This window comes from Vitis riparia, chromosome 2, assembly GCF_004353265.1.
Source record: "Vitis riparia cultivar Riparia Gloire de Montpellier isolate 1030 chromosome 2, EGFV_Vit.rip_1.0, whole genome shotgun sequence".
NCBI lineage: Eukaryota > Viridiplantae > Streptophyta > Magnoliopsida > Vitales > Vitaceae > Vitis > Vitis riparia.
This window is the reverse complement of record NC_048432.1, coordinates 13,236,592-13,308,680: the sequence shown is the minus strand read 5'-3', so window position 1 is coordinate 13,308,680 and position 72,089 is coordinate 13,236,592. Positions and strand designations below refer to the sequence as shown.

At 32.8% G+C, this 72,089-nt stretch overlaps 2 protein-coding genes, 1 long non-coding RNA gene and 1 pseudogene across 3 annotated transcripts; all 4 read left to right on the top strand.

Annotated features, from left to right (window-relative positions):
- Nucleotides 1-13,417: 13,417 nt before the first annotated feature.
- Nucleotides 13,418-15,281, top strand: LOC117927910 (cytochrome P450 81Q32-like). Its single transcript, XM_034847640.1, has 2 exons — nt 13,418-14,317; nt 14,513-15,281. Exons 1-2 carry the CDS (start codon nt 13,418-13,420, stop codon nt 15,137-15,139), a joined length of 1,527 nt encoding a protein of 508 aa, XP_034703531.1. The 3' UTR covers nt 15,140-15,281.
- A 9,696-nt stretch (nt 15,282-24,977) lies between these two features.
- Nucleotides 24,978-28,652, top strand: LOC117929175 (annotated as a pseudogene).
- A 3,835-nt stretch (nt 28,653-32,487) lies between these two features.
- Nucleotides 32,488-34,914, top strand: LOC117906587 (polygalacturonase-like). Its single transcript, XM_034819681.1, has 4 exons — nt 32,488-33,158; nt 33,743-34,032; nt 34,123-34,351; nt 34,433-34,914. Exons 1-4 carry the CDS (start codon nt 32,715-32,717, stop codon nt 34,649-34,651), a joined length of 1,182 nt encoding a protein of 393 aa, XP_034675572.1. The 5' UTR covers nt 32,488-32,714; the 3' UTR covers nt 34,652-34,914.
- An 11,315-nt stretch (nt 34,915-46,229) lies between these two features.
- On the top strand, nt 46,230-47,645 carry LOC117905462. The gene is made up of 2 exons (XR_004649736.1): nt 46,230-46,431; nt 47,419-47,645. It is a non-coding gene; the product is annotated as an uncharacterized LOC117905462 (long non-coding RNA).
- The last annotated feature ends 24,444 nt before the right edge of the window (nt 47,646-72,089 follow it).

Sequence of the window (72,089 nt, the reverse complement as noted above, 5' to 3'; positions counted from 1 at the left end):
CGACACGTGACAAATGGATGAAGAAATGAGGTGGTTGAAGATCTGTGAATTCAAAGAGGATTATTATTATTATAAATGTGCTATGCAGTTGGTTGATAAAGCCTATAAAGGTGTCACCAACCATTTAAAGCCATGAGCTCGATGGAGTGAACTTGAGAGTCTAATCAAGTGTTCATATAAACTATGTAAAGTAATACAAGTTGAGGGAAAAAAAAATGATCTTGTAATCTTATTGCCTTTAGAGTCTCTTTGTTTTTTAATTTTCCTTGTGCAATCTTATCCCTTCAATTTTTTCTTTTTTAAATTTTGAATCAAAATTAATTGCAAAATGAATCCAAAATTAGCATATCCATAATTATGAACTAAATGTGTGTGTATATATATAATAAAAAACTTGACTTAGTTACATATTAAAAAAACTTTATTGAATTTGGAATTTATTTTAAATAAAATATTATTAATCATTATTATTTTGAAATTAATATTATTCATTTTTTAACAAAAAAAATCACTTGTCTTCATGAACACATTAATAATAATATTTTATAATACATAATAAACTAGTATCAACGTTTATAAAATATAATTATAATTTTATTATAGTAGTATTCATATTTTAAAAAAAAAATCGTTTTATTTTTATTTTTAATTATAAACTTATTTTGAAATTAAATAAATATTGAATTAAATTCAATTAATATTCTATAAATTGGATTTAAAATTTTTAAATTTAATAAATTGACCTAATATATACCATATTAAAAAATTAGTTTAATTTTAAATTTATTTTAAATAAAATACTATTAACCATTATTATTTTTACATTATTAATATTCATTTTAAAAAATAAATTGCCATTATGAAGCCATTAATATTGATGTTTTATAATATATATAAAAATAGTATCAAGGCTTTATGGAGTGACACCTTACACCCAAGAGTGAGTACTATTGAGTAAGGTAAGGTTGAATTTGATGCTTAAAATAGTTCATGTTTGAGTTTGTTGGTGGTAGGACGTGCAACACATTTTTTCAACAAGTGGGTAGCATGTGGCATAATTTGATTCAACCAAAATTCAATTGGTGTTTGGGATGTTGGCATTTTTCCCTTGAAAAGGAAACTTGGGTGAGGTTTCAAATGAAATTTTGATTTTTGAGTTTTTTATAATTTATGAAAAATCATTGTGGTTCATCAATCAGCTATGATTTCTTCTATAGGCACTTCGAAAACGAGTTTGATCACACTAAGGTGACATCATGAGGGGCCTAAGATAAAGCACATGGATGAACCTCTCTAGCACACACATATATGGGTATAATGATTATGGGTTATGGTGGAACCCTAGGCGCAATGACATGGACACGATTATGGTACACATAGAGTATGTTGTCTCGGTTTGGACTTATTAGTGGGTTAACACATACATGAGCCAATATAACAATACATGGTCTCGGGCTAAGAGAGCGCTTAGCACCGAGGCGTATTTCAAGCATGAAGTCAAAAGAGGGCTTGACTTGAACATGTAAGCAATAAATTGATACACACAAGATGCTAACAAAACACTCAACAAGAAGGCACAAGCTCATACCAGGGGAGTCCTTGACATTGGGGTTAGCCTAACTAAGGAACAAGTGGCAAGCACCAGGTCGTAAGCATATGGGCAACAATCTGCTCCTAATTGCAAGGTAGCACGGGCTTTGAGCTTCGAGGAGGGTTGACACTGATCATGAGGCATAAACTTCATGTGGTCAAGAGGAGATAACAACAAAGGAGCTTTGAATCAGTCATGCGACACATGACAAATGGATGAAGAAATGAAGTGGTTGAAGATCTGTGAATTCAAAGAGGATTATTATTACAAATGTGCTATGCAGTTGGTTGATAAAGCCTATAAAGGTGTCACCAACCATTTAAAGCCATGAACTCAATGGAGTGAACATGAGAGTCTAATCAAGTGTTCATATAAACTATGTAAAGTAATACAAGTTGAGGGGAAAAAAAAATGACCTTGTAATCTTATTGCCTTTAGAGTCTCTTTGTTTTTTAAATTTTCCTTGTGCAATCTTATCCCTTCAATTTTTTCTTTTTTAAATTTTGAATCAAAATTAATTGCAAAATGAATCCAAAATTAGCATATCCATAATTACGAAGTAAATGTGTGTATATATATATATATATATATATATATATATATATATATATATATATATATATATATATATAATAAAAAACTTGACTTAGTTACGTATTAAAAAAACTTTGTTGAATTTGGAATTTATTTTAAATAAAATATTATTAATCATTATTATTTTGAAATTAATATTATTCATTTTTTAACAAAAAAAATCACTTTTCTTCATGAGCACATTAATAATAATATTTTATAATACATAATAAACTAGTATCAACGTTTAATAAAATATAATTATAAATAGTATTCATATTTAAAAAAAATATCATTTATTTTTATTTTTAATTATAAACTTGTTTTGAAATTAAATAAATCTTGAATTAAATTCAATTAATATTCTATAAATTGGATTTAAAATTTTCTTATGAAATCAAAATAGAAAAATTGTTTTTAAGAACAACTAAAATTTATTAATCCAAGCATGGTTTAATTTTTTTTGAAATGTGTTTTTAGAAACTACTTACCAAACACAATCTTTTAGAAAATATAAAAAAACATAAACTTAAAAATATACTTTTTTTAAAAAAAAATAAGTTTTAGAAAACATGATTAAAATGACTCTTAATATGTAAAATAACTTGCCAAAAGTCAAAGTTTCAGTCCATAAGTATTCAATAGTGATGCAAAATTTTAAAACAATTTAAGAAAAATCTAAAATTTTAAATTTGAAACAAATACAGAAGTTTGGATGATTTTGAGGCTTGGTTTTTAAGTCCATCAATTAACCATCCAAATGGGTGTTTGAAGCATGGTTGGCTTATTGTGAGTACCTTAACTCAAACGATGCCACCAAGGCCTCATTGAGTGACACCATACATTTAAGAGATTGCCTATTAAGCAAGGCAAGGTGGAAATTGACGTCTCAAGCTTGACGACACCAAGGGCAAGTCGCAAGGGACCTTGAACATTAGTAATGCACATGGATGAGTCTTATTAGCTCACATACACAAGTATAATGCCATGGGGTATGGTGGAACCCTGGGCACAACAACATGGGCATGATTATGGTACACATATGAGCAAGGTTGACTTAGGTTAGATTAATAATTAAGTGGGTTGATACATATATGAGCCAATATAGCAACATGTGGTTGTGGGCTAAAAGAGGGTTTAACACCAAGACATATTGCTAGCATGAGGACCAGTAAGAAAGGGTTTGATAGGGACATGAGTTGCTTAGACACACAAACAATAGACTAATACATACAAGGGGGCTTGACTAGACTAATGTTTGTGGCTTCAACAATAAGGCACAAGTTGACATAAGCGAGAGTCTTAGCATTGAGGCTAACCTAAGCAAGGAAGACAACTTAGCATTAGCACAAACACAAGAAAAAGGTTGTTAAAAAAGTCTTTGCACATGATGAGCATTTAGGGGCTGAGCTAGGAAGATACTTGACAACGATTAAATCAAGCATCAAGTGGCAAGTACATGTGTAGCACGTTGCTCCTAACATTGAATGAGGTGGCAAGATAACATTGAATGCGGTGGTTGAAGACATTTGAATTAATCATGAAAAAGTCTATAATAAATCATGAAAAAGTAGAAAAACAAACAACCTAAATTCTGAAAACAAATTACTTTTAATAAAAAACCAAAAAACACAAACACTACCTTAGCATTGAGCTAACCTAAGCAAGGAAGACACCTTAGCATTAGGGCAAACACAAGAAAAATGTTGTTAAAAAAGTCTTTGCACATGATGAGCATCTAGGGCTGAGCTAGGAAGATACTTGACAATGATTAAATCAAGCATCAGGTGGCAAGTACATGTGTAGCACGTTGCTCCTAACATTGAATGAGGTGGTTGAAGATATTTGAATTAAAGGAGGATTGTTTTTATAAATTCGTTATGTAATTGGTTGATAAAACTTATAAATAGAGGTGTCACCAACTATTTAAAGCCATAACATGAGAGTATTCGTTGAGAGAATAGCTCGAGTGTTCTTATTAACTTTGTGTAAAGTAATACAAGTTGAGGAAAAAAATTACCTTGTAATCTTATTACCTTGTAATTTTTTTTTTCTAACCTGCAGATTAGACTGATGGTGTTTGTTATTTCGAAAATAATGTAAACACTCACATGTGTATATAATATTAATCAAGAAGACAATATTTTTAATACTAATTTACCAACCTTCCAATAATTTTAAAAATGTAAGTAGAGTAATTGGCCGAATTAAAGTTTTCAAAATATTCAAAATTTCTCCATTCTAAAATTATCTAATTGTTTTCCACACTAATCTTAAATATTTTTTTAATAAAGATTTAAATATTTAAAATCATTAAAATAAATATTTTCTTATTAAAGCAATTTTTTCAAAGTAATAAGATAAAAATCATGAAATCTTCAAAACTATAATTACAACAAATGTTTTCAATTTTAAAACTAATTTTATAATTTAAATTAATGATTTTAAAAAATAAAAATGTTATAAAATAATTTTTGTTTATTTTTAATTCCATTTAAATATGATTTTTAATCTCTATTGATAATAATGAAATTATGTTTATAAAAGCAAAATAGTAAAAATATATATTTCATTTAGTTTACTTATAATGAATAATTCAAACATGATTGATTTTAATTTTATTTCCTGTGTTAATTTTTGTAGGGAATGTCTTCATGACATAGTTTTGTGAAAAAAAAAAAAGAAAAAAAACTATCAATAATCGTCTTAATGTCAAATTCAAGTTGTTTAAAAATTGTACGAAACCTATTAGGAGTCTTGTACACCATTGTATACTTAACACATTTCCCTTGTACAGTTAGTGTAATACCCTTGTACAATGACACAAATTTCATATTTCTCATAAGTTATATGTTCATGTAGGTGTATTAATCATATTTTCAATGATTTGGTTAAGAAAATGGTGAATGAGTTAGGATCAAATTTTTTTCCCCAAATATCATTATTGGGGAAAATATTAGAATTTCCATGTGAGAGTTAAATAAAATGCATGACATAGACGTACAATCCTTGGGTGACAAGGAAAATAAAAAAGTGGTTTAGAATTGATTAAAATAATTCAAAAATGGTAATCTTGTACACATTTGTACAATTAGTACATTTCCCTTGTATAGTTAGTGTAATATCCTTATACAATAGCACAAATTTCATATCTCTCCTAAGTTATGTGTCCATGTCCACGTAGGAGTGTTTAACCATATTTCCAATGGTTTAATTGAGAAGATGGTGGACGACTTAATGTCAAAATTTTTTTCCCCAAATATAATTATTGGAGAAAATATTGGAATTTCCTTGTACAGTTAGTGTAATACAATTGTACAGTGGCACAATAAATGAATAAATATATATTTTTTCATATAAAAAAATAGTACCAAACAAGGTTTTCAATTTTCATTTTTAAAAATAGTTTTCATTTTTTAATTAAACGTATTTTCAAAAAGAGACAATATAGAAAATAAAAATTATTTTTAAAAATAAAAACAATAAAAAATAAAAACTAAAAAAATATTTTAAAACGAAATTCAAATATAATCTATATAATTTTTAGTTACTTGTTTTTATCTAAAATAAGTAAATATACCTTTCAACTCTTTTATATAAGAAAAATTCAATCTCTACTATGTACTGATATAGGTCATATAAAAATATTTTAATTGAGTACTTAAAATAAAAACTCTCCATCCATCCTCTTTATTTTTTTTTCTTTTTCTTATTTTAATAAATTTTCAATTAATTCAAATCATTAATAAACAAATTTGTAACATTTCATATAACTTATTACTAAAAGTCATGTTCAAAAAGTTATTAAAATAAGGAAGGAAGAAGATTAAAAAAAATTAAACCTTTTATTTTATAATAGTAAAAAAAAAAACTTTAAAATACTTTTTAGTATAAAAAAAAATTAAAATAGTGAATATATTTATTTTTAAATGGTATTTTAATCATTAAATTATTTACTTCTAAAATGTAAAAGATAAAAATAAATGTAAAAGACAATTTTTATTTATTTAAATTAATATTTTTTTTAGAAAGTATTTTCCAAAATAGTCTTTGAGTCATTAATATAATTTTTGTTTATTTATAATTTAAAAATAAAAAATAATGTTTTTTTTTTTTTTTTTGAAATAATGATAGATCTTATTAATGAGAAGAAATAGAAACATCAGAGGCTAAGATAGCTCCTAATAGAGGTGGAGCATCCCGCCAAAAACTTGGACTAGCAAAAGAGCTTGCTGCTTTTGCAAGAGCATCAGCAGCAGCATTAGCTTGCCTTTTCACATGACATAGAGTAAAACTTTGATCTAAAAATAGAGATCTACAGTCTTGAATAAGCATGCCAAATTCAGACCTATCAAGAGCTTTAGAGTAAAATGCATCATAAACACCTTTAGCGTCCAATTCTACTATAACATTTGAAGCACGCAGCTCCAATAGCCATCTTGCAGCTTCACGTAACCCCAAAGCTTCAGCCTCCATAGGAGAACTCACACCATTAACAACCTTAGAGTAGCAACCAACAACATAGCCGAATTCATTTCGTAGAATCACACCCAGCCCGATGGTTTGATGTTCTGAGAAAATCGCTGCATCCACATTACATTTCAACATTCCCGGGGAAGGTTTACTCCATTTGACTTGAGTGTTGGCATTTCCATTAGAAAACTTTTGATCAGAACCCAATCTTGCATCTAACCAGTCTTTTAGGAACGATAAGCTAGCAGAGACTGTTTGAGTAGGAGATGAGGCACTATTATTCCATAACAATGAGTTTCTTTGCCTCCATATACCCCAAATGATAGACCCAACACGCCCCACCACTTCTTTATCAACATTAGTGAGGAACATGAAAAACCAGTCAAGAAAAGAAGAGACACCATTAATTGAGGGAATCAAGTCAACTTGTGACCAACATGAAAGAGCAAACGGACAGGAGAGAAAAAGATGCATTAAATCCTCTTCATGTCCTCCACAGAGTACACACGTATCAGTCACAGGCATACCTCGTGCACATAGAGCAGACCTGGTAGGTAGACATCCTTTGCAAGCACGCCATAGACATAATTTTATCTTTGGTGGGATAGACAAATCCCATAGCATATTCCATGCTACAGGCCGTGAAGGCAAATTACCATGCAAGGAAAGCCATATCGCTATACGATACCCTGATTTCACCGTGTAGTTTCCATGATTGTCCCAATGCCAAATGAGCGAATCAGGTGGAGACTTCAAGCTCAAAGGAATACTAGCAATGGCTTGAGCATCCCTAGGTGAGAATATCTCCCCAAGTAATTCCACATCCCACTCCTTACAGCCGTGGATCCAGAGATCATGAACTTTTAAGTGAGCTAAGTCATGAATAATAGGAGTTTCAACTTTAAAGTTTTCCGCATCCCTAAGCCAAGGGTTGTGCCACACATCAATACTACAACCATCTCCAATTCTCCACCTACTACCCTTTGAGAGAATGGCTCGAGAACTCCATATCCCTTTCCAAGTAAAACTTGGATTATGGCCCAGACGGGCTGAAAGAAAATCTCCAGAACGGTAATATCTAGCTTTGAGGAGTCTAGCAATAAGAGAGTCTGGTTTAGTGATCAAGTTCCACCCTTGTTTGCCTAGCATGGCTAGGTTGAAATCACGGAGATTACGAAAACCCAGACCACCTTCTTCTTTCCGAAGGCATAATTTATCCCAACTGAGCCAATTAATACGCCTTCCTCCATCGGACTTCGGGCCCCACCAGAAAGAGTTCATCATTTTTTGTAGCTCTTCACTTAGAGAAATAGGCAATAAAAAAGTGCTCATACAATATGAAGGAATAGCCTGACCAACTGCCTTGATCAAGATTTCCTTACCTGCCTGAGAGAGCAACTTACTCTGCCATCCTTGTAAACGCCGCCACAATCTATCACGGAGAAAACCAAACACAGCTCTTTTACTTTTGCCAATCAAAGAAGGAAGCCCAAGATATCTTCCAGTGTTAAGAGGAGTGGAAACACCAAGAATATTAGAGATAAAATCTCTATCCAAAGATGAGACATTTCTACTAAAAAAGATACCTGATTTTTGAAAATTAATAGCTTGCCCCGAATCAGATTCATACTTAGCAAAAATAGTGTGCATGGTTGAACTCTCTACTGCATCAGCTCTAAAGAAAAAGAAACTATCATCGGCAAATAAAAGATGTGAGATCCTAGGAGCACCTCTACAAATCCTACAACCATGAATAGCACCCCGCCTCTCTGCCTGCTTAATGAGGGAAGACAAACCTTCTGCACAAATAATAAATAAATATGGTGACAGAGGGTCTCCTTGTCTTAGCCCGCGCCCAGGAGAAAATGGCCCAACCAGCTCACCATTCACAGAGACAGAATAGGAAACAGTAGAGACACACAACATTATCCACTCCACCCACTTGGAATCAAAGCCCATTCTCAACATGATAGCTTTGAGATAGTCCCAACGTATTCTATCATAAGCCTTGCTGATGTCAATTTTGAGAGCCACATCCCCAACCTTGCCATGAGTTTTTCTTTTCATGTAATGAATAAGCTCAAAGGCAACTACCACATTGTCTGTGATAGCCCTACCAGGAACAAAAGCTGATTGAGATTCATCAATTAAAACAGGAAGGAAAACTTTCAACCGATTGGCCAGTACCTTTGCTATAATTTTGTAAAGGACATTACAGAGAGCAATAGGCCGAAGATCCCTCATTGAGACAGGATTATCATTTTTTGGAATCAAAACAATGATAGTCTCATTTAACGAAGCTGGAAACTCATTGTTGTTTAACCAAGAAGAGCAAGCATGAAAAATATCCTTGCCAATAAGAGGCCAAAAATGCTGAAAGAAAGCAGGATTGAAACCATCCGGTCCTGGTGACTTGTCAGGATGCATTTGTTGAACTGCAATTGAGAATTCTTCAAAAGAAAAAGAAGATAGCAAGTTTGCATTATGAGCCGCAGTTACCCTACTGTCCACATAGCTTAAATCCGGTAGAGAAACATTTCTTTCCATAGCAAAAAGAGTTTTAAAATATGATAAGGCCACCCGGCACAGATTAGGTTGATCCTCCCACCAGGTCCCCATGTCATCCTGCAATTTATTAATTTTATTGGCTCTCTTCCTTGCACTAGCCACTGCATGAAAATAACGTGTATTCATGTCTCCCCCCTGCAACCAATGACTTTTTGCCCTCTGTTTCCAGAAAAACTCTTCTTGCATAAGAACATTAGATAAAGCAGTTTTATAAGCTTTTAAAACTTGACTGTTCGTAGGCCCATCCTTGTCCCTATATTGCTCAATACACCTTTTGTAATGGGATATTTTATTCTTAAACTTGAAAGCATGTTCCCGGCCCCACTCTTTTAAAGCAAAAGAGCAAGTATGAATTTTGTCTATCAGGCTCTCAGCATGAGGAGATCTCCATGCATTTGACACTACAAAATCCAGTCCATCCTCCTTGAGCCATCCATTCTCAAACCGAAACCTGTGTTTATAAACACAAGAAAACTTGTCCACCGTATTCAACTCAATTGGGGAGTGATCAGAGACAGGAGCTACTAAATTATTTAGCTTTGCATTAGAAAAAAGATTAAGCCAAGATACATTTACTAAAGCCCGATCAAGACGCTCCTCAACCCAGTGACTTGACCCACGACCTCTTTCCCAAGTGAAAGGATACCCCTTGAGAGGAAGATCTTGAAGTTGACAGTCTGAAAGAGCTTCACAAAAACCTTTAATTAACCATGGAGGATGTGGGACACTGCCTTTTTTTTCTTCATTACAGACAATATCATTGAAGTCACCCAAACAACACCATGGAAGAGAGGAAGCAGAATAGAGGGACCGAAGAAGATTCCAAGACAAATGTCGTTGGCTTCTATCCGGGAAACCATAGAAACCAGTAACTCTCCACCGAAGACCATCCTCCTCTGAGACTTCCATATCTATATGTGATTGAGAGTAACTCAACAAAGAAAACATCCCTGCCTTCCTCCAAAGAAAAGCTAAACCTCCTCCACGCCCCACACGATCAACACAGAAAGCACCTTCAAAACCCAGCTTAGACTTCAACTTCTCAACTTGTGCTGAATGTACAAGAGTTTCAATAAGAAAAATAAAATCAGGCTTGCGAGATTTGTTGATCTCACATAGAGCTAGAACTGTTCGAGGGTTGCCCAGCCCTCGACAGTTCCAACTAATGCCTATCATGGCTGTTGGCAGGCCTGGTTACCAGGTCCCGCCAATGAAATGTTGGTAGTGGAGCTTGTTTCCAGCACCCTGTTAGCAGCCACTGCAACTTGACTCACAATGGCCTGTTCTCCAGAATCAATAGCCATGCTATCTGAATGGCTTAAAAAAAATAGCTCGGCCCTTCTGCGTTTTTTATCCTCCACAATCTCCAGCCCATTTTCCTTAAAGCCCATATTATCACCTCCTGAAGTAATCACGTGACCCTCTGCATGAGAGGAACTAGATGGCTTGGTAGTGCACGTGGGAAAAGTTTGTAATCCATGCAATATTTGCGGCAATCTGTTAGCAGTTTGAAAATCCTTGATCCCACCAGACTCGGAGCTGATTACTCCTTGAATGGAAAAATCAGATCCATATCCTGATCCCCTAGCAATATTACCATACCCGGAATCGTCTGCATGCGTAGAATTCTCCATTGTTTCCCGCAACCATCGCTCTCCACCATATTCAGAACCTCTTCTCGTTGGAACACGAAGATCCGGACTCCATTCTCTTTTGATATCACCATCAGTTATAGAGAAAAGTTTATCACAAAATTTTTCTGAATGCCCTAACATGCCACATAGATAACAGAAAGTGCTCAGCCGTTCATATTTGAACCAAGGACCACTCCCCCTGAGGTTTTCGTATTTTCTTCCACCTTTTTAATGGCTGCCTCACATCCAAAAGAACTCTAATACGCATGAAATTTCTCCACAGGCCAGCATTGTTATTTATATCGTAGTCAACAAATTTTCCAATAAAGTTGCCAAGTTGCTTACCAACATTAAGAGACATAGACCCCACTGGAATATCATATACTTGAATCCAAAACATAACATGAAATAAAGGTATAGCAGTTGGAATTGCACCTTGTTTTAGATGGTGGAGAATGAGTAGGTGGTTGTCAAAAGTCCATGGACCTCCCTCAAGAACTCTCTTCAAATCAACAATATGGAAGAATTGGAAAAGGAAAAGTTGTTTGTTGATTTCTTTGATACAGATACCTTTTCCGGGTCTCCAAACGCTGGCAAGGCGATGTTTCATAGCATTAAAATTGATCATCCGATCAGTGAGAAACCTTCCAATGAGGCATAGATCAAAAGACTGAGTAGTGCTCCCATCCTCACCCGTATCAAGAACAAGTTCCTCCTCCTCATCAACTGAGAGTGAGAGATTTTCCAGCCGATAATCCATAATAGAAGTAAGCACGCCCTTCACAGAATGAAACAAATGATAGGAGAAAAAAAGCAGAAACTCTCACAAGGGGAGAGACAAAATGAAAACTCTCACAAAAGGAGAGACAAATTGAAAACTCTCACAAAAGGAGAGACATTCATCCCCTCACACCATCAGTTTTCTCTTCTTCAAAACACAAAAAAAAAAAAATTAAAAAAAAAAAATAAAATAATGTTAAATTTTCAATTATTTATAAAAGAGTTTAAAAAAATAATGAAAAATCCAAAATGGTTAAATAAGAAAGAATAGTGGCAAGTAATAAAATAAAGACAAAAATAAGTTAAGTGGGTATTTTTGTCCGTTACTATCAATTACTATTTGATATCCTAAATTATGAATGAGTTGAAAACACAATTGTGCCAAAGGAAAAAGGAAATGGGAAAGGGAAAGAAGACGGGAGAAGACAGTCCGGAGCCTTTGCCATGAGAGAGAGAGATAATGAGTGGGTAGGGTAGGTGGGATAAGTGAGATAAGTGGGTAGGGTAGGTGGGATAAGTGAGAAGAGAGAGAAAAAAAGAAAATAAAAGAAAAAATAAAAAATAATATAATAATAAAAACTAAGAATTAACTAGGTATTTAAATTTAAGAATAAAATTATATTCAAAATTATTATAAAAATAATTTTGGAATAAATTTTAGGTGTGTAATAAAAAAATATTAAAATATGTTAAAAATATTATAAAAATACATTACTTTTAATATTACTTTTTTTTTTTTATAAAAAAGTAGTATGTGTTGATGATATGTAATTTTAATATAGATTTATTTTATTTTATTTTTAATATAATTAAGAGAAAATTAACATAAAAGATTAAATATAATTTTTATCAAATATATATATTATTTTATATAAATTAAAAATTTTAACAAAACAAAATATTAGAATCACAATCAAATTTTTTTCTTTTAATTAAAAATATTAAATATTTTAACTAAGAAAAATATTAAAATCAGATGAAATTAAATACTCATAAATAAAAAAAAGTTAAATTTGTTCATTATATATTTATTTTTATATTAATTATTTATTATTATTATCATTAATTTATGTTTAAAATATTTATAGATAATTAAAATAAAAAGATGGAAGAGTGAAAAAATTGAAATTAAAAATTAAAAGCTAGAATGCAAAACCAGGAAAAATAAAAAAAGAAGAATAATGTGGCATGGATTCCATGTGTAAAGCTTATGTTAGAAAAAATCATTATGATGTGTTTGACTTGTTATGTCCGAAAAAACAAAATGAGGAAAGTACGATAGTTGAGACTTTTTTTGTTTTTTTTTCAAAAAAAGAGGAAAGTACGATAATTGACAAGTCCGGAAGAGAAGACTTTTTTTTTGTTTTTTTTCAAAAAAAGCGGAAAGTTGATAGTTGACATGTTCGGGGAGAGACTCACCTGAGCACCCAGCTGCCACGTGGCGCGCTCAGGCGTGGCCAGACCGCCCCCACCCTTTTTCTGTTGTTTGAATTTTGAGGGTGCTCCACGTGGCACCCCACCAAGCCATATTTTGGGCCACAATTCGGCCCAATTTCGCGGGCCTTTATTTATTGTTTTTTTTAAAAAAAAAATTCCTCAGAAACGAGTTCCATTAAAAAAAAAGGAAAGTTGATAGTTGACAGGTGCGGGGAGAGAAGAAACTGTCGAAGTGTATGAAAGTTATTAAAAAATCTTCTTTTTTTTTTTTTTTTAATTTTTTTTTTAGTTGTACCTTTGATCCAAGGATATAACTTGTATCTAAGCCTACCTTTCCTTTCACTCCTTCGAAGACACTACCATGGAAGTGTCTTCACTTCACTCATATCTCTCTCTTCTCTTCGTCTTTCTCTTCCTTGTTATCGGAATTTTGTTCCCAAGAAGAAGATATGGGAATCTCCCACCGAGCCCGCCTGCAGTTCCAATTATAGGTCATCTCCACCTCCTCAAACAACCGGTCCATCGATTTCTACAACGCCTTTCACTAAAGTACGGTCCAATCTTCTCCCTCCGATTCGGATCCCAGCTCGTGGTCATCGTTTCCTCTCCCTCCGCCGTCGAAGAATGCTTCACCAAGAACGACGTCGTCTTGGCCAACCGCCCTCGCTTAGCGTCCGACAAGTACCTGGGGTTCAACTACACCTCTATGGCCTCAGCATCATACGGCGAACACTGGCGCAACCTCCGCCGCCTCAGCGCCCTGGAAATCTTCTCCTCGAATCGCCTCAACATGTTTCTAGGCATCCGCAGGGATGAAGTCAAGATTCTACTCCTCCGATTGGCTCGAGATTCGAGGGAGGGTTTTGCAAAGGTAGAGCTGAGACCGATGCTTACAGAGCTAACCTTTAATATTATAACGAGGATGGTTGCAGGAAAGCGATACTACGGAGAAGGCGTGGAATTTGAGGAGGCTAAGCGTTTTCGGGAGATTATCAGCGAGGTTTTCAAACTGGGTGGGGCATCATCAAATCCAACAGATTTTTTGCCCATATTGCGATGGATTGGGTTCGGAGATCATGAGAAGAAGTTAAAGAAGACCACGAGAGAGACACAGGTGATCTTGCAGGGTTTGATTGATGAGCATAGAAGTGGTAATGACAGGGGTTCAGTGGATAATAATTCTATGATCGACCATCTGTTATCCTTGCAGAAAACAGAACCAGAGTACTACACAGATGACATTATTAAAGGGCTTGTATTGGTGAGTGAACTGTTGTTTTCCTATCTACTGTACTTTCGAAGTTTATTCTAAAATTTCACAGAAAACAAAATTAAAACCATACAAAAAATGCAAGTTAATATTTGTAGTGGGAAACTTGGTTTTTGAAGTGTATAATGTTGGTTTTTGGTGGGGTTTTTTTAGTTCTTTTTTCAACTCACAAATTCTTCCATACAGGTCTTAATTCTTGCTGGAACAGATACTTCAGCAGCGACGGTGGAATGGGCAATGACCCTTCTCCTCAATCATCCGGATGTTTTGAAGAAAGCTAAAGCCGAGTTGGATATTCACGTTGGAAAGGACCGCTTGATAGAAGAATCTGATCTTCCCAAACTGCGGTACCTTCAAAGTATCATTTCTGAAACTTTGAGACTATTTCCTGTGGCCCCTCTTTTAGTGCCCCATATGTCCTCAGATGACTGTCAAATAGGGGGATTTGATATACCAGGAGGCACACTTTTATTGATAAATGCATGGGCCATTCACAGAGACCCTCAGGTGTGGGAAGATCCTACAAGTTTCATACCTGAAAGGTTTGAAAATGGAGAACGTGAGAATTACAAACTACTACCATTTGGAATAGGAAGAAGAGCCTGTCCTGGAGCAGGCCTAGCTAATCGAGTGGTGGGTTTGGCTTTGGGGTCGTTGATTCAGTGCTATGACTGGAAGAGGATTAGCAAAACCACTATTGACACCACTGAAGGGGAAGGGCTCACCATGCCCAAACTGGAGCCATTAGAAGCCATGTGTAAGGCATGTGAGATTATAAAAACAGGTTCACTAGAACTAGAAAACAATATCTAGTCGGTATTAGCACTCTGGTCATTTGCTTGTATTGATGCAATTAGCATCCTCGGATGCATTTCGAGTGTCATGCCCATTATAAATATGTATTATGTGCTAAGATTGTCATTACGTCAATTGTCATACTAGCAGATTTAATTTCTTTTGGTTGCATGCAAAATCTCCCACCGAGCTCACCTGCTATTCCAATCATAGGATTCTCCACCTTCTCAAACACCCACGCCATAGATATTTACAAGCCCTTCCACTGAAATATGACCCTGTCTTCTCCCTCCGCTTGGGGTCTCGCCTCGTAGTGATTGTTTCCTCTTCTTCTTGGTGGAAGAATGCTTCATCGAGGACGATATTATCTTTGCTAACCGGCCACGCTTAGCAGTTTAGGTACAGCACCATATGGCGAACACTGGCGCAACCTCCACCGCATCAGCACACTTGAATTATTCTCTTCCAATCGCCTTAACATGTTCCTAGGCAATCCCAGGGATAAAATCAATCATTTATTAATCGCTTGTCTAGGAACTCCAATCGAATAACGCATGCGCCTTTTCCATGTTGAATCCTGAATCCAAATTCGAAGCATATTCATAGATGATAAATTCCCTTACACATTTCTCTTGTTAATTTCCTCCAATTTTATTATTTGCTTACACAAATTCTTTTTGTTTTAAAAAATATGTTTAAAATTGTCTTCTTTATTTATTTATTTATTTATTTTTTCTTGTGCACTTGTGAAAACGAAGAGTTGAAGCAAGTTAAGATTTCTTTGTAAACAAAGAATAGAGAATAGTGAATAGTACGTAGAATAAGAGAAAAAAAAACCAAGAAAAAAAATTCAAATTTTGAAAAGATTCGAGCTTTTAATGATAATTTTTTATAATATTAATTAATAATAATAAGGTGATTTTAAAGATAATGAAATTTGTAACACGACAAACTTGAAAAGTTTTCAAACTTTTAATAGTAGATATTTATAATATTAGTTAATATTAATAGGATGATTTTAAAAAGAATGAAATTTATAATGTTAATGGATGGACTGATAATAAAATAAATTTTGTAAGGTTAAATATTAAATATTAATAGGTTGTAATAAATAAATTGTTAGTATTTTTAAAATTTAAAAATAAATTAATGAACATTTTTAGAATGAAAAATTTTGACAAATACCTTATACTTTTATTGATAGTATGGATTAAGAATTTTTTGAAGTAAAAATATTTGTAAATGAAAACATTTAATACTCTTACAAATTAATATACACTCACATTCCTCTTATTTTTCTATTTTCTTCTTTCAATCTCTTCACAAAATTAAAATTTTAAAAATTATTTAAATTTAAAACATCTGACAAATTTTTTTAAAAAAAAAAAACTGAAAAGACATAAATTTATTCAAATCTAAAACTTTTAATAAATTAAACAATAAAAATGAACTTTTTAGAAAACAAATTAATTAAACTTTTAAATAAAACATTTAACGTAAAAATTCGCTAATATATATATATATATTAAAGGGAACAGAAATACTAAAAAAGAAAAAGATAAAAAAGAATATTTCACTGCCGCCAGCCTCTCGGCTCTCGTTCGTTTCTGTTTGCTGTAGAGGCTCATAACACCACACTTCCCGAGGTCGATCACTCTGGACAGACCCTTTCGTGCCTTTCATGGCCATCTTTTTCACCCGCGGATTCACCATCTCGCCGCCACTTGTTCTTCCTCTAGGTTTTTCATGTAAAATAATTACATAATCACATAAATTAATCATACATGATTAAAGGATATTGACAATAGAAAATCGCTATAAAGAACATACATGTTTGAGTCATCACACAAAAAAACAGGTGATTGATTGTTGCAACCAAGTCTTCCTCTTTATGATCTTGATAACAACTATGGTGGCTTTATGGGAAAATAGAAAGACCTTTTTTATCTAGATTAGAGAGGGGACTTAGCATAACTCAAATTGGGTTCTCATTGGGTCCTCCCATAATGGGCTTTAATGAGACCCATAGTCTACACTTGCCATTCAATTCAGTTTCTACTCAAAAGATGCAAAACCTAATACAAAATGTGATCACTTGTTAATTGGGCTCATTATATAATAGGCTATTCATTAACCCGTTTTTGCAAATACAAATTATTCAATTAATGTTAGCCCATATAAAAATTTTCCAACATTCTCCCACTTGGGCTACATTAATTGTTTTTTTTAGGATTCATTAAATTCATTTTGAAAATAAGACTCTCGGGTTAAGTACAAAAAAGTTTATTTTGTGTGGCCACACCTTTTTTTTTTTTTTTTTTTAAAGAAATGATAGTCTATAAGTAGCATCTTGACAAACTTATTCGGTCCAACATGGTTTTCATATTGGACTATGATGGTCTATGTATTAATCTCAACAAACATAATGCCCCTTATAGTCACGAATATTTATAACCATATCAACATGGATTGTAAACCTACTAGTGTAGTAAGAAATCAGTGCCAACATGTGATCATTATCTATATGCATTGTTTCTTATCAGTCCTCATTACAATTTACCAGCAAAATGAAATTGTAATCGCAATTTCTCAACAAAATGAAATTGCTGCAATTTCTAAACAATATGAAATTGCTTGACTTTAACAAGTCATATGTCACCAACAGTGCACCACAAGATATTAAAATAGTGGTATTTGTGACATCCAATAGTATACAACTGTAATTCTTAAGGTTTAATATATTAAAATACCATGTTGTATGTAATTCAATTACGACATGCTATAATATAATACTTAATAATGATGATCATAGTAAAAAAAATTAATTTTACAAGTCGCATAACAATAATTGAAATAAGGGAAATCACAAAGGCTCAAAAGACTTAATGACACCCATATTCACAACATGTTTCTTGAACATTATGGGCTTTAAACCTTTGGTTAGAGGATCAGCTAGCATGGACTTAGTTCTTATGTGCTCAATCACAATATCTCATTTCTTCACTAAGTCCTTGATTGTAAGGTACTTGATTTCCATATGCTTAGAACCCGTACTAATCTTATTGTTCTTAGAGTAGAACACAGTTGCATTATTGTCATAATAAATCACAATGGGTCGAAAGATGGAATCAACAACTTGCAACTCTGAAATCAGATTTCTTAGCCAAACAACTTGAGATAATGCACCATAACAAGCTACAAACTCAGCATACATGGTCGAGGATGCAATTAGGCTCTGTTTGACATTTTTCCATGAAATGGCTCCACCGGCTAACATAAAAATGTATCCTAAAGTAGATTTGGCATCGTTAGAACAACCGCCAAAATCAAAATTTGATTATCCAACTACCTCGAGATTATCCACCCTTCTATACACAAGCATAAAATCCTTCGTTCTTTGTAGATATCTCATGACTTTCTTTGCAACAACCTAATGATCATGTCTAGGGTTCGATAAATATCTACCAAGAACATTAACAATGAAGGCGATATCAGGTCTCGTACATACTTGTGCATACATCAGGCTACCAATGGCACTAGCATAAAGAATAGTCTTCATGGCATCCTTTTCCAAATCATTCTTTGGACACTGTTCATTATTGAGTTTATCTCCCTTCACAATAGGTACATCACTAGCTTTGCACGTCTGCATATTGAATCTTTTAAGCACACGATTGATTTAGGCTCTCTGAGATAGCCCAAGGAGGTTTCAAGATATATCACGATAAATCTCAATACCCAACACAAAAGATGCTTCTCCGAGATCCTTCATGTTAAAATTAGCAGACAAAATACACTTGGTATCATTCAAGAGATTCACATTACTACTAGAAAGTAGAATGTCATTGATATAGAGAACCATGAAAATTACTCGCTCCCATTGACTTTCATGTAAACGCACTGATCAAACTTGTTCTCTATAAAACCAAAAGACGTCACAATTTTGTCAAATTTCAAGTACCACTGACGAGAAGCTTGCTTGAGACCATAAATTGACCTTTTTAATCTGCATACCATGTTCTCTTTTCCATTTTCCTTAAATCCTTCAGGTTGTGACATGTAGACTTTCTCACTCAAATCACCATTGAGAAAAGTTGTCTTAACATCCATCTGATGAAGCTCTAAGTCAAAATGAGCTACCAACACCATAACTAGCCTAAAGGAATCTTTGGTAGAGACTGGTGAGAAAGTCTATGTGAAATCAATGTCCTCTCGCCGTGTATACCCTTTAGTAACTAACCAAGCCTTGTATCTTTCAACATTTCCCTTGTTGTCTCTTTTGGTCTTGAATACCCATTTGCATCTAATGGGTTTATATCATTTGGGAAGATCAACAAGTTCCCAAACATCATTGTCTGACATAGACTGCATTTCATATCTCATGGCAATCAACCATTCATTTGCCTTATCATTACTGAGAGCTTCACGATAAGTAGTAGGGTCCACTTTTTCTCCAATGTAAACATAATAATCGTTAGATAAGGCAAGCTTTCTAGTTCTTTGCAATCTCCTCATTTCCACAGGAGAAATCTCATCTACAATAGGGGTTCTTTTGACAGTGGGGAAATTGACAGTAGCAACTCCTTGTTGAATCCCAGAATCAAAAGCTCCAACATCAAGGTTAATGTCTAAGACTGGCAAAGGTAAAGAAATAACATCCATGGGTTCCACTCTTTCATTGGATTGAGACGGTATACTATTGGCAACATCCAACTCTAAAAACTTTGCCACTTAAGACTCAACAACTCTAATGCCATGAGTTGAACAATAAAACTTGTGTCCTTTTGAGTGACTAGGATACCCAATAAAATAGCACCTAGTAGTTCTTGAATATGTCTTCTTTAAAGAAGGATCATAGATTTTCACCTCATCTGGACATCCCCATACTTTAAAATGATTCAAACTGGGTTTTCTGCCTGTCCATAGTTCAAACAGTGTTTTATGGCACATACTTACTAGGAACACAGTTCAGAATGTAGGTTGCTATTTTAATGGCTTCACCTCATAAGTATTCTGGCAAATTTGATCTACTCATCATGCTCCTCTTCATTTCCATAAGAGTGTGGTTGCGCCTTTCTACTACGCCATTCTGTTCAGGACTACTAGGCATAGTATACTGAGCAACAATACCATTATCTTGTAAGTACCTTGCAAAAAGTCAATTTTGTTGTCCAGCATCACCATGTTTCCCATAATATTCACCACGTCGATCAGATCTTACAATCTTGATGACTTTCCCCAATTGTTCTTAACTTCAATTTGGAAGACTTTGAACATTTCAAGAGCATCTGTCTTTTCTTTGGTCAAATATACATAGCCATATCGGGATAAATCATCAATGAATGTAATGAAGTACTTGTTGCCACACAAGGTAGTGGAGTAAGGCCCATTAATGTCTGTATGAACAATCTCCAACAAATTTTGACTACAATTTGCACCATTTTTCTTAGTCTTTGTCAATTTTCCTTTCACACAATCAACACAAATTTCTAAGTCATTAGAATCAAGGCGGGGAAGAATCCCAGAACTAATTAAGCATTCTACTCGTTCTTTAGAAATGTGCCCCAAACGCTTATGCCATAACAATGAAGATCTTTTCTTAGTCAAAGGTCTTTTAGCAACACTGTTTTCAACATTGTAAGAACAAGTAGATAACAACGACTATCTATAAAGCTCGTTAGACAAAACACAATTACCAATCACTTCAGAGTCATAAATCACATCAACTCTTTTATTTGCAAAAGTGAAACTATATCCAGCTTTGTCAAGTACTGAAAGGGAAATTAAATTCCTTTTAAATGAAGGTACACAAAAAACATTGTCCAAAACAAACTAAAAACCAGAATCTAATTCTAGAACAACAATCCCAATATGCTCAACATCAATCTCGATGTCACTACCAACTTTAAGCTTTGACTAATTTTCACTTGGCTTCCTCAAATTTCTTATCCCCTATAAAGAAGTTGCAACATGAACAACAGCACCATTGTCAAGCCACCATGAATCTAAAGGAACATTAACTAAATTAGATTCAAAACAGACATAGGTAGATAACATACCTTGTTCCTTCATTTTCTTCTCCAGCTAATTCTTAAACTTAAAACAATCAACCCTCTTATGACCCTTTTTGTTGCAGTGATAACACTTAAGGTCTGTGTTTTTGGCATTTCCATTATTCTGCTTCTTTCGCCCACTTTTCTTGAAATTCTTGTTTTTCTTATGATTGTAAAAGTTGGGCTTTCTAGCTTTTTCAACTCTATTATGATTATTTGGTTTTCCAAGAGCAACGAGATGAACAGATTCATTCTTTTCTCTTTTCAGCTTTTCTTTCTCAGCCACACACTTAGTGATCAAGTCATTCACACCCCAAGACTGATTCAAGGTGTTGTATGCAGTCTTGATTTGGCTGAAAGAAGATGGTAAAGTATTGAGGGTTTGGCGAACAATAAACTTATCGGGAATGAAAATGTCTAGTGCTTTCAATCTAGTCTGAAGATGCACCATTTTTAGGATATACTCACGAACCCCTTTCATATCATTATACCTCATATTCATTAATTCATCCATAAAATACCCAACTTTGGCATTGTCAGATGTCTGGTATCTATTTGCCACAACAACGAGAAATTCTTTAGCATTGTTGCTCTTAGGTCTTCCTCCAAGGAGATGCTCAGCAATGGACCTTTTGATTGAAATGAGACTCAAATGGTTCGATTTTTCCCATTTCGCATAATAAGCTCTCATAGCTTCAGTGCTTTCATTAGTAGGCTTAGGAGGTTCATCTTCACGTAGAGCCATGTCTAAGTCCATCATTCCTAAAACAAACTCTATGTTTGATCTCCATCTCTTATAATTCGACCCACTTAGAATTTCAATTATAGTATTATTGTTGTTCACAACAAAAGAAACTGATTGACAAAAATTTGCAACTAGATCAATTATGGGCAATAGGTAAAATGCTTAAATAAGCATAAACAATACAATACAAGAATCAATTGTATTATCATAAACTCCCCTTTGGGCAGAGTCCACAATAAACAACTATTCTCTAAGCATGAAAATCAATAAATAATTCATTAAAATTTATTTCCTTTGGGCAAACAAATTTATCAAATTATTTATCTCATTCAATATTCTCATGTTGTTAAATTAATTTGTACAATAACCCCCTTTGGGCAGGCGATTGTACAAATTAATCTAAAATTTTCCCCATCAACAAAATAGGAACTTATAAACTTGCAAATTTTGATGGTTAAATCACTTTGATGAAATAACCTCAACAATTCACATGCAACGTTCCAAAATTGGGTAATTAAAAAAAACAATATTGCCCAACAACAATAGTGCATATTAGCGATACATATGCATATGATCAAACAAAATGAAGTATGTCACAAAATGTACTTTAAATGATCAATGATCGATTATAGTTGCAAGAATTTGAACAATAATTTTTTTTATTACACTTTAAACTAATTATTTAACTAGTTTATGTGATTTAGACCAAGTAAGAGAGTATGCTTGAAAAAGTTTCAATCTAGAGAGAGTGAGTACTACACTCCTATTCCATATATATTAGCATAATTTTTGGTAAATTCTCAATAGAAAATTATACCACTGAATAATTTTAAGTTAATTAAAACACATAAATAAGTAACAATTATTTAATAAATATTTTTTACCCCCCAAAAATAAAATTATATATCCGAAAAAATAGATGACAAAAAAATGAGCGCACAGGAAAAAAATGGGGCTCAAAACGGACACCGGATGAGGTTACATGTACCTCACACACTTGACCCACAAGTGGGGAATGTGTGGCACGTGTGGCATGTGTTGGAGGTCATCTTCAACCTTCAGCAATGGGTCAAATGACCTGGTTGCTACCCGGATTACAAACAATTGAAAAAAAAAGTTTTTCGATCAGGATCTTGAAGGGTTTTAAACTTTAGGTTGTTTATAACAATTCTAAGTCATTTAATCATAAAAAAACAACTTAAAGATCTCCATAATTGATTAACAAAATTCGGCTTTTTTATACCTCCATAGTCAAGATCGAAAAATTCTATTTTAACACCCATTTCGGTCTCATTTTACATGTATTTTTATCTTAACAATATAAGAAACCTCTCTACAACAATTAATTAAACAAAAAACTTCTCAATCTTGCTCAATCTTTTAAAAAATATAAAATGAATTTTCTAGGGTTCATACCCATATTTTCGAATTTTCAATTTTCACCAAATTAAGCCAAAAAACCAAAATTAATGCTACATATCAACTATAATATATGTAAACAACAAAATCTAAGAGTTTAATTTGAGTAAAACACAATAATTTGAACAAATATTTTTTTTTTTTGAATCTTTAAACAAGAAAATTCCGAAAATTTAAAAACTTAATTACTCCCAATTTAAATAACGAAATTGCACAAATGATATATCAATTTGAAGCTTGTGACAAGAGGAACAAAAGGCCTAAAGTTTCACAATCAAAAGAAACTATAAAAAACTATACACATTCATGGATCACAGATTCGGCTTCGAAAATAAAATAAAATAAGAAACTAAAATTTTATTTTCGATTTCCAATTGTAGATCCTAAATCATGTAAATCTGACTCTGATACCACATGTAAAATAATTACATAATCACATAAATTAATCATACATGATTAAAGGATACTGACAATAGAAAATCGCTATAAAGAACATACCTGTTTGATCCATCACAAAAAAAAAAAAAAAAAAAAACAGGTGATTAATTGTTGCAACCAAGTCTTCTTCTCTATGATCTTGATAACAGTTATGGTGGCTCTATGGAAAAACAGAAAGACCATTTTTATCTAGATTAGAGAGAGGACTTAGTATAACTCAAATTGGGTTCTCATTGGGCCCTCCCATAATGGGTTTTAATGAGACCCATAACCTACACTTGCCACTTAATTGAGTTTTTACTCAAAAGATGCAAAACCCAATCCAAAATATGATCACTTATTAATTGGGCTCATTATATAATAAATTATCCATTAACCCGTTTTTGAAAATACAAATTATTCAATTAATGTTAACCCATATAAAAATTTTCTAACATATCAAACATGAGGTAAGTTTTTTTTTATCTGTACAATAACTGTTTGTGGCTTTGGATGTGGACTTCGGGCATTGATAAGGGATTTGGGTTTGGGTTTGGTTTGGATTACTTTATTTGGGTTGGGCCTTGTTAAAATGTTTGGGCTTGCGCATTGCTTTATTCGGTTTGGATTATGGGATTTGGATTTTTTTTTTTTTTCAATTTAGACTGTTCATTTATATTTGAACATAGGTTTTGGACTCTACTTAATTTTCGATATAGGGTTTTTGAGATTGAATTTGATTTAGGGCTTTCTTCATTTGGGCTTGGATTGTGGGTTTTCATTAGGGCTTTGGTTATTTTAATTTGTATGTTGGGCTTTAATATTTTTGTTGGATGTAGTTTTATCTTGAAAACCCAAATTAGTTCTTTAATCTTTGGGTTTGGTAATTCATTTGGACTTTGGGCTTTAATTATTTAAGATTTGCTTCGACTATATTTGGGTTATATTTAACATGTTTTGAGTTGTTTGGGTGTTTGGGAGGTGAGAAAATAGGGAAAATGGGTGTTATATCCCTTTGACAAGTCCTACATGTGTTTGGTTGGGCCAAATATTGGGCTGAAGGCTAATAGAGAGGACCATGTTCTATAATGTGGGCTTGATGACCTTTTAACCATAAAATTATACTCAGAATATAAGCATGTTCCAAAAAATTTTAAGGATAAATAAATGGAATAAATAAATATTTATAAAACCTTAAACTTTCAGTCCCTCGTTCTCTCCACTCAGGTTCACTCTGTAAAGTTCGCAAAGCTCCCGTTTCTTATGGTGGGCATAATCTCTGGCCGTAGGCAGGTACTCTCTGCAAAATTCTCATCTTCCACAGTCCCTCTCTCAGATTGATCGGCAGTTCCCCGATTTATCTCCAATAGACTCAACAATTTTTGCAAACTCACTGAGTTCAGGGGAGATTCATGGGAATTTTGCTTCACCCACATCATATGTTGCTGAAATTTTTTATTTCTATAATTCCTTCGATGGTTGAATCATGTGCAGCCTGTTGCCTAATGTTCAAACTTTTAGTTTTCATTTATTTTTCTTCATTTTCTCATAAACCTAACAGAATGGATTAGTAGTTTGTGGGGTTTTCTTTTTTTATATGCAATGTTTAGATTGTCAAGTTCACTGCTTACCGACTCTTAAACAAAGGCCTAAGGGTCTCATACATTCTGATTTTCGTTTTCATGAATCTGAAACCCGCTGAGATTGACACAATGTTCAAGTGGAAACTTATTTCACAATAAACATTTTTTTTTCCTAACTTATCAGATTTTTAGGCAACTCTGGCCTGCCCAAGTTTTATTCCCTGTTGGAACCCATGGATTTTTTATTTTTATTTTTAATCATATTCATGTAAATGGTTACCAAATTCATAAGAATATCCATGCCCACAACATGTTCCTGATTTAAATATTTTCCCCCAAATTTCAGCTGCTATCGTAAATGGTTCAAGGTGGCTAAACAATTCTAATTTTGATTGAATATTCAGTCATTAGTGGGTGCTGAATTGTGACAAAGCCAAGTTCATATTAAGGGCAATGCTATATCTTATTGACAATTGTTGAGAAAAAATGTAAACTTTATGCTACTACTGACAACAATGATTTGTTTCTATTATCTACATTTATATGGGTACAAGCTGGTTTTATGGAAACTTTGTATGTGGACATGGGGAAGAATAGAAGACAAGCTAGCCAAAAAACAATAAGAATCTTAGAAAGAGCTTGATGAACTAATATTTGTAATTATAATAACAACAAAGAATAGGAAGGGTATGCCTTTGGTAGTTGGTAAATGAAAATTTTCAACTCATTGTTCTCATATTTCTTCTTGGGTATAACTACGATATTATTGAGCTCATTGGTTTTATGATTTATGCTTTCAGCCTGCTCATTTTCTAGTTGGGTATAACTGTGGTGCAATTTAACCTATTGGTTTTAAGATTTATACTGTTTGATACTAAAGATACCTTGTGCTTTATCCAGGTTAATTCTTGAAGCAAATTAGTAGTCAAATTTTTTGTTCAAACAAAGATCTAGCAGGATACAATTTCTGGGTTAAGGCAACTACCAATGCAGGTTTGGCATGCAGAACATATGACCTTTCAGCGATGCTTACAGGCTTCTGTATATTGTGGTTTTAATGGTCTATGAATGGCACTATCATTGAGAAAAGTGATCTGTATCAGAAGAGTTGTTTATTTGTAAGACATTTGACTTCAACCAGTTGGAAGATTGTCTTATGGTCAATTTACCACAGAAACTTACTTGATAGAAACTATTTTCAAAGGGTTATAGGATCAGATGTTTGCCATGAAATGTGTCAGAACATCTCCCTCCAGCATTTCTCTATTAGTAGTCAACCAGAGTTGATATGTTGGGAAGGTTCCTGTCATGCAGTTTTATTGAGAAAGCTTGAAATTGCTTTGAAGGATCATCAAGGAGATGAAGCGTGGGAAACCTTTAAGGATATTAAAAGGTTGTATGGATTTCCTAGCCACTCTCTGGTGAGTAGGTTAATCACTGAATTGTCTTACTCTTCCAATCCACACTGGCTTCAAAAAGCATGCGATTTAGTTTATTCAATTCTGAAAGAGAAATCAGATTTACTTCATTCTGATTCTCTGACTAAGCTCTCCCTGTCCTTATCAAGAGCTCAAATGCCTATCCCTGCCTCTATGATCCTTAGATTGATGCTCTAGAAAGGGAATGTGCCCCAAAAGAATGTGCTATGGTTGATCATTCTGCATATGGTAAGGACAGAGATAGGGACATATCTTGCATCCAATTACTTGGTTCAGATTTGTGGCCATTTCCTGCTTTTGAGTGCAAGCAATTCCAATCATGCAAAGCTTATAAAGCCTGACACGATGATTTTTAACATTGTTCTTGATGGTTGTGTGAGATGTGGATCATCCTTCAAAGGCCAGCGGATCATAGAGTTGATGCCACAAGTGGGGTTGGTGCCGATGCACACTCTATCATTATTATTGCCCAGATCCATGAGATCAATGGTCAGAGGGATGACTTGAAGAAATTTAAATGCCATATTGATCAAGTTTCAATTCAGTTGGTTCGTCATTACCGGCAATTCTATGATAGCTTGCTGAGCTTGCATTTCATGTTTAACGATATCGATGGTGCTGCTGGGCTTGTGTTAGATATGTGTAGATGTCGGGATTCTCTTTCTATTCAGAAAGATAGGAATGAATCTCATAAGACTTGCCTTGGTCCAATTGGATCTTACCATCTCAGGGAAGGCTTGAAAATACAGATTGTGCCTGAGCTGCTTCAGAAGGATTCTGTCTTCAAAATGGATAGTAAACAGGAATTTGTATTGTTTAGTAATGGGAAATATGTTCTTAGTAATAAGGCCCTCGTCAAGCTTGTCATTGCATACAAGGGAGATGGTAGGATTGGTGAGCTTTCAAGGGTTATGCTTAGCCTTCAAAAAGAGTTGGGTACCTTGGAAGGAGGAGGATTGATTTCTGATGTGATTGATGCTTGTATTCAGTTGGGGTGGCTGGAGACTGCTCATGACATCTTGGATGACATGGAATTGGCTGGGGCTCCCCTTGGCTCTAGTACATACATGTCACTCTTGACAGCTTATTACAAGGGAAAGATGGCTAGGGAAGCAAAGGCACTGCTTAAACAAATGAGAAAGGCTGGTTTCGTTGTGGATTTGTCTGATGAAATGGTCATGACTACCTGCTTATTAGGAGTTGTGGATAAAAATAGAATGCATACTAGAACATCAACTTCAATTGGGAACTCAGGTTTGGCTGAGTCTTTGGTCCGAGAAATGAAAAAGCAGGAGAAAGCAATTCTTCCTGTGGTTTATGAGTTCAATTCTTCTATTTATTTCTTCTGCAAGGCAAAAATGATTGATGATGCATTGAAGGATATATAGAAGAATGCAGGAGACGGAAATTGAACCCACCGTGCAAACTTCTATTAACCTGGTATATGGGTATTCTTGCTTGAATATGTATAGGGAAGTCACAATCTTGTGGGGGAACATTAAGAGGAGTAGGGAGAGTGGAAGTTTAGTGGTATGCAGGGATTTGTATGAGTTCTTGGTACTGAATTTTCTTCGAGGTGGTTACTTTGAGAGAGTGATGGAGGTGATTGGTCATATGAAAGAGCAGACATATACCTTGATAAGTGGATGCATAAAAGTGAGTTCCTAAAGTTTCACAAGAACCTCTACAGGAACTTGAAAGCATCAAATACTAGAACTGAGGCTCAAAGCAAGAGGCTTGAGTATGTTGAGGCATTTAGGAAATGGGCTGGAATCGATTGAATTTCAAGCATGGGGTGCTTGAAAACAGTTTCGGTGCCTTCTTAGTCTTTCTAATGTCCATCCTTAACTTGAATGACAAAGAGTTGAAGTTGAATGCTTATCTTTGTATAAACACGCACATATATGGATCCAAATCAGTCGGCTTATTTCAGGCTGGTAAAATATTGCTGGAGAAATATTTTGAAGGATGAATGAAATTCTAGGAAAATTGAGTTTGGATTTAGAATATAAGAAAAATTGTATGGTTTATCCAAATTCAGTCACTGATTTGAATTTGAAGCTTTGAGGTTTTAGATCCCACAACCTTGACCAGCCTTAGACACCAAACCTATCAAAAAGGTAAGAGTAATGCTTGAGATTTGACCAAAGGCTTCACGTTTGCTTAAATTACAGAGGTAACAATTATTTTCTTATATCAGAAAAATTGTAAAAAAAAGTAAAATAAATGAATAAATAGATAAATATTAAACCTGAGGAAAATCAGAGCAGTTTGCATACAATGGCTATCAATTTAAAAAGTCATAGGCTACTATGTAGGTGCATGCATGTCATGGGTGGCGAAGCCTCTACGATTCAAATAAGTGTACATGGATTCTAAATGGATGAGTGAAGGGTTGCTGAATGCTTAAAAGATGTGATAAGAGTCTTGACTCAACCCTAAGAAACATAGGATGAGTTTTAATAATTTTAAGAATTCAAGGGTTGTTTTTAATATTTGAAAGCTCTCTTTTTTTTTTCACTGGAGTGTAATAACATGTTACTTTGATTAGTGGCATGAAAAAAGTTTGGGGTGGTAGCACTTGAGACTATTCATTGACATGAACCTTGAGGAGCAGCTCATTTGATCCGGTCCTGAGTTTACTCCCTAATAATCACAATTCGAGTCCCCTTAGGGCCATTGGAAGATTTACCTGATTATTAATTTTAGGGTCTTGCGGGATTAATCGAGGTGTACGTAAGTTAACCTAGACACGATTATAAAAAAAAAAAAAAAAAAAAAAAAAAACTATTTGCTAACATGGTTCAAATTCAACACATTTTTTCATAAATTTAAGTTAAATATAATTGTGTTTAACTCATATTCATGTCGCCCTACATGATTTTTTATCAATTTATATACATGATTTGATTAAATTAATTATTTTAATTATGTTAATTAATTAATATAATTATAATTATTTAACTATACTAATTAATTAAATTTTTTTAAGTAATAAGTTAATTGAGTCACGAGATATCAAACCTAACCGACATATTAATAATAAATAAAAAAATCGCGTGTATCGAAGACAGCGACACGATGAAATCGGTCAACGCGGGTCAAACGAAGTCAAACCCGCTACCCCATTGCTGCCGAGGGGATTTGAACCCCAAACCTTTTGGTTTGGGGTTCAACCACTTACCATTTGGGCTAACTAGCCCCTTGATATATAATGTGCAAAACATATATATATACTTAAACTTAGTATGAAAATATTAAAAGAATATTTTAAAAAGCAAATTAATTATAATTAAATACAAGATCTTTTAATTAATTACCAAAAATATAAAAATTATATAATTTTCTTCATAATTTTTTTAATATCATTAATAATTAATTAAATATTAAAAAAATTATATATATATCATAATTTATTTTATATTGTTTAATACAATTGAATTAAATGGATCATATTTTAATATTAATATATATTTTAAAATTAGACATATTATAATCAAATATCATAATATTAGGTGTAATTTAATAATAAATATACACTTATAAAATTTATATTTTTATCGATACATACGATATTATTATCAAATATAATAAATCATGATATACATATATAAAAATTTTCAATAAAATAACTTTAGAATGTCTATTATACTTCTAATTATATTATTACGAGGTTTTCCTTACATTTTTATGAGTTTTTAACAATTTTAAGCTTATCAATATTTTTTTCCAAAATATCCGCCGATATATATCCGATATATCCGTAAAATCGAAGTACCGATATATCCGTGATTACCGATATTTTCATCCTTGGTTATAATAACAAATAATCAAATCATACATAAAGAAAAACAGTTTTGAAAACCCTGAACAAAATGAATGTGGATTTGTTTTTTCTCCCCCGGAAAAAGTTTCCAAAAGCATGGCAAAAGGTGGGTTTTTCCTCAAATATTTTAACGAATTCCCTCGTCATGAAACTCAAACAAGTTACGGAATCATGATTACAGGAAACATTAAAGTTGGGGGAAAATGAGGTCATGGGCATAAACCATAAACAAACAGGTGGAGAAATGGAAACTTTAATTGGTTATGAAGGAGAGTGATTAGGAGATAGCAGAAAAACTGGCGGTAGAGTTATGATTGAAGAACACCTTTACAGTAGTACCAAGGAAACGGGGTTTTGAAGTGTGGGAGAGGAGGTTGGGCGATATGACGCCGTTTTCTTCTCAGTTTTTTCTCCTCCACTAGTCACCCTCCAATGCATCTTATGCTCTTCCTTGTGCTTTTGCCCCTCTGCTTCCCACTAATTACTTTTATTGCCATTTGCCAAACCTTACACCATTTTTAAATTAGGTTTTTATTATCAATGTTCTTATTCTATTCCTCAAATGCTAATCCAAAACAAGTTACATTACTTTTCTAATCTAAATCAAGTTTATGTCTAAGGTGGTGTTTGTTTTTTGGTTGAATAGAAAAAACAAAAATATTTAGATTTTTCTCTTAAGTTAAAAATAACATGTTGACATCATCCAACATAACTAAATTGAACTTATTGATAACAAATTCACTTTAATTACGCTGATGTCAATATATTACTTTTCGCTGAATAAAAAAAGTCAAATATTTTAAATTTTTTTATTCAATCAAAAACCAAACACCACCTAACAGTCTCATTAGTTTTACTTTTTAGACTTGAGTTAATTACATTGACACCTCTTGAGATTTGGTGTATAATTAATCTATGTCAATATAGATTAAATTAAAATCCTTAATCTAATAAAGAAAAAAAAAGAACTAAAAAAAGGGATGGTTTGGTAATTTGAAGAGAAAACCGAATAAGGAGAAAATGCGGGGAAGAAAAATGGAAAGGAGAAAGAAAGAGGAAAGGTGTTGATCTTGCCCATAAAGCAAGAAGAAGACATACCAAAACACACCCTTTCAATAAATATGGAACAACAGAAAGAAAATATGAGAGAGTTACGGAAACAAGTGTGATAAGGGCCTGTTTGCATTGTCAGTTAACGGTTCTTCATTCTTCTTTCTTCTTTCTTCTTTCTTCTCTTTCTTCGTTCTTCAATAATAACCAACGCCCACTGCTCCCTCCCACTTTCTCCTATCTCAAGCAACCACGTACGTGCATTTGTCCTTTTTCCTCATTTCCCGTTTCCTTCTCTCCACCCTCTCACGTTATCAACCATCGCCCATTAATAAATATATATATATTTTTAAACTAATTCAATTTATCTTTGCCATGTCATGCCACTTGTCTTCCACGCAACTTAGTACAACGTATACCATATACCTATTTAGAATGCCTAGAATCAGATATACCTAATATAACAATATTTAAGATATTTTTTATATGTATTAACTGGGATATTATTTATTCTTTTCCCTTTTGTAACTTATCAAATATATTTTTGTATAAAGTTTTAAAAAATAATAAAAATCATAATTTCTTGATTGTGGGTATCTCAATGATCAAATGAAGGATGGATTATTTAAGTTCGCCATTGTTCATAAATTCCCAGGTTAGGTGATTTTGTGAAGAAGATAAATGAATTGAAATGCATATAATTTTTTTTTTTTTTTGAAGTATCCAAAGACTGACGTCCAAAAAAAAGGGAAGTGCAGTAGTACGCAAAGGGATAATTTAGTGAAGGGTGGCGCATAAAATAATATGGTGGGATCAAAAGCAGCCACCCTCTTCCTCCCTCTCACAGAGTTGAAGTTAATTGAGGCCGGTATCTTTGCTTTTGAGTTTTGATTTCTTTCATCACACTTCCGCCTTCAACTTCCCCTATAAATTCCTGCTCAAACCGCTTCAACTCCTCCACACCACACCATTATCATCTTCAACTCCCAACTCTCTATCCACACTCTCAACTTCCGATTCTATCGTTTTCTTTTTGTCTACTTCTTCCTTATCTACCAGCAATGGTGCAATACGTGAGTTCCAGTTCTCTACTTCTCGCCGCCGTTCTGTTTATGGTACTGCAGCCGTATTGGGCTACTGCAGTTACGTACAATGTGGTGAATTTGGGTGCTAAAGGCGACGGTCGTACTGACTCCACTAAGGCTTTTCTCAATGCATGGGCTGCGGCTTGTGGCTCCGCCTCGCCTGCTACCATTTACGTGCCGCCTGGGAGGTACTTGCTCCTCAATGCGGTGTTCCGTGGCTGCAAGAACCATGCTATCACCTTCAGAATTGATGCAACGCTGGTGGCTCCCTCGGACTATCGCGTTATCGGCAACGCTGCAAACTGGCTAGCCTTCCAAGATGTCACTGGCGTTTCCATCATCGGCGGGGTCCTCGACGGCCAGGGGACTGGTTTGTGGGCCTGCAAGAGGTCCGGCAAGAGTTGCCCCAGCGGCGCCACGGTATGTTGAATCCACACCTCGTCTTTTCACTCTTTCGCTTATCATGTCGTAATGAAACAGTGATCGGGTAGGGGTAGTTCTGTCATTTCAGTGATAGGTTCCTGTTTGGTTGCTGTGAAAATCTGGAAACTCAGAACAGTTTCCACCTCCATTAAGGTTATTCTGATTCTCATTCCATTTTCTCACTAACCAAACTGAACATGATAACTTGGCTTACCTGTCGAAAGACCATCGTGTCCTCACCAAACAATCCATTTTTTAGCTTCTCGGAATTATGCTTTTTAAGGAGCCATGGACCAAGAATTCACTCGACTTTGGTAATGGTAATTTCAGAGCAGCAATCGTATGTGTCATAAGTGAGGCCCACTAAGGTGGACCCCACAACGAAACTGCGGTTAAATGTAGCAGCCGTCATCACTTAATCACTTAATCACTGTAAATAGCGTGGGCCTTATTGCACTGACAGAAATCCAAGCATGGTTGCTGTAAATGAGATGTTTAGCTTGGAAACCGTTCCTCTTTAATAAGGTGGCTTGCGATTTACAGCATCATTTAATGGGAGTTTTTCTTGTGTGTATGTTCAGACACTGGGACTTACCAAGTCCAACAACATCCTCATCCGTGGATTAACATCACTCAACAGCCAAATGTTCCACATTGTCATCAACGGCTGTCACGTTGTGAAACTTCAGGGAGTGAGGGTCTCTGCCTCCGGCCACAGCCCAAACACCGACGGCATCCATGTACAGTTATCGTCCGGGGTCACGATCTTGGACACCCAAATCAAGACCGGCGACGACTGCGTCTCTGTCGGCCCAGGCGCCACCAACCTGTGGATCGAGAATGTTGCCTGTGGACCAGGCCATGGCATCAGGTAAAGCTCATTTAACCAATTCAGTCGCTTTTTCGTATTTATTTATTTAGAGATTCGGGACTTACGTGGACGCACGTGTTTTTGGTGCAGCATTGGAAGCCTAGGCAAGGACCTCAAAGAAGAGGGTGTCCAAAATGTGACAGTTAAGACGGTTACTTTTACCGGTTCACAAAATGGGGTGAGGATCAAGTCATGGGCCAGGGCCAGCAATGGGTTTGTTAAGCGTGTTGTTTTCCAACACATACTCATGGTCAATGTCCAAAACCCCATCGTCATTGACCAAAATTACTGCCCCGGCCACAAAAATTGTCCTGGACAGGTACCATCTCCGACTATAATTTTAATTGGGCCTAGGCCCAATGAATACTTCCCCATCTAATTCTGAATCCAATTTTTGCAGGTTTCTGGAGTAAAAGTTAGCGATGTAACATACCAAGATATCCATGGCACATCTGCAAGTGAAGTTGCCATGAAGTTTGATTGTAGCTCCAAAAATCCATGCAGTGGGATAAAACTAGAAGACGTTAAGCTCACTTATAGGAACAAAGCCCCTGAATCCTCGTGTGTCAATGCAGGTGGGATGGCTTCTGGATTTGTCGAGCCCGCCAGTTGTTTGTAATGAGGAAAAAAACAAAGAACAAGACAAATTTAAGTAATAGAATAATGAAAAATAGGAAGAAAATATATGGGGTGCATTAGGGTGCCCAAAGGCCTAGCATAAGAAATAATACCAGTTAAATTATTTAGCATGGAGTGATAGTGAAATAGGCGACAGAATTGTTGCTTGAGCCTGTGGCTGTGATGAGCCCTTTGGGCTTCATGCCTGGCCTTGCCCTAGTCATAGTAGCTGCTCAACCCCCTTGTTGGGTGATTGTTCCAACAAATTATTGTAACAAAATGTGATTTGATGAATGGATTTATGATATTATTCATAGTTTATATGCTCCGAATTGCACAACTTTAACACTCTACATTGATACAAGATCACAAGATATGATTAATAACCATGTTAAAATAATTGTATTTTTATGAAATTTTAGTTCTATGCCATTGTTTACTGAGTTTAATAATTACAATTCTTCACTTTATTTTTATTTTTTTAAATATTTTTATAAAATTTATTTCACTTATTTTAATTATTCTTCTTCAAGTTTAAATAATTCAAAATTTTAAACTTATTTATTTATTTTGTATTTTTTTAAATAATAAAACTAAATATGAGAAAAATACTATTTTTAATATTTGTTTAATTATTTTCTTGGTACTTCCTTATGAACAAAGAGAATGACAATGAAATTTTATCAAACAAAATTCGTTTGGGTTATATTTTATTGAGTTGTGGAGGCAAACTCTCATACCCTCTTTGTTAATTGCTAATTTCTATAGGCGTGGTTGTGGATGGCATTTCCACATCAGCTGCCACTATGCCAACAAAACAAGCGCTTTCGATAATTGGATCAGTTAATAAATTCTTATTTGGATGGCAAAAAATCAATTTTAATAATTAAAGTTTGTTTCTTTGGATGTGATGATATAAAATAATAATGAGAATACCAAGATCAACTTAGATAAGTTAGTCACTGTCATATGAATGAGGAAAGCATAGTGGGATGGTGGCATCTGCCTATCCGCCCTTGGGGAGGATAAACCGGGTATAGGCGATTATACAGCATAATGGCAATGGGAATGGGAATGGAAAAGGTGCATCTGCAGGTCCGCCTATGTTGGGTCAAGTTCTGCAATTAACTAGTGTTGACTTAACATGGAGACAGAGAGATGGGGTCACCCTTTTGGCTCTTTTGGCCGCTGCCAGCCTACCACTACCACCGCACGAAACTCCATATAAACTTCCCTCAGCTGCAGGTGTTCTTTAGACCATGGCTTCTCCACCAGAAGCTTGGCTTGTAGACATGTTCTTTGATTTAAGGTTATGTGTCCAAGTTGTGATAAACATAGTGAAATCCGGAATAGGAGTGAAGGGTGGTTCGGATTGGGATTCATTCCACCTTATGCATATGCCTGGCTTCACTTGGAACAATGTCTTTTGGCTACTCCTGAGTGTGGCTGCCTTTTCCTTTATCTCCATCCAAGTCCACATACGTCTCCGAGTGGTAAGGGAGTTGTCCATTCCCTTCACTGCTTCATTGATGGGCTCACTCATTTTTCCCCAGACACTCTTTTGGTATATGTATCCTATCCTCATCCTCCCATCTTTTTGGTCCTCTTGGATTGCCAATACTATGGGGTGGTTACGAGGCATTGCTTCTGCAGCTCCCATCTGTAACATTACAATCAGCGCAACCCACCAACCACAGACAGAAGAAGTAGGTCAAGTCGATGAGTGGCATCCCCAAGAAGAGCAACAGAACATAGAAGATGGAAGTCTGGAAGCCACTGGAGCTGATGAACAAGTGTAACCATTGATAAGTACTTGAAACTCCTAATTTTCTTTCTTTTTCCTTGTCAATTCTGATAAGCACTAGCTGCTTGTTTTAGGATTGTTGATACTATTTGTTCCAAACCTTTGTTTTTGTCTTTGTTATGGGCTTAATAGTGATGTTACGCAGATTCTTCGGGCTGTTTGCTGTCAAGGATTTTGCCCATATCCCCCTTCCCCACGCCCCTCCTCCTCTGCACACGCGCGCGTGTGCGCAAAATTTATGGATCCTAAGTTGAATTTTAAAACTTCGTTTAATATATATTAAGATACGAAGAAAGGGAGAATTATCTTTTGGGGTAAATGGACCCTAAATTAACAAAAGGTCCATATAATTCTTCAAATTGAGTTGAAGGATATGAAATAGTAACGGACAAATATACCCTTTAAAAACACATATAAAATATTTTATAAAATTAAGTTAAATAATTTTTTTCAATAATTTTTTTTTTCAAAAATACTAAATTAAATAAAAGTAGTTTTCAAAAATATTAAATTAAATAATTTTTTTTCAAAAATATTAAATTAAAATTTTTTTTCAAAAATATTAAATTAAATATTAAATTAAATAAATTTATTTTTAAAAATATTAAATTAAATAAAAGTATTTTAAAAAATATTAAATTAAATAAAAATATTTTTCAAAAATATTAATTTTTTTCTCAAAATCAACAAAGGGCATTTTTGGAAATATTGAAGGATGATATCCTTCAACTCAATTTCCATATTTTCATTGGGTCTTGGGCTCAATTTGAAGAGTTACATGGACCTTTTGTTAATTTGGGGACCCATCTACCCCAAAACATAATTCTCCCTCGAAAAAAAACACATTTATGAATTTTAAATAAAAATTATTCAAAATAAATAAAACATTCTATAAAATACATTTATTTACAATTATTTTCTTATCCTAATCCATTTTCATTCCTTCAATACATTAAATTTAGCTTTCAATCTTTTTATTTTTTTATATGAAAATTTTATTTTCTTTTAACCTTTTTGTCTCTCAATGCCTTCTATATGCTTAAACATTAATTAGACTTTCATATTTTATCAAATAAGGGTGAATTTATTAGATGCCTTTTTTGATTTTATTTTTAAAATTAAAATTTTCTATATAAATTACATAAAAAGTATAATTAAATTTATCTCATATCTTTAAAAAAAACATTTTAAAAAATTTTAAAATTTGAAATAATAATTTTTTGTTTGATATCTTAATTTTTTGAACAATTTTAAAAATAATTATTTTTTTCTAATATCTAATATTATAAATATCATATATATATATATATATATATATAAAAGTTATTATTATTTTCCTTTATAATTTTTGCTACTTAATAATTATTTTAATATTTTTGAAAAATATATATGAAATACATGTTCAAATTAGTTTTCCAATTAACTAGAGAAAAAAAAAAGGGAGAGGTAACGATATTTCTATGGATATGGTTATATTGAGAGCAGTGTTTGAAAAATCATTTTTTTTTTTGTTGAGATATTGACGAAAAATCACTTATAAGTAGAAAATAAGTGAAATCTTTGATGTATTCAGTATTCCACTTGTTAATATATATGATGATAATAAATATGTTAAAGTTTATTATTAAAAAATAAGTAAATAAATTTAAATTATTTTATTTTAAATTTTATTTATTTAATTAATAAATATATAAAAACCATCATTATATTTTTCTTAATAAATATTTTTTAATATCATTTATATAATAATTAAATATTAAAAAGTCATATATGCATCATCATTTATTTTATATTATTGAATGTATTTGAATTAAATAAATTATAGTTTTAATATTAAATATATTATCATTTATCTCATTAATCCTATTTTAAAAAATTACTATCACTTTACTTTTAAATTTTTTATATATATTCTTTTAGTTTTGAATGTTTTTATTTTAAAATATTAAAAATATAAATTTATTCAAATAATAATAAAATATAAAAAATAATGAAATTAGAATATTTTATAAATTAAAATTAATTTAATTAGATAAATAATAAATTATTAAGATCGATATATCCTTGTTTATCGATATTTTTCTTTTTAACTATATTTATATCAATTACATTTAAAAAATAATTTTAATATGTATATTTTTTATTTATTTTATCATTTTGAAGTTTTTCTAAACATTTTAATGAATTTTGAATATTTTTCATATCCATATTTTTGTTAAAATATTCATTAACATTTTTGCGATATTTCTTATATATTCATAAAATCGAAATATCATATTTACAGATATTTTAAACTATAATTAAAAGTTAATTCCTGGTTAATTGATTTAATTCCATTTCGTCATCTCCAGGGAAACTTAGCAAAGAATCTGGTTGTGCAACGCGTTAACCGTCGAAAATTCTTGTGAAGAGCTTGGCCCACACTCTTTACTTTATTCGAATTCTTGCTCCTGTATAGGCATTCACTTTTTATTCCAGACTTGGGTGCCACTCATATATGTTCATTTATATATATATATATATATATAGATATATACATGTATAGGAAAAGTTACTTTGTCATATGCGGTAGGAAAGTAATGTAATTTTATGATTATTTATTTGTTTATATAAATAAAACTAACTAATCCTTTAAAAAAATTAAATATTTTTAATTAAGGGCATGTTTTATTCTAAACAAATTTAAAGGAAAATGAGAGATAAATAAAACATGGAGGAAAAAAAATTAAGATAAATAAATAATTGTGATATATTATTTTTAATTTTTTTAATTTATTTTAACTCTTATATGAAATAATTTAAAAATATATAAATTTTCATTATTTTTTACATAATTTTTATATTAAAATTAAACATAAAAAATTATTTTTTAAAATATTTTTTTCTCTTTAGTACTTTTTTAAAATCATTTAAAACCATAGATTGGGATAAAAAGCATTTTAAGTTTATTTTGTATGTGTTATAAATATTAAAAATGATTTCTAAAATGATTATGACGTAATTTAAATTTGGACGTTTTTTGCTTATACTGTGTTTTTTATTTATTCAGAGCAATAAAAAAGAGAAAATAATCCTAGCAGAAACCAAGGTATTTCCCCGGTTCACTTTATGTTAATGACTTAATGTACCTCCAAAGTAGAAAGGAACAAGTATTTCTTCTCGGGGCTTTTCTTTGTTCAAGAGTAGCGTAGGAGGGTCTTTCTTTATATTCATCTGAAACCCTTGCCTTTACCTTCACCTCACTACCTAACTCTTTCAACACCTCTCAATTCCATCAAGAAGACCACAAACCATAGCCGAGGATATGTGCTGCGTCAATTCAAGGTTCTCCGTTCCGTATGCGATCAACATCTTCAAAACATTCCAGGTAGGAACACTGGGTTGGGATTGGGATCCATACAACATCATGGGAGATCTCAGTTGGATGAAGGTGATTTGTCTTCTCCTCCTCCTCCTTGGGTTTTCCTTCATCTGCATTGAAGGTCCCCCCACTCCTTCAATCAATCCACGGTACGTCCGTCTCCGTCTCTCAGTCGAGTACTTCTCTATCCCCATGGCTATTTCTTTAATAGCCTCACTCATTTTTCCTCAAACACTTTTCTGGTGTATCTTCTACCCTATGATCATGCTCCTACCTTGCTGCTCTCCCTGGCTTCACAATCTTCTGGTTTGCCTTCATGCCATGGCCTCTAGAGTTCCAGGCTATATCTTTATCATCACTGCAACCGCCCCTCCATCACACCTTGCTGACGCTTCACAAGTCATTGAGGGTTATCCTGGAGCAGATGACCCCGGATCAGAAGGGTCAGAACATGGAGATCTGGAGGCAAATCCGGCTGATCACCATGTTGTGATGATCACTTGAAGATAAATATATCTATATATTTTGAAGAAGGTTTTGTTGCCTTTTAATGGTGAACCAAACAACTCTGGTTATGTTGGTCCATATGTCACAATCATATAGAGAGCATCATAACCAGAGTTCTTTAGTTGACGATTCAGAAGTAATGAAAACTTTTTCAAAATATATATATAGATATATATATATATATATACTGCCGTTGTTGTAATTTGTCCTTTTTCTTTTATTTTGAAGAAGGTTTTGTTGCCTTTTAATGGTGAAGTAAATCATTCTGGCTATGCTACTGTCACATCTACATATATATGTTTTGTGGTATGGTCTTCTTCCTCTCTGATTGGTTTTCAGTGTGAAGAAGTTCCAGATTGAAGGGAGATAATCTGTATGTTTGATATGATTAATTGAAGTTAGAATTTCCTTGAGTGTTAAATGATACTAATCATAAGCAGAATGCCTCAGAAATTTTATTTCATTATTAGTATTGTTTCAAGGATGCATATTTGTATGCCCCATCAAGACATACAATCAATCATCACAAGTAGAAAAGGCTGGTCAACAAAGCAGCATGGTCGGCTAAGAAAGGGCCTACCTCATAATAGGAACAAATTAAAATTATATTTATTCTGCATTGAACAAAATCAACTAAACTTTTCATAATTCACTTTACCCTTATTTACTCATTTCTATGAAGCATCCATTAAGGATAGAAATTAGGGTGAAGATGAATCGAAATATATATTATATAAATTTAAAAGAGAAATTAAAATTTAACAAAATTATATTTTTATTTGTATGAGAATGATTTTTTATTTTTTATTGTTTAAATTCTTCATATCTAGTGAACTATTGAATGAAAAATAAAAATGGATTTGGTATTTCCAGCTAAGTCATTTTTCTTTTCCATTTGTTGACCAAATTTCGCCAGCTAAGTCAATATCTTAAGTTTAAATTGAGGTGGTCTTCTCATGGTGGGGGCCTTGGAGAGGGATAGTGCGCGGACCGTGTCAAAAATGTTAAAAATTTAATATAAAAATAAAGGAAAATTCTTGGAAACTTCATGCGACACATGATCAGGTTGAAATTATGGATAGCAAGTCGCTTTTGATCATTGACCGCCAATTGATTCGCCCATTTCCCTTATTGCAAGTATAAGCTGATGAACTTTTTCCCACCCATCCTCCCTCCGGAAGAAGGAAGACTTCACAAAATTTCAATTAAATTTTTTGACGATGTACTGGATTTCACCATGTAAACAAAACTGGGTCACATAGCCTTAAAAAAAAAAATCAGTGTTGTCACTCTATTTTTAATCTTTTGTTCAAAAGCAATATATCTTTCAATAAAATTAATACATCATCTTAAACAAGAACTTTTTAAGTATTGAAAAGCAAATTAAAATATGCTTTAGTATACTAACAGAATTTTAGAGGCCAAGTTTCAAAATATCGATCATCAAGTGGGGACACCAATTATTAATCTAGGAAAGGACATTGTCTAAAATGATACAATGTTATCTCTCTCCTTTGTTTTTTTCCAAAAATTTTGGTAGCAATTTATGGCTACTAGTTCCTTGAGAAAAATAAAAAATAAAAAATTGAAGCAACTTATTGCATCAAATTTTATTTTAATTTTCCATTAACATCAATTTAACAATCACTAAGGTTATGTTTTATTTCAAAAAATACCGAGGAAAAAAAAGTATTAAGAAAAATGATTTTTTTCATATATAAGTTTTATGAAAAATATAAAAGAAAATAAATTATAATTAAAACTAATTAAAAATTTGTACATTTTTTAATCGTTTAAGTTTTATATCAATGAGTTAAATAAGTGAAATAAGTTTAAAATAGTAAATAAAAATAATTTATTGATTTTAAATATGCATCAATTATTATTAAAACTAATTAAAAATTTATATATTTTTTAATTGTTTAATTTTTACACCAATGAGTTAAATTAATAAAATGAGTTTGAAATAGTAAATAAAAATAATTTATTGATTTTAAATATTTTTTTTATTTTTTTCACTTTTTATTTTTCCTCCATTTTCTTTTATATTTTCCCTTAAATTTTAAAAAACCAAACATAGCCTAAGGAAATAATTATCATACGATACACTTAATTATTGTTATTTTAGGAAATGAAAGAGAGAGTGAATTACTATTCATACTTAGTTTTCTTGTCCATTCAATCCTTTTGTAGCATCAACAATCCATTTTAAACATGGAACCCTTTCAAAAGTACCAACCTGGCTTATCATATTTGAAACAAGCAATTGGGAGTGTTAGAGGAATTTTTTTTTTTTAAGTATAATTTTTAAAAAATATTATTAAAAAAATAAATATTTTAAAAATAAATACAAAAATACCGAACTTTTATCACTTGTGTATGCGAATTCATTTTTTTTTATTATTAAATTTGGATTTTGAAAATTTGAATTCATTTTTTTACACTAAATTAGTATTTTGAAAAAAGAAGTTCATTGGTATATCTTAAAAGTTACTATATTGAAATGGTCTTTTTAGAAAATAAATTTATTTATTTTTCATATATGAAAAAAAAAGATAAGTTAGGTTTTACATTGAAATTGTTTTTTTTTTTTAAAAAAAAAAAGACTTCTATTTTAAATTAAAAACATGATAATTCTAAAATTATTTTTGATGGAATAGGATTTGAAAAATATTTTTAAAAATTATACTACCAATGTAGAAAGAACTTACATGGGATGCTTTCTCCTAAGTCTTATGAGTTATCTTCTAGACTAATATACGGTTCTTAAAAAAGAAAATAACAAAGGAAAGAAAATAAAAAGGAAAGGTCTAAGGAAAAAAAAATTAAATTTAAAAATATTTTATTTATTTTAATTATTTTTTAAAAGTTTAAATATGAGAAAAATATTATTTTTAATATTTTTTATTATTTTCTTAGTTCTTCCTCATAACCAAAGAGAATGACAATGAAACTCTCATACCCTCTTTCTTAATTGCTAATTTTTATAGGGGGTGGTTGTGGATGGCATTTTTCATCTGTCACTCTCCCAACAAATCAAGCGCTTTTGGGATGGCCGAATCAGTTAATAAATTTTTATTTGGGTGGATAAATATCAATTTTAATTATTAAAATTTGGTTCATTGGATGTGATGATATACAATCATGCGAACACCAGACGAACTTAGATAAGCTAGTCACTGTCATCATATGAATGACGAAATCATAACCCAACATCTTCAATCACAAAGGAAATAATTATCATGATTTGACCATTCAAAGCTTATTGGTATTTTGCAACATCAAAATCTTTTATTTATTTCCTCTCCAATTGTTTTTTGTTTATTTAGAAAGTCAAAAAAATAAAAAGAAAAGTTTCCCCAATATAAAATAAATCTACACAAAATCATCTTTTTTTTATATATATAATATTGTAGACCCCCATTTGGGAGATCTTAATTTTTTTAATATAACATTGAGGAGCCGGGCAGCACCAGAGATAAAGTGGAGGGGGGTCCCTCTTTTTCTCCACACCCGGGAAATTAGCTGCAGAGGCATGGACAGGCCATGCTGGTGGGTAAAAGGCACCATACTTGCTGATGCATGAACAGGAGGAGGCAGGTAGTGGCTTGCTGTGGAAGATAGAAACAGGAGGAGATAAAAAGGAGGTTTTTGGCTTCAAGCGGGGGATCGAGAGCAGAGGAGGGGGAGGAAGCTGGAAAGGATCTGAAGATCCATTCAACAGGAGGCTCTTGGTCCAGGTATATTTTTAGTTTGTTTTGCTTCCCCCTGTTTTGAACTGCCCTCCCCTGTTTCTAATCACTTGTGGATTCCTTTGACACTTGAAGACCGCTTGTGCACTCTGTTTTTTTTGTTTTGGGTTGCCCTGAGTTTGGATTCATCATTGCATTTGTTTTTATTTTTAAGATATCATGCCCGTGTTTCCTTTTGATTCCACCCAAACCCCTCCCATTGACATCTGTGGAATGGGGTGAGGCTTGACAGCTTTCTTTTTATATATATGTACATGCTCTGTTTTTCTTGCACCTATTTTCCTGTCAAGTTTTCTTTTTTTTCCTTGAAACGTTGAATGCCGCACCTCATACTGGTCATCTGGGTTGAGGCGTTTATGGGAAAGCTCAGGTCCCTTCCATAGATACAGGTTGTTTCGTTTCCTCATTTTGATAGTATTGGAGAGGGGCGCAGGATTAGCAAGAGTGCCGTATTGAAAGCTGCTTGTAATGGGGATGTGTTGCAATTTTTGGTCAATGAAGTTGCCATATCCATTTACTCTAAGGAAGATCCTGATGAGGTTTTAAAGTCCTTTGATCCTTTGCAGCCTTTGATGATGAAAAATTCATTCTCAGAGGGTGTTAATGCCAGCTTGGGGGGATTTTCCTTCCATCCTAAGGAGGTCACACAAAATATCCAAAAAAGCGTTGTTGGACATATTCATCTAAACAAGCCGTTGTTGCAAGATTTGAAAGCAAGATCATTCTCTCTCACCACTTTCCCTATGTCACGTGCATGAACCATGCATGCATGGTCACTCACCGAACCCCATGCGTGGCCATTTCTATTCCTCACCAAGTCATCCCATACAAACCCATTTCTCTCTCTAGACTTATTCATACCCATTTTCTACGCTTCATGTACCTCACCATCCTCTCATACCCGTGCATACCACCGATCCTTCCAATACCCATCTTACCCACATGTCTTCATGAAGAACCCCCTCCAACTAATCCCATCTTGTATTTTCATGCCCACTAGCGTGCTTACCAATATTCAATTCATTCCATGTTTCCAAGCCCACCGCCTGCACTTTATAATCCTCATATTCACTCCCATGCAAATGCTCACCATTCCATATAACCATTTTTTCCCTCACTTGCCTTCTCACCCAACTTGCCCATGGCTGCCATTCACACCCGCCACCCACCCATAACGCCCACACTATCACCTCTCTATCACGTCCGACGCCATGCATGATCATGTTGATGAGTGCATGATCTCCTAGGGCACCTTGCTTCTCAAGCTTACCTCGCCCATATTGCACACCCACCGAACCCTTCAAGCCCGTTTCTCTCTCTATATCATCTTACCATACTCACCACATACCAATATCCCCATTTATCTTTTCAATCTCTCTTCCATTCATATTCATTTTCTTAATCCCGTGCACGCAATCTCATAATACCCGAGGTGGTTTCCCACTTTGTGGCTTGGTCTAAAGCAAGCCCAGGTGCGGAGATGAAAGTTTCTGTAATGACCGGGTATTTTATGCCACGTTAGCATTTTTAGTTTGAAAAGTCTTATACTGTGTAATGGTTGAAAAGTAAAAAAAAAAAGTGTTTGGAGAACACGTGTCACTTTCGGATTGGTGAATTTCGTTTTATTGTGTCGGTCAATTAAACGAGTTGAAATTTTATGCCATGTCAGCCTTAGGATAGAAAATTTCTTAGGATTTTAGAAATTGGAAATTTCCGGGAACGAAAAACGAAAACGAAAATGAAAAATAAATAAATTAGGATTAATTAGAATTAATTAAGAAAAATAAATAAATCAATTAAATTAAATTGATGAATAATAAAATTGAGAAAACTAGTTTTAGATTGATGGTAATAAATAAATTGTGTGTTAAAAAAAAATGAATTGGAAATAAAATAAAACAATTAGAATAAACAAAAGAAAAGAAAATAAAAGAAATAAAATAAATATATGCAATGGGCTTTGAATATTAGTCGTAAGATAATGGGTTGTAAAAGAAAATAATAATAATAATAGTGGATTGGGCTTAGATTTTGAGTTGGGCTTGGATGTGGGCTTAAGTGGCTGGTGGCTTTTGAAAGCCATGTGAAGTGGGCTGGTGGCTTTTAAAAGCCAAGTGGGCTGTTTAAAAAAAAAAAAGGGGGAAAAGGAGGAGTTTTGAAACGGCCAGAACGCGGGGAGAAGAAGGAAAGGAATAGTGGCTGTGGAATTAGGGCACTCGCCGGATCTTTGACCGGCCGTTTGGACGGCCAAACGATCTCCGTTTTGGCCCAAATTTGGAGGGAGTACTCTATTCGACTAGAGGAACAAGCCTACGGTGACTGATTTCGTTTTTAACGGCCAAATTTTCAGATCTGAGGTAGGGGACCCTAACCCTAAAACTTAAATTTTTATGTTTTTCCCTTGAGAAAAAAATTGTAAATATTGTCATTATGAGTTAATTAGGAATTATAGGTGTTGTATGAATTTTTCTAGAATATTTGGAGTTTGTTTGGAATTTTTAGAATTTCGGGAAGTTGATTTTGATTGATAATTAATTGTTTTGAAATGTTAAAAATTATTAGATGGGTTGGAAAATTCCAAAATTTGGGTTAGATTTCAAATATAATGATTTGTGAATTTTTAGGCATTGGTTAGAATATTTTTGAAAATTTTAGGGTAAAAAGTTAGTTAATTTCGGATGATAGAAATTATTATAATGGTTGAAAATTTTTGTAAGTGTGGTAAAATTTCAAGATTTTTGATATGCAAATTTTTGAATATTTGTTTGAGACATTATCGGAAACTTTAATGTGTGAAATTATTTTATTGGATTATTGGGAAATGTTGAGATTGTTGAATTATTGAGGAACATTGGAATTATGGCATTCATGTGCATCATGGTTATGTGAAATAAATAAATAAAATTATGAAGATTGTGAAAAGTGTATGAAATGGAAAAAAATGAAATAGAGATGAGAAGTGGAAGCCCGTGTGGGGCGAATTAAGAAGGGAGAGAGATCCCTAGGGTGAAAGACCCAAAAGTTTACCTCGAGAAGACTCCGAATGAGGAGTGTATTTGGGTGCGGACGCGTATCCTTCGGTGAAAGCCCGAGAACAATAGTGCATTGTATGACTGTGTGTCACACATTCATGTGCATTCATGTAATTATTGAATATTGTGAAATTGTGTATAATATTATATATTAAATTATGTGATTGATTGATACTGTTGAATTGTTCCTTTTGTGTTGAAGTGTCTTTTTCGTATTATTTGAAACTTAGTAATCCCCTTAACCCCTTGGGTGTTAGGCACCCTACTGAGCAATGTGGAAATGCTCACCCCTTCCTTGTTACACCTTTTTAGATGCAGATATCTCTCCTGAGGATCCACAAGTGGGGCAGGGAGGACTTCAGGATGCTCCTGGAGCGGCCTAGTGGAGCATAGCATTTTTGTTATTGTGTTTCTTTTTGGATTTTGGGATTTGTTTTAGTGATTATGACTCATGGATTTGTTATGAAGCTTTATTTTGATTAATTTGTTAATTGGGAATTTTTATTTTGGATTATAATGAATATTTATTTAATCTTGTTGTCTTGAGTAGTTTTGAGATATTATAGTTTATGAGAATTCTAGTGGGATGTATGAAAAAAAAAAATAAAAAATCCAGAGTGTTTTGGTTGACTGCCAACGTGGAATAGGAGGAACCCTTAGGGTCAAACCTTTGACCTGGGGTCACGGGTCAAATTTTGGGTCGCCCGGAATTTGGGTCGTGACAGTTTCCACGTGATGAATAGCAACAACACTCCAGGGAAGGGTGCAAGCTTCGTCAGCAGGGCGCCAATCAGTTGATGACCCCAGTGCATTGATTTCGAGGGTAAAGACGAGTGTCCGGAATAGCATAGAGAGAAAGAAATCATGCACCGTGCCAACACTGATGATGACGCTGTCGTTTCTCGTGCTCAAGCTCAGCAGCATCACATGCCCTCTTCCTCGCCTGTCAAAGATGTTACTCCTCATTGTGGAACGAAGCATAACCGTTCCATCTTAGATCTGAGCGATCATCATTCCACTCCCCGCAATCATGACGGCTCCGGATTTGGCACTGTATACAAGGTTAAGTTGATAAGAATGTTAGAGTTGGGTTCCCTCTCCGTCGTTGTCAAGGTTTCAAGCAAAAAAAGAGTTCTACTCGGCGCAAGGAGCTCTTCAGGCTCAGATATGCATGTTTCCCCCAGGAGCATTGTGCAAGGGCATGCATGCTCCTTATTGCAAGTAAGAGAAGTAGATGGCCATAAGCTGGTGCAGGTTCAAAATCCAGGGGCAAATGAAGTTGAGTGAAATGGTTTTTGGGCGGAGTCATCACCAGGAGTGAGCATCAAACTGTCTTGCTCCCGGTGCTGTAGAAGCGGGAGTTGATCAGTGAGAAGATTGAGAGACTTGAAATTACACATGGATCGGCCAGCCAAAGCAAGAAAGGGAGGACTTCATTTTACTCAAGACAGAGTGTCAAAGCAGTTTGTGATAGATGGGAACAAAGTCATACTGAGTGTTCCCAGTCTGGAGACCAGAGTTGAGGAAACTGTGAACTCTGAGACTTTATTTCAGATCCAGTCTCAGGTACAAGAAAACCTAGGGTCTCGGCCGACCGAGATAAATGAGATATGGCAGCCTTGTATACTTGATTCATAGAGAGCAAGTCAACGTTAGTATGAGAATTGGTGGTGGCCGGCAGGAGATCCTTGAGAGAAGTTTCTATTCCACGTGGAGGGGTCCCTTTTGATGATGAGACAATCTTCTTTGCCGCTTTGGTGAGTCAGCCTACTGCCCACCTCAAAAAGCTTGTGGATCAAAATCCTATGGGGCTATGGTATATCCTCCTGAAGCTGCCATAAAAAGCCCAGGCCCATTTCTAGCATGGCATGCATGGCCACCATTGATCCAGGTGCCATTTCACATTTTGCCATCTTTAACTTTTTTAAAATAATTTTCCAAGTCCTTTGCTTCAAATAAAATTTCGGGTTTTAGTCTTTAAATAATTTCAACTCCATGTTTTTCTTCATCCTTAGAATTTTTAGGTTCCAAAAGTCTATTTTCCAATAAAATTTTGTTGCCATTTTTGCTCTTGGCAAACAACTTCCATATCTCCTTTGTTCTAAAACGCTTTAAAATAAGCAAGACTTTAATTCCGTAATTCCGAATAATGGAATTTATGGAATTAATTCATGCAAAAACAAACGGGCTTTGGTGGGGGCCCAACATCAAATAAAATTTCTTTAAAATAAAAATGAATTTTGAGTGGAGTGTCTTGTGTGCCCTTTGATGATTTTGTACTCAATTTAATGACATGTGAGCTATGTTTATGCTCTTTATTTTGCACTAACCCTCTCTCTTGATAGCGCATAGTGGTTCGCTGCTCAGGTACACACTCATTCCTACTCTGTTTAGTCTATATGCATTTTCTGACTCCCGTATGTGCATGTTTTGCTCTGAGTATTCATTGATTTATTCCATCCATTGCCATGTCAGCTTCATTTCATTAGTAGAGACCCGACTTTAGGGACTTAGAGGGGTGCTACGGTCTTTACCGTACCTTCCCGATAAGTAACCTGACCCCCGAACCCGATCCGGTTTTTCGTAGATCACCTTTTTCAAAATAAGGAGTCACACTTAGGGTTTTTCTTTCTTATTTTGTTTACCCTTTAAAAATAAAACAAAAATAAGTGGCGACTCCAAGTCAGTTTTCATAATCAAATAAAATCAATTTTTCAAACAAAAATCGAGCTCGCCATCGAGTGGGAAACGCATTGAGCCGAAATGCGGGGTCCACAAATATTTTATTTAAAAAATTATTATTCTTTTATTGTGGGCTATGTTTTATTAAATTTTGATATTTTTTAAATGTTTAGAATATATTTGATTATCAAAAATAAAAAAGAAAAAAAATGATTTTTTTTCCAATAAAAAATTTCAAAGAAAATTAAATATAATTAAAATTAGTTAAAAACTTATATATTTTTAAATTATTTAAATTTTATGTTAATGAGTTAAAATAAATAAAATAAGTTTAAAATAATAAATAAAAATAATTATTTATTTTTATTTTTTATTTTTTTTATTCCTTTTTTTTTCATTTGCATTTTTCCTCAAATTTTCTAAAAACCAAATATAACCTTAAACTTTTAGTTTTAATCAATTAATTTTTTCATAAATATGGACACAATTATTTAAATATATATTATTTTAATTATTGATAAAATTTAATTTTATTTAAATACTTATATTTTATTAAACATCTTTGTGATTGATAAGTTATGCTTAGTTTACTTTCAAGATTTTTATAAATATTTAGAATTTTGATTTAATCAAACATTTATTAATTTAGAATTAACTACTTAAATTTTAATAATAACATTGTATTATATCATAAATAACTTCTAAATAAAAAATTTATTACTTTTAAGTGATTTATATTTAAATTTTTTTTTAATGTTTTCAAGTAAAATATTTCTAAAAAATTATTACAAATATTTTGATTAAATTTCTTACTATCTTTTCAAGAAAATATTTGTAAATATGATTTAAATTATTTTAATAAACTATTAATGAAATCTAAAACTCTTTTTAATATTTTTGTTATTTAATTTATCATATTATAAAAATTCTTCTCTTCTTTCGATCAACGCCACCCCTGCCTCCCACCTTGTAGACTACTTTCCCCAATGACGCACCTCAACTTTCCCAAAATACCCCCCGTCGACACTTTTTTGTCGGAAATTCCCAAAAAACCCATCTCCCATTTTGTCACAGACTCACAGTCACTTTTTTGTCGGAAATTCCCCCCTTTCACTGTCACAAACGCCTCCATCGTAGCCGTCGATCTCTTCCCCAAACCCCGCTATTTATACCCAGCTCATTTGCGAATTCAAGACCGTCCTCTTTCATTCCATCATCACTGAATGCGCCATGCACTACTTCGATTTGAGGTTCTGCATCATAGTCTTGATAAACATGGCGAAATCCCAAATAGGAGGGATAAGTCGGGATCTGATCACTTGGATCAACCTCTTTTGCTTTCTCCTCATTCTAGCTGCCTTTTCCTTCGTCTCCATTGAAGTCCCCCTCGTCCTGTTCACTCGTTCATTCCACACACTCCACATACGTCTGCGATTTGGAAACCGCCCGCTCTTCGCCGCTGTTTCATTCATGGCTTCACTCATTTCCCCGCAGCCGCTATTCTGGTATGTTTATCCTGTTCTCCTACTGCTATACTTCTACCCCATTGCTCGGCTTGTAGACCATGCTCTTGGTTCGCTACAGGCTGTCATCCCCATCAATCAGGTTTACGATGTTTTCATTAGCCCAGCTCTGGAAGTCGTGAATGAACAGCATCCCCAAGAAGATGAGCCGAGTTCAGAAACCCAGGATTTAGAAGCCAATATTGAAGCGCAGTAAGTTTAGCAGTCAGTCACCCATGATTTCTAGTGTTTTTGTATTCCGGCATCACGTTTGCACGTGTTTTTGTGGCAAATAATAGGTATGTGGTGGGTCAGTTAGTATTCATATTTGTAATATTTGAAGCGCCTTTGGGCTAGCAGGCTAGTGGGATGCCTCGGATCTGGGCTTTTTCAATGCTCGCTATGCCTTTTTTTGTTAAAGAAGAAAAGAAAGAGAAGGGCGTCTAGTTTAAAACTTTTCCTTTTGATGTGATGTTGAGGATCATCGAACCGCAATAACTATAAACTTTAGTCCTTGTTGAACATATATAATCATTAATCACTGGATTTGGAATTATGGCTGCTCTTCCATTTTGTAATGATTTTCAAGTTTAAGGTACACTGATGATGACTACACTCACGCCTTTGTCCGCAACTTTCAATTTTGTTTCCCAAATAGCCTTACTTTTTTTTTTTAAATAGAAATTATAATAAGCTTATGTCAAAGTTGGTTAAAATTTCCAATGGATGTGAGTGTGAATGAGTTTCAATGTGGCGACAATTCGTTATCCGATTAGGTTTTTTCAAATCCATCAGCCCCTAACAATTTTATCAAAATTTTAGGGGGGCATTTTCCCCTCAGGGACACTGTCTGGCTCTGCTCCCGGAAGTAGGAGTTAAGATGACTGGCAATGCAATATAATTATTTTTTTTTAAGAAAAAGTAAATTAAAAAATATTTTTATTTGTATAAGAATGATTTTTTTTTTTTTTTAATTCTCATATCTAATAAACAATTGAATGAAAAATAAATGGATTTGGCATTTTCAGTCCCTGTTGCCGAACATGCTCTGAAGATTTCATGTTACCAATCAGTAATCAGCAGCTTACAGCTCGTGAGCAAGCCCTGATCATTTTTCTTTTCCACCTGAGGACCAAATTTTTCCTCTGATTCTGCGGAAAATTTTCAAAATTTAAAATGGGATGAAATCTAATGAAGTAAGACTCTTGGAAACATCATGGGGCGAAGAAGCTTTAGCCCTTAGACGGTTAGACCATTGACCGCCAATTAATACACACCTTCCTCTTCCGGAATTTAATTTAACATAATACTTAATGGCATACACTCACTCTGTACTTATTAGGTTTATAAAATCATTGAATCCTATAACTTCAAACACCATTTCTTCCCTTAATAATAAAAATATACTTATTATTAGAGATGATTTTCTGTTTATTCATTATTTTAAAACTGTATTTAAAAAAAAAGTGAGGATATTAAAGAAATTGAAAAAAAAAACTGAAAAAGAAAAGAAAAATGGGTGTATGTCGGACTTCAAGGAAATTTTTAAATTTTTTTTCTTTCTAAAATTTAGGTTTACCAAACAAATCATAAAACAAATAGTTGTAAAAAGCTATTGGATGACTGTATATATAATTTCTAAAAATAAATCCAAGCAATTATTATTATTATTTTTTAAATCATAGCAAATCATCTGTTGGTTTTACACCTTAAATATTCATAATATTGAAAATTGTCAAAAGAGCTTTTGTAAATGCCATAACACTTTTTTTTTGTTCTAGAAAAAAAAAACCTTTAATTATTAAAAGGGTTTCATAATTGCAATCAAACTAATCTAAAAATGCTTTTACTTTTAGGAAAAATACAATAAGTTCTGATTTGAATGTTGCTAAAAATACTAGTTTGTCTCTATTTTTCCTTGAATATATATATATATAACATGTGTATATATTTTTCTTTTGACATTGGCAATGGTCAAATTTGTCCAAGCTTGTGGAAGTATGGACTAATGTGTTAATGATGCTTAAAAATCGTTACACATCATTTTCTTAAAAATAGGTACGGTTTTTTCAAATCCATCAGCCCTTAACAATTTTATCAAAATAATAATAATAATAAAGATAAATATTTTTTAATAAAATAAGTTATAAAAATTATAATATTTTAATTATTTATAAAATTTATTTATTTTAATATAATTAAAAAATTAAAATAATAAGGATCAAATCGTAACCCTTGATTTCCTTGTTGAAATCCCTACCATTCATTCAAGGAGAAGGGAAAAGTATGTTACGGGCCGTCGATTTCAAAATAATAAGGATTTTATAACTCAATTTTTTCAAATTCAATGTAAATATGCTACTCTAAAAATTTATTAGGTTTTCATGCTCTTGATGCCCAAATACCGACTCTCTATCCACCCCATCCCCGCAACAGCTGTCCCCCTCACCAATCTTTTTCTCCTTCTTTCGTCCATTTTTCTCCATCTTTTCTTCCCTTTTTATTTTATTTTCTTTCTTTTGGTTTCTTCCTTCTCCATTTCAAGTAGCCTCTCACCATCGGGCTAATTTGTGTGATTTGAGATATTGGGCTTGTTTTTTTGCCTATAGAATATAACATGAATATTGATTTTTACTTGAAAAATATTCTAATAAATTGATTTTTTTTTTAAATAAAATGAAACCTTATTTAACAATAAATGGAAAACTTTTTGAAACGGAAATTATCTTGTTTAACAAACTCAAATGATTTTATATATATATATATATATATATATATATATATATATATATATATATATATATATATAAATAAAATTCAAACATTTTTAGACTAAAATATTTCCTTTTAACAATAAAATCTCTACCCTTTTTTTTTCATACAATGACAAAAAAAAAAAATCATAATTAAAAATTATGGGATAAATTACAAAATTATAAATACATAATCTGAAATTATACATATGATTCCTACTTACTTTTTAATTACTTTTTAATTATATTGTATAATTAAAAGTTATATAAAAAAAAACATTATATAGTTATAAACTATTCATATTTTGAAGTTGTACATAAATTTGGATAATAAATAATTCCTAACTTGAAATTATGTAAAAATTTGTGTAATGAATAGTTAATAGCTTGAAATTATATATAAATTTATACAATGAACAGTTCATAGTCTAAAGTTATATATAAATTTGCACATTTTTTTGTTTTGACAAAATAATTATAACGTGAAACTATGAAAAATAATAACTTTTAATTTCTATTTTGTTTTAACAAAATAATTATAGTTTGAAACTATGTATAAATTTGCATATTTTTTGCACATTATTTGCTTGATGAAATATTGTTAAATAATTTTATTAATCTATTTATATTTTATTTTGATAAATTGAGATATTTTTGTGATTAAATTATTGCAAATATAGTTTTCAAAAAATATCAAACTTAACAAAGCTTGAGTTTGTTGTCTTTGATATTTTGAGCAAAATCTACTTATTTTGGGTTTTGGATGGTGAAATTCACTTAGAAGCAATTAACCTTGGAAATACTATTTAAAGAAAGAATTTGAAATGAAATATTTAGGCAAAAAACAAGATATTATCTTAGCCTATTGATCGAGCATTGTTCAAATGACATATTGGTCCATCAGTCAACCTATAGAGAAAGTATTAAAACACTTTTATATAGACAAATTGTACCCACTCAATTCCCCTATGAATGTTCGTACACTTGAAGTGAACAAGGACCTATTTCGTCCTAAAGAAGAAAATGAAGAATTATTTGGTCTAGAAGTACCACATCTCATTGCATTTAATGCACTAATGTATCTTGCAAATTGTATTAAACCAAACATAGCATTCTCTATAATTTGCTAGCAAGGTACAATTTTGCTCCAATTGGAAGAAATTGGAATGAGATTAAATATATATTATGATACTTTCACGGGATAAGTGATATGAGCCTATATTATTCAAAAGGATCAAAATTGTAATTGACTGGGTATGCAGAAGTAGAATATCTTTCAAATTCTCATAAAGCTCAATTTCATATAAGATATGTTTTTATTTGTGAGAATGCTACAACATCATGAAGATTAGTTAAGCAAACAATAGTCGACACTTCATTAGATCATTCAAAAATACTAGCAATTCATAAAGCTAGTTGTGAATGTGTATGGTTGAAAACTATGATAAATCATATTCGAGTGTCCTATGAATTATCTTTTATCAAAGATACTATAACAATATTACATAAAGACAATGTTGCGTGTATTGTACAAATTGAATGAGGATATATTAAAAATGATCAAACTAAACATATTTTTCCAAAGTTCTTTTATACACACAAGCTTCAGAAAGTAGGTGACATCAATGTTCAACAAATAAGATCAATTGATAATCTTGCCAACTTATTCACAAAAGCCCTGTCTATTATAACATTCGTGAAGTTCATATATCAAATCAAAATGCATCAACTCAAAGATCTTAACATTGAGTCATTAAAAACAACATAATCATATCATCATGAGGGCGAGAATCATCATAAAATGTTCGCATATTGTACTTTTTTTTTCTTTGTCTAGTTTTGTCTTATTGAGTTTTTATTAACAAGGTTTTTAACGAAATAATTCTAACAATCAAGGTTTACTTAATCCTTTTCAAGAGTGATAGTCATTCAAGAAGGAGTGTTATAAATATATATATATATATATATATATATATATATATATATATATATATATATAGATAATTGTGAATAACCTTACAACTATTCACAAGAGGTTTTTGATATTCCCTATAAAGAATTAAATATCACATTTACTTGTGATTCTTCAACTCATAAAGAATTATATATCATATTTAATTTTGATTCTTCAACACTAATTAATAGAAGAATTCAATAAATGAAATACACCTTTCAGAGTTCTTTCATAACTCTATTTTTTTCTTCTTTCATTACGTCATTTTCTAACATTTAACAGGTTTTTATTTGAAGAAAGAAAATGTATAGTTTTTATTTAAAATCATTTTAACAATTTTTTATTTAAAGATATAAACATATGTAGTTTTTATTTAAAAAGAATTTATAATTCAGTTTTGAAGCATTTTAACAATTTATTAACGAGATTTCAAATCTTATTTTATTTACAATCTTGGTGACTGAAAATAAATGAAATAGAACTGTGCAGAATATATGTACAAAAGAATAGAATAATCTAAATAATAATAATTAAAAAAAAAAACTATCTACAACACGTACATATAAGAAGATTTATAGAACCAAAAATGAATAAGAGTAAACAAATATACAACAATAGAATGTAGAACAAACAAATATACTGGGAAAAATTATTTACGGAACAAAAGAAAAAAAAATGAATCAAAATAAATAGATAGAAAGAAGAACCAAAAGGGAGTGAAAATAAACAGATAGAGAGGACGAAAAAATGTACCAATATAACAAAAAATATATACAGTAGAAAGGTTCTTCACTTTATATATATAGTCTTCAGCTTGCTTCTCCATTGCTCCACGTGTTGATCGTCAGGGTCTCTTACAGTAACGACCTCTTAGCCAATAGACAGACCCATGCAAAATAAGAAGTCCACAACCCAATAAAAAAATTAAACCAGACCCAAAAATGAAATTAAAATAAAGATTCAAAACCAAAATGCAGTAACTAAAGCCCAAGATAGTATTCCAACTGTCCAAGCCCAAAAGAATGATGTAAAACCTAACCCAAATCACCAGCGTGAAATATCTCATACCCAAATCCAATAATCCAAGTCACTAGCCTAAATCAATTAAGCCCAAATAAATAACAGATCAAGTTCAAAGTCCAAATCAAATAAATTTAATTAGGCCCAACTAACAACTCATGCTCAATTCAATATCAAATTGATAAAAAAAAAAAAATTGGGATTAGACCTTTGTGGATGGATAAAAAAATTGGACTTTAAAATGATTATTTATTAGAAATTAAATTTGAAGAGAGTTTAACTGAAATGGGTAAACCATTTTTTTTTTAAATGAACATTATAAAAACATTGGAAATTGAAAACACTTCATTCATTAGATTTCCCATTAGATTTATTACTTTCTTATATGAACTTATCTCTTTTCCTCTCTTCATATGGACCTCAATCTCCAATCCATGGCACATCCGTCTGTGTCTCTCGGGCGAGTACTTCTCTATTCCCATGGCTATTTCTTTAATAGACTCACTCATTTTCCCACGAACACTTTTTTGGTATATCTATCCTATGATCATGCTCCTTACCTTTCTGCTCTCCCTGGCTTCTTAATCTTCAGGTTTGCCTTCATGCCATGGCCTCTAGAGTTCCAGGCTGTAACTTCATCATCACTGCAACCGCCCCTCAATCACAACTTGCAGACGCTTCACAAGTCATTGAGGGACGTTATCCTGGAGAAGATGAACCCGGTTCAGAAGAATCAGAACATGGAGATTTGGAGGCAAATCTGGCTGATCACCAAGAAGTTGTGATGATCACTTGAAGATATACGTATATATGTATGTATTTTGAAGAAGGTTTTGTTGCCTTTGAGGGTGAAGTAAATAATTCTGGCTATGCTACAGTCACATATAAGAGTAGCATGGTGTGGGTGGACCGTGTCAAAAATTTTAAAAAATTAATATAAAAATAAAGGACAATTCTTGGAAACTTCATGGCGACACATGGTTAAGTTGAAATTATGGATAGGAAGTAACTTTTGATCATTAGTACCAAATTAATACACTTATTTGTCTTATTGCAATGGTTTTATTTTTCTTAACAAAAATAGTATTTAATATCCCATGTGGCAACATTTGTGGTTACTTAGTATGCACTGATATTGCAACTTGCAAGACAGTACCACGTGTTAAAAGCAGAGAAATAACGTTACAAAATTCCATGAAGGAGCCTTTTTCCCACGCATCCTCCCTCCAAAAAAAAGCAAGACTTCAGAAAGTTTCAATTAAAATTTTTTCAAGGTGTAGTAGATTTGAAATTATTTTTTGAATTATCACTATTATATATATATATATTTTAAATTCTCTTGAATAACTGCAATAGTGGATTCCAATGGTAACCCAATATTCCTACGTGGGATTCCACCATGTTAAACAAAACTTGGTCATGTGCCTTTAAAAAAAACTCATTATTATCACTACTTTTTTTTTTTTTTTTATTGACATAGACATGTTCAAGAATTTAAAGTCAAAAGAGTAACTTTTTCTTTTAAAAAAGAAGAAAATAATAAAAACAGATCTATTTTCAAAATATTTATCAATCTAATTTTTGTAATCACATAATTTTTACATGACTTTTTTTTCTAGGTGTAAAAACCCATAGTTTGTAACTATAATTTTGACTTTAAATTTAAAATCATAATTACCAACAATGATTTTAAAAATTAGCATTGACAATTATGGTTTTAAATTTAAAGTTAAAACTATAATTACTAATTATGATCTTAAAATAAAAATAATAATAAAGTGGAACTTGATATTATACTTGACAAATATTTTTAACACAAGTTTAGATTGAATTTTTTTAAAAAAAAATCAAATTATTTTTATCAAAAACTCCATGTTCAACGTTTTTGTTCTTAATTACTAAGGAAATAATTATCATGATTCATGGCTATGATAAACTTAATTATTGTCATTTTAAGAAATGAAAGGGAGAGTGAGTGACCATTCATATTTATTTTTCTTGCTCACTCAACCTTTTTCCCTTTTTATACCTAAATTTAATAATAATATAAAAATACCGTTAATTAGCTTACAATTTACAAATGATGCCTAGCACAAGTTGTGGGACATGCCCCACTCCAAAAAGTGATTAACAACCACAATCTGAATTGTCGTATATGTCATGACTCGGCATCAAAACTGCTTTACCGCTTTAAGCAAGGCTATTTTGGGAACAAACTTAATAGTTTCCCACCGACCCTTTAGGTTCTGAGGATGACTTTTAGCACAAGAACCAGACAAACCTCGCACATTGTAATTTTTACATTATGGAAGGGCAATCATAATTCTGAATCTGGTGAATATCTACATATAGTATTCAATTCACCAACTCCATCCTCGCATAATTGGTTCATTCCATCATCATCATCATTAAATGCGCCATGCGCCACTTCGATTTGAGGTTCTGCATCATAGTCCTGATAAACATGGCGAAATCCCAAATAGGAGGGATAAGTTGGGATCTGATCACTTGGACCAACCTCCTTTGCTTTCTCCTCATTCTAGCTGCCTTTTCCTTCGTCTCCATTGAAGTCCCCCTCACCCTCTTCACTTGTTCATTCCGCACACTCCACATACGTCTGCGATTTGGAAACCGCCCGCTCTCCGCCGCTGTTTCATTCATGGCTTCACTGATTTTCCCGCAGCCACTCTTCTGGTATGTTTATGCTGTTCTCCTACTGCTATCCTTCTACCCCACTGCTCGGCTTGTCGAGCATGGTCTTCGTTCGCTACAGGCTGCCATCCCCATAAATCAGGTTTACGATGTTTTCATTAGCGCAGATGTGGAAGTCATGAATGAACCGTATCCCCAACAAGATGAGCAGAGTTCTGAAACCCAAGATTTAGAAGCTAATATTGGAGACCAGCAAGTGTAGCAGTCAGTCACCCATGATTTCAAGTGTTTTTTATGTTTCAATTCAGCATCGCGTGAGTACGTGTTTTTGTGGCAAATAATAGGGTCTGTGGTGGGTCAATTCCCTTCTTTTTGGTTTTTGATTTTTTGTTTTTTAAGAGGCTCTTGACCTGATTGTCTCATTATTCATATTTATAATACTTGAAGCGATTTTGGGCTAGTAGGATAAATGATATGTTTTGGAGTGATTCAGGCTGCTCGAGTATGGTAGTTGAATTCACTTAACCAATACAGGCTGCCCTTCCATTTTGTAATAGTTTTAAAGTTTGAGGTACTTCGATGATACCCTTACCTTTTTTTTCCCCTCTCTTCCTGGTCCATTCAAAAAAATGGCACAAGCTGTGATCTTCACAATCATCAAACCGTGTGATTATCCTAAGTTCCCAAAGGTCCTTACTTTGGTAGAGATTTAAATAAGCTATGATATTGAGAATCTTCTAACCCTGTGATTAGAATGAGTCCCAAATGCCCTTATTTTTAAGAGAAACTACAATTAGCTTTGATGTTGGCAATCATCAATCGTGATTACTAGTTTTTACGTGGGTAATGAATAAAATTATCAAAAGGGTTCGGTAAATGCTATCTCTTTTATTTATTTGTTTTCTTTAAATAAGGCGAGTCATGTACGTGGCTTGTATGGATGCAACAAAGGATTCTGTGTCTTTTATCTCATTCCGTATACAGGAGAATGAAGCCAAAGCAAATAAGAAGGATTAAAGGTGATTGACAATTATATAAAATAAAATAAAAAATGTAGCTTTTGTAGCTTAACATGTTAGAATATTCTATAAGAAAAAAGAGAGGTGTAGCTTAACGTGTTAGAATATTCCATAAGAAAAAAGAGAGGTGTTGATAATGGTTAAAATCATGAAGGCGCAAATTAATATAAAAAATTCCCCACTAGAGCCATGTCAAATGGTTGCCAAGACCAACGGCCCTTCAGCTGTTTGAGCCCCACCCAAATCTGGCTCAACAATGGTCATACGAAGTATCCTGATTATTATTTTTTAGTAGCTGAAAGTACAAAAGTTGACTTGTCAGATAACGTTTCAAATAAGGGAAGCTTGTGTTTCCCTTCAAATAAAGCCAAAAAAGTTGCTTAAAAATTCTTGGAAAGAAAGAAAAAAGAGAAAGCAGGGTAGAGTGAATTGGCATCATCCTAGATATATATATAATACTCCATTGGATTCCACACCTGTAAGTTATGGTTCAACCATAACTGATGATGTCATAAACCGGAAAAGTAGAGGCCATGGCTCGTATCCACGGGAGAATATGGACAAGCTAGGGAGACCAAAATTAAAGGTGCTAGCATGAGAATGGGATAGCTTTACCAAAAGAGTGTCTCAGGGAAAATGAGGGAGGCCCTCAATGAGAGGGCGATGGGGAGAGAGAAGTCTACTAACCGGAGATGGACGCAGCTAGCTGATGAAGTATGGACATAGACATTGACATGTTCAAGAATTTAAAGTCAAAATAGTGTTTTTTTTTCTTAAAAAAGAAAAAAAATAATAGAAATAGGTATATTTTCAAAATATTTATCAATCTAATTTTTGTAATCACATAATTTTTAAGTGACTTTTTTTTTTCAAAATGTAAGAAACCGTGTTTGTAACTATAATTTTAACTTTAAATTTAAAATTAAAACTACATTTACTAATTATGGTTTTCAAAAACCAACATTTACGATGTTTTCATTAGCGCAGCTGTGGAAGTCATGAATGAACCGTATCCCCAACAAGATGAGCCGAGTTCAGAAACCCAAGATTTAGAAGCTAATATTGAAGCCCAGTAAGTGTAGCAGTCAGTCACCCATGATCAGGGCGGAGCCAAGAAAGTGGTTAATGAGGGCATTATATGAAACTTATTTAATGGGGGCAAAATAGCGCTAAACTTTGTAGCCTGGTGGTAAGGCAGTCAGTTTTTCAGCCCATGATTTCGAGTGTTTTTTGGTGTTTCAGCATCCTGTTTGTATGTGTTTTTGTGGAAAATTATAGGACTGTGGTGATTCCCGTCTTTTGGGTTTTTTGTTTTTTAGAGGCTCTTTATGTGACTGTCTCACTACTCATATTTGTAATATTTGAAGCGCTTTTGGGCAAGTGGCCTAGTTGGATGACTCGGATCTGGGTTTTTATGATCCTCACTGTGCCTTTTTTTGTTCAAGAAGAAAAGAAAAGGGCGTCTACTTTAAAACTTTTTCATTTGCTCTGATGTTGAGGATCATGAAACCGTGTTAACTATAAAAGGTTGCCCTTATTGTTCAGATAAATTACAATATGCTCTGAAGGGTGGGTGACTAGCTGCTATTTTCATCTCTTAAAATAAGATTAATTAAATTTATAATCCTTAAATCATGATAATTATTTTGTTAGTGATTAACAACACATAAGTTGAACTTCCTACATAACATTGAAAATTCAAAATCAAAGTTAGCGACAAAAAGCCCGGTTCAAAAACAGAAAAAGAAAAATCTTATATTACAATATCATTTTCTAAATTACTAATTGATATATGATTGACACTTAGGCCATAAAACACTTTTATTATTCTAAGTCGTATTTTAATTCATTTTTCAAGAGTTAAAAGTTTTTTTAAGTAATTTTATTAAAACTTGGAATAATTATTTATCGTAAAAGATCTTTTTTGTCATGTCAATCTTGTGAGAGAAATGATTTTGTGTTCATTAAATCTTTTATAATATCAATTATAATTGAAAGACAAGTACAAAAATATGTCAAAACAATAAAACAAATTAGCAGGGGAAGAAAAAAAAAGTTATTTTTCCATAATAAAATATTGTATTAATATTAAAGTTGCCCTCCGCAATAAGCACTTTAAAGTGAGATGTGGAAAAAATAAGCACTTTAAAGGGCTTACCGAAATTACTTAATTAAAAAGTATGGTCAGCAGCCAAACACTAACGAAGAAATTAAAAAGAAATGGGAGAAAGCAACGAAAGGAGAGTTTGGGTGGCATTTGAGAACCTGAAGATGACAAACTCTATGAACACATATTTTCTGGTCCCACTGACCACTACTAGACTCCAGAAAGAGGATCGTACAAACAAATTGTTCACTACTGCCCTTCAAAAAGGGCAAATATGAATTAGGGAGATGGTAGGGAATTGGGCATCAAGTACACACAAAAACAAATCGTTCCCAGAAAATACCACTCCAAAGTATATCATTTTTCATATACAAATGGTTCCCAGAACATGCCACAAACGTATATAAATATAAAAACACGAAAGTAGTAGTTATGATAACATCTTCTGGAAATTATCAGTAAGTGCTACACCTGCTGTGCTACGATTACAATATTAGCTTCCAAATCTTCGTCTTCTGAACTCGGCTCCTCTTGTTGAAGATATGGCTCATTGGCTTCCACCGACTTTGATGATGATGATGTCATAAACCGGAATGATAGAGGCCATGGCTCGTACCCACAGTAGAATGTGAACAAGCCAGGGAGACCAAAAAGGTGCTAGCATGAGAATGGGATAGATATACCAAAAGAGTGTCTGAGGGAAAATGAGGGAGGCCATCAATGAGAGGGTGGTGGGGAGAGAGAAGTCTCCTAACCGGAGATGGACGCAGCTAGCTGATGAAGTATGGACTGAAGCGGTGTGGGGAACTGCAATATTGATGGAGGTGAAGGAAAAGAGAGCAAGGATGAAAAGAAGCAATTAAGCACAAGTTGATCCAACTGAGGTGGTCTATCGTATGGAATGGATGCCAAACATAATCCCTAGGCAAGGCTACTAGGGACTTGAGGCTGTTTACCAGGAATGGAACACACAACCTTAGATCAAAGCCGTGCATATTCAACTGATGAGAATTAAGAAAGGCATGCAGGTGATGGGGCGTCTTAGATGTTGAGTGTCTTTTGGTCGGTCTACGCACCAGTTCCACAACCCAAATTCATCATCCGAAAATTGTCCCATATAGATGCTCTCGTTACCATTCCATTGCCCCTAGTTTGGAATGGGGGCTACTATCTGTTCTGATATCGGTAATGGCCAAAATTGTCCAAGCATGTGGATGATTGCAATCTTATGCTTGCTTTTGGAGAGAAATTTCTATGAGCTGATGTGTTAATGTCTGAATGATGCTCAAAAATAGCTGAATGACCCAACTTTTTGATTGGTACTTGCAATCACAAGGACGCAAATCGAGTACATGTATGTTAACAAGCCACTTATGTTTCTTCTTAGTGATGCCAGGCAAGCGCATCAGTCACGTACGTTAACCTTTTGTAAGGTCAGCTTGGAAGAGAGCTCTAGTACAAAATTAATGCGAGTTGCTTTTGAAGGTAATTTCCTTGAGAGTTGTTCTGAAAGATTGCAATACCATTCCCAATGCGACCCCCGCTTTTGAGGGGAAATTTCAATTAGTTTTAACGTGGAGAATGATTAAAATATTAAGTCATTTGATTAAAACGGATAAAATAATTTTAAATTTATAAACTTATTATTTGTTTCACCTCATAATTAAAAAAAAACAATTTTTTATTTTTAAAAGGATAAAACTATTTTTAAAAATTCATGACAATGTCTAGCCATTGTTCAATATTACCGATTTTTAAATTAGGTCATAATAACTCTATTATTTTTTTTTTTGCACATAATTATATTTTTATATATTTTCTCCCAATAAAAATAAACTTCAAATCAAAAGACAATTTGCATTAAATTTATTAATGAATTTAACTATTTTTAAAAATAATTTAAAATTAAAAAATAAATATAATTACAAAAAAATAATATATCAGAATTGAAATATTATAAGTTATGACGTAACTAGTTTTCTATACATACTTATTTGAATTTCTACTAGATAAATAATATAAATTAAATAAGACATAATTAATAATTTAAATTCTTTCTTGATTCTTTTAATTTTTAAGAATAATTTAGAATTTAATTAATTGTAAATTAAATCAAACCATTTAAAAATAGTATGTCTAAATGTGTGCAAGTAATAAAAAACTTGGCTCATTTATATGTTAAAAAAAATAAAACTTTATTCATTTTTTATTTTAAATCAAATATTATTAATAATTATTATTTTTAAATAATTATTTTTTATTTTAAAAAATAGGAAGATGTTAATATCCTTATATTTCTAGTATATACTAAAATAGTATATTATCTTATAAAAATATATATAATTTATTATTTCATTATAGTATTACTATTCATATTTTACTAAACAGTATTTATTTTTAAATTTATTTGTAATTAAAAAATTATTTTCATTTTTAATAAGACTTGAATTAAATTTAATTAATATTATATAAATTGAATTTATAATGTTTTTACAAAATAAAGATAGAAAAATTATTTTAACAACTTATACAAGTTTTTTTTGTTTTTAAAAACAATGTTTAAAAACTACATATGAAACATCTTTATTTTCATAAAACTCTAAAAAATAATTTTTTATTCTTTAACTTAAAAAAACATTAAAAAAATATGGTCAGACAGGCCTATTCTTTTTTTTAACCTAAAAAATTATCCATTTGACAAAAATGTTCTCACTTTTAAATAACTTTTATTTTAAAACTTACACATAAATAATAATCGAAATGTTGAAGAACATTTATTTAAAAATTAGTTATTTTTAAATTCAGAGATGGAAGGTATTAGATTTATAAATTTAAAAACAAGAAATTTGACCATAAAAATTTTAATAATTCTTAGAGCAAAAAAATTCAGGGAATTAAATAATTTTTTTTTATAAATTTAATTTTTCTTTTTTAAATAACTAAGTAAAAAATCAACTAAAAGTAACAAGATATTTTACTTAAAATTTTCTATTATATGACAATACAATGTAATATAGTTACATAACTTACTTCTAAATTAGTCATTATTTAATTAAGTCTCAAAAGTTAAAAAGAAATAAAAATTCAAACTCACAATTAAAGAAAACATACAATTTAAAGCAATTATTTAATAAAATGTCAAACGAAATTACCCAAAAATTTAACATTATTAGAAAAGTCATAATAAAACTAAAATTTTACATTTGAAATGAAAAATATATTAAGATGGTGTATGCATGAGAAGAATTAAATTAAATTTATCCTTGTTGGAGTATGAAGTTTCATTTTTTATTTAATTATTTGAAAACCTCTAATTTGTATATAAATATATTTTGAAATAACATATTTTAAGAGGGAAAATGTGAGAGAGAAAAAATGGAAAGGAAAAGTGAAGAAAAAAAAAAGATTTAAAATTAATAAATTATTTGTATATGTTTATTTAAACACATTATATTTATTTTCTTCTATCATATAAAGATTAAATAATTTTAAAATACATTATTTTTAATTAATTTTAATTATATTGATTTTCTTTTCTATTTTTTATAGTTAAACAAAATATGAGAAAATTATTTTCCTTAATATTATTTTTTTTTCTTTTTTTGGTATTTTCGTAGAACCAAAAATAGCCTTACTTTAAAATTGATTTCAAAATATTATTATTTAAAAATGCTCTCTCTTTATGTCTCTCTAAAAAAACATGAACTCTTATGCCTCCAAACTCAACTTATTACATGATTTTCAACACTATCAAACATATAAACAAAAAATTAAAGGAAAGAGAGCATCCAATAAAAAACCAATAAAAAAAAGGTAGCCAAAAAATAGAAAATCAAGAAAAGAAAAAAGGGAAATAATAATAATAATAATAATAATAAATTCAATTAATATTGAAGAGTATGAGTTGAGATGGACAAAAATAGTTATACATAATAATTTATTTATCAGGGGATTTTACTTTTACAAAATAAAAACATTTCTTATTATTTAATAAAGCAACACCTCCCTATTTTTCTAACACAAAATAACATATATGTTATACTATTTAGAATGGAAAAAAAAAGTAAATTACATTTTTTCCAAATATTTTTTATTTTCCTATACTTTGTTCCACTTCTTTTGTTTTAAGTTTTTGTTTTTGTATTTTTTTTCTTTTTTGAGAAAATTAAGATTAAATGAAATAGGAAAAGAAATTAAAAATACAAGAAAATTTTTAATTTTTGAATGTAAAAAATTTAAAATATATATTATTAATATAAAGAGACTAGAAACTTGTGGACTTATTTTTCATGTGTATTCTAACTCAATAGTGAGACTCATTTTTTATTGTAAAAAATTGATTTTCGAGAAAAATTGAAATCATGACTTATTTTTTGTTGTTTTTAAAAAAGAAAACAAAATAAAAAATAAAACCGTAAATGATTTTTTTAAAGCAAAAATATGTTTATGAAAATTAAGTCTATATCAAAGGGTGAGGTTATTTATTAAGAAGATATTATAAGGTATCACCTCTTTAAATCCTAAATAGATAGATTATAGATATTAAAATATAACAACAAAAATATATAACAAAGTGATGAAGAGCAAGAAATTGATGATGAAGATATGAGTTATATACATTGAAAACTTAAGATAAGGTGTAAATACATAAAGATCACCCAAAAACATAATATGCCTAACAAAGAAATCAAACAATCAAAAGGGGAAGGGAATGTACTTTAATAATGCCCACAATAGGGACAATAAGGTTACATAAAAAAATAAATAAATAAATAAATAAAGAATGAGTTAATTTTAAAGTAAAATAAAGGATCTAATATCAATGATATCAATGTAAGGACTACCTAACATGTAAAAGATATACATAACCCAAATAAAAAAATCAAGGGTGACTAAACTAGCATCAAATGTGTTTGATTTACATAAACGTTCAAAGAGTGCAAAACAGACAACAAACATGCGTTTAAAAAATAAATTCATCTCAAAGAGTTAGGGTTATGCTATGGTAAAGAACTTATTTAACCTATACGAGATGTATATTACATAAACCAAGAGTCAACGGAAGCTAAAAGTGCCCCAAATAGGACCAATTTCAATAAAAATCTCTGAACTCAAAAATAGGATAACACGAAAGTATTTGAAAGACTAATTCATTTAACAAGGTTGTAGACGAGATGAAAATTAATACAACAAATTTATAGCAAATACAAAATGTCTAAAACATATTTCAAAGCTAAAGGACCCCAAACATACACCATCTCGTACAGATTTTATAAAACATATCACAGCTCAAAAATAAGACAAGTAAGTATGCAAAAATTAATTTGTTTGACAAAGTTAAAGGTCAGGTAAAAATTAGGGAAAAAAAAAAATTAGCATGTACAAGATGCCTAGAACATATTTCAAAAGTCAAAGAAGCATCATATGATACAAATTTCATTAAAACATCTCACAACTAAAAAATGAGGCAACAAGTAAACATGCAAAAGATTGATTTATTTAAAAGATTAGAGGTGAGATAAAAATCAGGGAAAAGAGCCCAAACATATACCATATGGTATAGATTTTATAAAACACCACACGATTCCGTCAAGAAGGTCTTCTAGAAGCCAAGGATATGTACTGCTTCAATATAAGGTTTTCATTTCCACATGTGATCCACATCCTGAAATTCCAGGTAGGAATACTGGCTTCAGTTGGCTTCTTCTCCCTCCTTGGGTTTTCCTTCAGCTCCATTGAAGTCTCCCTCACTCTTCCACTCAATCCATGGTACGTCCGGCTCTGTCTCTCAGGCGACTTCATCTCTATTGCCATGGCTATTTCTTTACTAGCCTTACTCATTTTCCCATAAACACTATTCTGGTACCCTATGATCATCGTCCTATCATTCTGCTCTCCCCAGCTTCTCAATCTTCTGGTTTGCGTTCATGACATGGCCTCTAAGAGTTTTAGGCTGTAACATATTATCATCACTACAACCGCCCCTCAATCACAACTTGCAACCGCTTCACAAGTCATCGAGGGACGTTGTAATCAAAACTGCTTCACTGCTTAGTGCTTTCCTCACGAAAGCCAGGCTATTTTGGGAACAAACTTAATCGTTGCCGACCGACCCTTTAGATTCTGAGGATGACTTTTAGCACAGGAACCAGAAACCTCGCACGTTGTAATTTTTACAAAATGGAAGGGCAATCATAATTCTGAATCTGGTGGCTATCTACATATAGTATTCAATTCACCAACTCCATCCTCCCATAATTGGTTCATTCCATCATCATCATCATTAAATGCGCCATGCGCCACTTCGATTTGAGGTTCTGCATCATAGTCCTGATAAACATGGCGAAATCCCAAATAGGAGGGATAAGTTGGGATCTGATCACTTGGACCAACCTCTTTTGCTTTCTCCTCATTCTAGCGGCCTTTTCCTTCATCTCCATTGAAGTCCCCCTCACCCTCTTCACTTGTTCATTCCGCACACTCCACATACGTCTGCGATTTGGAAACCGCCCGCTCTCCGCCGCTGTTTCATTCATGGCTTCACTCATTTTCCCGCAGCCACTCTTCTGGTATGTTTATCCTGTTATTGGGAATGGTATTGCAGTCTTTCAGAACAATTGTGGACATAAAAGCTCAAGGAAATTGTCTTCAAAAGCCACTCGCATTAATTTTGTACTGGAGCTCTCTTTCAAGCTGACCTTACAAAAAGTAAACCTCCGTGACTGATGCGCTTGCCTGGCATCACTAAGAAGAAACATAAGTGGCTTGTTAAAATACATGTACTCAATTTGCGTTCTAGTGATTGCAAGTACCAATAAAAAAGTTAGGACATTCAACTATTTTTGAGCATCAGACATTAACACATCAACTCACAGAAATTTCTCTCCAAAAGCAAGATACCTTTGTCATAAGATTCAATCATCCACATGCTTGGACAATTTTGGCCATTACCGATATCAAAACAGATAGTAGTCCCCATTCCAAACTAGGGACAATGGAATAGTAAGGAGAGCATCTACTATGGGACAATTTTCGGATGATGACTTTGGGTTGTGCAACTGGCGCATAGACCGACCAAAAGACACTCAACATCTAAGACGCCCCATCACCTGCATGCATTCGTAATTCTCATCAGTTGAATATGTACGACTTTGATCTAAGGTTGTGTGTTCCATTCCTGGTAAACAGCCTCAAGTCCCTGGTAGCCTTGCCTAGGGATTATGTTTGGGATCCATTCCATACGATAGACCACCTCACTTGGATCAACTTGTGCTGGTTTCTTCTCATCCTTGCTCTCTTTTCCTTCACCTCCGTCAATATTGCAGTTCTCCACACTGCTTCAGTCCATACTTCATCAGCTAGCTGCGTCCATTTCCGGTTAGGAGACTTCTCTCTCCCCACTACCCTCTCATTGATGGCTTCCCTCATTTTCCCTCAGACACTCTTTTGGTATATCTATCCTATTCTCATGCTAGCACCTTTTTGGTCTCCCTGGCTTGTTTACATTCTACTGTGGGTATGAGCCATGGCCTCTACTGTGGGGACCCCCCTCCACGTGTCAGTCCACGTGTCACTCTCCTCAATACTGCCCGAATAACTGTCACAGTGTCCAGAACCTTCCATCGGTACCACATAGGCAAATAATGGCAAACGGCGCCGGACCGCTTAAGTGGGCACATCTTCCAGCCAACCTTCAAGTCCCCCTTTGCTATGTGTAATCATTTTCATCTAATATGGAAGTGACGAATAGGATTACACACCATCTGATGGCATTTGTTAACTGCCCTAAACTGTAATGATTGTCCTACCACCTACATGACAACCATCATTACAAAGAAGGTCAAAGTACCTACTCAATACTACAATGGTTTTCTTTTGATCACAATAAGAAGCCCTCCTGAAGCATAACCCAAGTACGCGCACTTAAGCTTTATTCTACCTAACTTACGCTTTGGAGGGGCATGCCCGAACCACCTGTCCGGACATCCTTTGTGCGGGGAAGAAGCTCACTCAGTCTCTAATTGCTAGGTAAAAGTTCTGAGAGGCACAACAAAAAGAGGATCTAACCTCAGTTGATCACGCATCAACATCTACCATTCCTGTTTATGACATCATCATCATTAAAGTCAGTGGAAGCCGTCAACCACAAGTTACAGGTGTGGAAGCCAATGAGCCATATCTTCAACAAGAGGAGCCGAGTTCAGAAGACGAAGATTTGGAAGCTAATATTGCAATCGTAGCACAGCAGGTGTAGCACTTACTGATAATTTCCAGAAGATGTTATCATAACTACTACTTTCGTGTTTTTATATATTTATATATGTTTGTGGCATGTTCTGGGAACAATTTGTTTTTGTGTGCTTAATGCCCAATTCCCTATAATCTCCCTGATTCATATTTGTCCTTTTTGAAGGGCAGTAGTGAACAATTTGTTTGTATGTGTGTATGTGAGATGCCCGATTCCCCTATCATCTCCCCTTTCTGGAGTATAGTTGCGGTCAATGGGACTAGAAAATATGTGTTCATAGAGTTTGTCGTCTTCGGGTCCTCAAATGCCACCCAACTCTCCTTTCGTTGCTTTCTCCCATTTTTATTTAATTTCTTCATTATTGTGTTTGGCTAGCTTTTTTGACATTTTCACATAAAACAGAATGCTGAGTTGCTGACTATATTTTTTTTAAGTAATTTCGCTAAGCCCTTTAAAGTGCTTATTTGAAACCTATATTTTTTCCACCTCTCCCCTTAAAGTGCCTATTGCAGAGGCAACTTTAATATTAATAGAAGACTTTTATCATGAAAAATAACTTTTTTTTCTTCCCCTCTTAACAGCATGTTTAATTGTAATTATTTTTAATACTTAAATGATAAAAATTTTCAAATGTTACAAATAATAGAAACACTTTCTAAAATCACTTTCAAAACGTACTTTTAAGTCTCATTTAACCGCTGCACCGCTAACTTCTTTTATTGTTTTAACATATTTTTGTACTTGTCTCTTTCAATTAAAATAAAATTATAATTAATATTATAAAAGATTTAATGAACACAAAATCATTTCTCTCACAAGATTGACATGACCAAAAAAATCTTTCATGATAAATAATTATTCTGACTTTTAATAAAATTACTTAAAAACTTTTAACTCTTGAAAAATGAATTAAAATACGACTTAGAATAATAAAAGTGTTTTATGGCCTAAGTTTCAATCATATATCAATTAGTAATTTAGAAAATGGTATTGCCGAAGATGATGCAATATAAGATTTTTCTTTTCTTTTTCTTTTTTTGAACCGG

What these genes read in the sequence shown, in the direction of transcription:
- LOC117927910 (XM_034847640.1), top strand. Translation starts at nt 13,418, where the DNA reads ATGGAAGTGTCTTCACTTCACTCATATCTCTCTCTTCTCTTCGTCTTT. An exon ending in TTATTAAAGGGCTTGTATTG is followed by an intron (nt 14,318 to 14,512) that starts GTGAGTGAACTG and finishes TCTTCCATACAG; the next exon opens with GTCTTAATTCTTGCTGGAAC.
- LOC117906587 (XM_034819681.1), top strand. Translation starts at nt 32,715, where the DNA reads ATGGTGCAATACGTGAGTTCCAGTTCTCTACTTCTCGCCGCCGTTCTG. An exon ending in GTTGCCCCAGCGGCGCCACG is followed by an intron (nt 33,159 to 33,742) that starts GTATGTTGAATC and finishes GTGTATGTTCAG; the next exon opens with ACACTGGGACTTACCAAGTC. An exon ending in ACAAAAATTGTCCTGGACAG is followed by an intron (nt 34,352 to 34,432) that starts GTACCATCTCCG and finishes CAATTTTTGCAG; the next exon opens with GTTTCTGGAGTAAAAGTTAG.